The following is a 62,338-nucleotide window of genomic DNA, read 5'->3' on the forward strand; positions in this document are numbered from 1 at the left end:
TTTATTCAAAATATAAAAAAAGAAATCTTAAAACTCAACAAGAAAACAATCTTATTTAAAAGTGGGCCAAAGACATTCGTGGACATCTTACCAAAGATGGCATACAGATGGTAAATAAGTATATGAAAAGATGCTCTACAACATATGTCATTAGGGAAATGCAAATTAAAACAGAATGAGATACCACTATGCTTTTATTAGAATGGCCAAAATCTGGAACACTGACTACACCAAATGTTGGCAAGGATGTGGAGCAACAGAAACTTACATATGTTGCTGGTGGGAATGCAAGATACCAACACTTTGGAAGACAGTTCGGTGGTTTCTTATAAAACTAAACATACTCTTGCCATACAAACCAGAAATCCTGCTTTTTGGTATTTACAACATAAAATTGCAACTCCAACCAGACCAAAGGAGTTGCAATTTTATGTCCACACAAAAACCTGCACATAGATGTCTATAATAGCTTTCTTTGTAATTGCCAAAACTTGGAAGCAACAACATGCTTTTCAGTAGAAGAATGGATAAATAAACTGTGGTACATCTGGACAATGGGATATTTTTCCATGCTAAAAAGAAATGAGTTATCAAGCCATGAAAAGACACACAGAAAACTTAAATGCATATTACTAAGTGAAGGAAGCCAATCGGAAAAGGATACATATTGTATGATCCCACCTATGTGACATTCTAGAAAGAGCAAAACCATGGAGACAGTAGATCAGTGGTAGCACTATCTCCATATGAAGTGGGAGTAGAGGGCATTCTATTCTCAACATAGCTACTTCTAGTTAACAACAGTCAACAAGCCTGATAGCCTGGGCTCTAGAGTTAGACTCCCTGCTTTTGAACAGAAGCTCTGCCAATTATTTGAACTCTGATTACTTACTTATTTCACCTTTCTAAGCCTGTTATTTTGATTAGTGAAATGAGGACAATGGTTCTGACATAGAATTACATGAATTGATGTGTATAAAAAGCATATTAATGTGCCCATGATAAAATCATAGCTATCACCCACTGCATGCCGATTTTCAAATGGTAGCTCCCCTTGTCAAAGTACCTTTGCAGGACCCAGGAGGGTATATGTGCATGACAATTTCTCCACTGGAGTCTGCCCTGAGCTATGGGGCTTAGCCCTATTTTTAACTTCAGTGTTAGGCCCTGAAGCACTATGTACTCTTCCATGTCTGACTTCTTGCACTTAGCATAATGTTTTCTTTCCTAACATTTTATTATAAAATGTTCATTCATAAAGAAAGGAAAACCAGAGTGTCTGAACATTTACTTTGTGTTAGGAAAGGGCTCCTCGCTGTGGGGCAACAGCATGGAAGTAGGTCATTGAAAGTAAGGAACAGCAGCAGCATGACATGGAAATGCCACATCTGTACCTAGGCTTGGCCTCCATCTGTGTCAGCATCTCCCTCCAGGCCTGGGACATCACTGAATCAGCTGGTGGCCTTGGGCTCTGATGATTTCTCTTTCCTCTGACCTTGACTGTCTCACTCTATCACACTCTGTACTCAACATATTCCTTTAGTGCTTCATGAAGGCAAATGACAGAACTCCGACCAGACCATAGGAGAAATCAGGTGGACGTGGAAACTAGAGAAACACAGTAGAGGGATGTGTGATCACTGCAACAAAAGATAATTAAATCCTGGTTGACAAAAAGAAGAGGGTCAAGGACAGAGCCAATATTTAAGGAGCAAACAAAGGAAAGGAAATCTATCTGTAAAGAGACCAGGAATGATCAGAGAGATGGGAGGTTAATCTGGAGAGAGTTGGCTCCTAGAAGCAAAGGAAGAAAGGAAAGAAAGAGGGAAAGAAAGGAAGAAAGTGTTTTAATAAGTGGGAAGGGGGGCAGATCAAATGTGTCCATCTAAGATGAGGTATGTTTATCGGATGAAGGAGACCTCATCAATATTCTTCCACTCTACTTGGGGAGCTGTGGCAGCCAGGCCTTTCCTTTGCAGGTGGCAGATTAAAAGAGTCATCCCTGCTAAATCTGGACAATTTAAAGGAAAACTTTGAACGCACTGACAATGGAGGTTCCCCAAGGAAATAGCTCAACCAGATCCTACCCTGAGATGTTCAGAATGGATTAGACCTATCTAGAAGCTCAGCGCTTCCAACCCACTTTTGTTAGCCTGTTTGTTTTAAAATCAACTTTATCAATGTATAATTTGCATAAATAAATGCCCTCGTTTAAACTGTATGGTTCAGGGGCACCTGGGTGGCTCAGTCGGTTAAGCCTCTGCCTTTGGCTCGGATCATGGTCTCGGGGTCCTGGGATCGAGTCCTGCCTGGGGCTCCCTGCTCAGCGGGGAGCCTGCTTCTCCCTCTACCCTTCCCCCCTGCTTGTGATCTCTCTCTCTCTCACAAATAAATAAATAAAATCTTTTAAAAAATAAATAAAGTGTATGGTTCAGTACTTTTGACAAATATATACTCCCATGTAACTGCCATCTAATCAGTATACAGAATATTTCCATCACCCCCAAATTTTTCTTACGCCCCTTTACAATCAACACTTTCCTTGCCCACAAACACCAATTTACTTTCTGTCACCATAGATTTGTTTTGTGTTATAGAATGTCATGTAAATAAACTATACAGTACTTTGTGTACTGTAAAATAAACCATATTTGTACTTTTTGTGTGTCTGGATTCTTTCACTCAGCACAATGCTTTCTTCCCAAACCTTTTGTTATAAAAACGTTCAATTACAGAACAAAACTGAAAGAATTTTGCAGTAAACACCCACTACCTACCACTAGATTATACTACAGTTGACCCTTGAACAATGTGCGGGTTAGGGGTGCCAATCACCCATACAGTCAAAAGTCCATGTATAACTTTTTTTTAGATTTTTTTTTTTAAGTAATCTCTACACCCAATGTGGGCTCAAACCGACAACCCTGAGATCAAGAGTCACATGCTCCACCAGCTTAGCCAGCCAGCTGCCCCCATCTATAATTTTTGACTCCCCAAAAGTTTAACTACTAATAGTCTACTGCTGACCAGAAGCCTTATTAATAACATAAACAGTTGATTAACACAGATTTTGTATGTTTTATGTATTATAGGCTGTATTCTTTCAATAAAGTAAGCTAGAGAAAAGAAAATGTTATTAAGAAAATCATAAGGAGGGCGCCTGGGTGGCTCAGTTGGTTAAGCGACTGCCTTCGGCTCAGGTCATGATCCTGGAGTCCCTGGATCGAGTCCCGCATCGGGCTCCCTGCTCGGCAGGGAGCCTGCTTCTCCCTCTGACCCTCCCCCCTCTCATGTGCTCTCTCTCTCTCTCTCAAATAAATAAATAAAATCTTTAAAAAAAAAAAAAAAAGAAAATCATAAGGAAAAGAAAATACATTTACAGTACTTTAAAAAATCTGCATAAAAGTGAACCTGCACAGTTCAAAGGTGTTGTTCAAGGGTCGACTGTATTAGATTCTACTATACTTGCTTTAATACATCCTTGTGTCCATTTATCAACCCATCTTATTTTTTGATGTATCTTAAAGATGTCAGTACATTTCCCCTAAATACTTTAGCATGCATATCAGACATAATTATCCATGTTGTTGCATAAATGTGTTGCTTGTTCCTTTTTACCGCTGAGTAGTATTCCATTTGCCTATTGATGGATATTTAAGTTATTCCCAGTTTGGTTTTATTATGAATAAAGTTGCTATGAACATTCGTATACAAGACTTGTACAGATATATGCTTTTATTTATCTTGAATAAGTACTGAAGAGTACTTTTGTTGGGTCATATGGTAAGTATACCTTATAATAAATAGCCAAACTGTTTTCTAGGTGGTGCCATTTTACATTTCTGTTAGCACTGTATTTTTTTTAAAAGATTTTATTTATTTATTTGAGAGAGAGAGAGGGAGTGAGCGAGAGAGAGAGAGCGCACAAGCCAGGGTTGGGGGCAGAGAGGCAGAGGGAGAAGCAGACTCCTCGCTGAGCTGGGAGCCCAATGCGGGGCTCCATCCCAGAACTCTGGGATCGTGACCTGAGCCAAAGGCAGACACCCAACCAACTGAGCTACTCAGTCGCCCCTGCTAGCACTGTATTAAATTTGCAGTTTTTCCATATTCTCACTGATACTTTATATTGTCAGTTCTTTTGATTTTAGCCATTCCAAAAGTAGGCTTTTAATTTGCATTTCCCTAATAACTATTGATATCAAATATCATTTCATGTATTTATTGGCCATTGTGTATCCTATCTTGTGAAGTGTCTGTTCAAATCTTCGGCACATTTTTAAAATGGGTCATTTGTGGGGCGCCCAGGTGGCTCAGTCATTAAGCGTCTGCCTTCGGCTCGGGTTGTGATCCCAGGGTCCTGGGATTGAGCCCCACATCGGGCTCCCTGCTCGGCGGGAAGCCTGCTTCTCCCTCTCCTGCTCCCCCTGCTTGTGTTCCTTCTCTCGCTGTCTCTCTGTCAAATAAATAAATAAATAAAAATCTCAAAAAAAAATAAAATGGGTCATTTGTTTTATTATAATTGTTCATATATTAAAGTTTTATGTCCATTGTGAGATATATATTGGAAATATTTTCCCCTGGTCTATGGTTTTCCCATATTTTTATTTTCAATCTATTTGTATCTTTGAATCTAAAGTGTGTCTCCTATAGACAGTTATAGCTGTAGTCAGTCCAGTCTAACAAGCTTTCTTTTTGATTGGATTATTTAATCCATTTCCATTTATTATTATTATTGATATAACTGGATTTGTGTGTGCCATTTTACTTTTAGTTTTCTATATGTCTTATGTCCTTTCTGTCCCTCTATTTTTTTTTCTGCCTCCTTTTGCATTAAGTGAATATTTTTTAATGCAGCATCATAATTTCTTTAATGATTTTTCAACATATATTTCTGAGTTATTGTTTTAGTAATTTCTCTAGGGTTTACCATATAAATCTTAACTTATCAGAAGCAGCTGGGATTTATACTAGCTAGTTCCAATGATATGTAGAAATGTTACTCCTACACAGCTCTATTTCTTCTTTCCTTCTTTTGTGGTATTTTGTTATATATATCACATCAATTAATGTTACACATCCCAAAATACATTAGTACAATTATTGCTTTACCATCTGTAGTAATTTCCTTATCCCAGTATGGCTTTGTTCCTACCCACCTCCTCTGTGCTATTATTGGCAAATATATTTCACATACATTAATTTCTACATGTTATAGGCACAACAATCCATTATATTACTTTATATAATTGCTTTTCAAATCAATTCGGAGGAAGAGAAAAATAATTTACACGGTCTTTATTTTCTTTATTTTTATTTTTTGTTTTTAATTGAATTATAGTTTACCTATAATATTATATTTGTTCCAGGTGTACAACATAGTGATTTGACAACTATATACGTTATGAAATGCTCATCATGATAAGTCTATTTACCATCTGACTTATTTCAGCATAATACACTCTAGGTCCATCTATGTTGTCACAAATGGTTAAGAGTCCATTCTTTTTTTATGACTAATATTCCATTTTGTGTATATATGTATATATATGTATGTATGCATATATGTGCATCACACCTTCTTTATCCATTCATGTATTGATGGACACTTAAGTTGCCTCCATACCTTGACTATTGTAATTAATGCTGCAGTAAATATAGGGGTGCATATATCTTTTTGAATCAGTGTTTTCATTTTCTTTAAGTAAATACCCAGCAGTGGACTTACTGGATATTACGGTATTTCTATTTTTTTTTTTTTTCACTGTTCAAAGTTTATTTGGTATTTTAGTTGGTATGATACTTATATAGTTGGTTGCATTGTCTTTTTTTACATTATATGGCAATGTACACTATATCCTGACATAGGTAGTACACAAAATAAGATCCTTTAGAACACTTATGTACAATACATGCAATATTGAATTTATACATTGGATCCCAGGGTGTGACTGACTGGAGAAAAAAAAGATGGACTAGGCATGTTGGGTTTGGGTGAAGGAATCAGAAGTTACAGAACACACAGTAAATACACAACTGGTCTGGACATTCGGGGTACCGGCCGTGGTGCCTCTGAGATGACGGAGCCATTTGACATTAACTGGTTTAGGACTACACAACACAGATATCTTCCAGCGTCAGGATATGGCTGCAGGGTATGGTGAGCCAATCCTATCTGTAGCTTTAGGAAACTGATGTTTTTCCTAAGCTATTTTATTTTATTATTTTTTTGACCTTTTATTTAATTATGAGAGAGAGAGCATGAGCAGGAAGAGGGGCAGAGGGAGAGGGAGAAGCAGGGAGCCCAATGCAGGGGCTCAATCCCAGGACCTCGGGATCATGACCTGAGCTGAAGGCAGACACTCAACGCACTGAGCCACCCAGGTGCCCCTTAACCCAGGCCCAGGGGGCCAGCTCAGTAGCCAGTGGGATATTTAAACAAGGAGCTTGATCTGGTGGCCTGCAGCTAGCCGGCATGCCTTAGGGCAGTGGTGGCCACTGCCTTCTTGGTCCCCTAGGCTACAAAATATACAGGCCTGGAAGGTAGATAAGCACGTGGACAAAAACCTGATTAGGTGACAGGCGGGTGGGGGGCTTATCAGATTAAAACAACCAACACCAAAAAGTTCTCGGGTCCCCTCCCTATCCAGAAGCTTCCTACACTCAATAAACTTTGCTTTGCTGCCCACCACTCTTTGTCTGGTCTACCTCTTTGTTCTTTGAAGTGGCGTGACCAAGAACCTCGGGACCAAAGGAAAAGAAATCCTGCAACAGAACTACCACTTCAGAACAGAGGTAAGCGTGATTAGGACCTTAGTATTCCAGCATTCCCGACCAAGGTAGATCCTCTGTTCCATGAGTGGGCTGGATGGAAAAAGGAGCCTCCATCTCTCAACCACACTTACCCTGGACTTAGCCTTAATATCAGTAGCTCGGGGCAGGGTGAGAATTGCAGACATCCTGCTCCTCCCACTGGGATCGTGGGGAGAGGAGGCCCTGTGTTCTTGATTGCAGCAGACTGGTCAGCTGGTCTTGACTGAAATACCACAGATTCTCACTCACTTTTCTTATCAAATTTTCATAGATTTTCTTGAATAGATGTTTTTTCATTTGCTATTTTCTCTTAGGACTATTTCTAAGGCTTTAAATGATGGTTTGTGGTTTGCTTGTTTTAAAATGATCTTCATTAGGAGCACCTGGGTGGTTCAGTTGGTTGAGTGTAGGATTCTTGATTTCCGCTCAGGTCCTGATCTCAGTCAGGGTCGTGAGACCGAGCCCCAAGATGGGTTCCATGCTGAGCATTTTAGAGTTCTCTCACTCTAAAACATAAAAAATAATTTTCATCAGTTTCACTAGGGAGTGGGTCACCGGAGCTCTTCATGCTGTCATGCCAGTAGTTAATCTCTTGGCAGTATTCTTGTAACTTTCCTATAAGCTTAAATTGAATTGAAAAGTTAAGGGAAGGGCACCTGGGTGGCTCAGTCGTTAAGCGTCTGCCTTCGGCTCAGGTCGTCAGGCTCCCTGCTCAGCAGGGGAGCCTGCTTCTCCCTCTCCCACTCCCGCTGCTTGTGTTCCCTCTCTCGCTGTGTCTCTCTCTGTCAAATAAATAAATAAAATCTTAAAAAAAAAATAGAAGAAGGAGAATATCTTAACAACAAAAAAAAAGTTAAGGGAAAAAAACACAAGAAAGTGGTTATTAGGAATAAATATTTTAAAAGACAAAGTGCTTTCACATTTGTTATTTATTATTATTCCCAAGCACCGATAACAAACACTAGCGGTGCTTGCTTGCTCCTTATGACAACTACAACTATTTTAAACAAACACCCTGGGTTCATAGCCTATCCAGTTATTGAGAAAGAGGACAATTTCACTTTACCCTTCAAGATTCTTTTGTCTGGTCTAAGAATTAAATTAACATATGACAGATTAACAGGAGAATATAAAATTTATTTGCCTATCAAGCAATCAGGCAATTGAGGCTTATCTGCTATGAAGGGGTAAGAGGTCTGGGACTTCAAAGGGAAGGAAGACAATTCACAGGAAGATGAAAGAGTAAATGTTTGGTAAACAAATGTTTGCTGGCCATACAGAAACAATGGGATTTAGAGAGGAATTTTAACAAACAGACTTTGCTAAATTCTTCTCTGTCTAAAACACCTTCTCTGTCCTATTATACTGTAGTAAACTATGGTCAGACAGCTCTCTTCCCAGAGCAGGTCCTCCATCTACAGTCTTCTAAGCTACAGGGAGGGTCAAAGTTTCTTCCAGAGTCTTTTGTTTCTTAAAAATAATCACCTCAAGTAATCCACATGCCAAAGGGACACATTTCGGGGTGACAGTTTTCTCCCCTACACAGTCGAGGGTGTTAACAGCTGGTTGGCTGTGGTACAGGAGTGTTTTAATTCAAAGGGACTCATTGGGGTAGGTGAGTGGGAGCGCTGGGGTTTTGGAATATAGGCGAGGTTCACCGGAGTGCAGTGTGGAGCCAAGGGCGGAGAAAGAATTTTTGAGACGTCTCTGATGCAAAAAGGTGGTTTATTAAAGCAAGGGGACAGGACCCGTGGGCACAGAGAGCTGCCCTGGGTTTGTGAGAGGTAGCTGATTGTCTACTGTGGGGTTGGGGGACTAAGGAAAAGGGAGGTTTCAGAAAGATTGTCTTATGTTAAAGAAGACTCACAGGATACCTGGAGGCTTTGCCATTGTCAAGTTAAGGTTGTTTCTCCTAGAAAGCAAGGCATTAACAGTAAGACAGTTGGGAGCCTCCTGGAGGAACATTTCACTCTGCCCGCTTCAAGTATCTGTCAATGGGCTGCAGGTTATAAGGACATTTCATTGTATCTACATTTCCTGCTGAAGCTAGGTTATTGATAGAAATGCTTTGTTCTTGTAAATTGCTAGGACATTTGTAACCCGAGGGAGACTCCTGTCTTGCAGGATTGTGAGCTCTATGTTAACTATTTGTTTTTCCTTTCCTTAGCTTTAGGGCAGCCAGGAGTGCCTGAGGAATGTCACACCTGTTCCATCTGGGGGAGGGGGTTGTGGGATGTCAGCTTCTGCTTTGTCCCCTTCTGCTCCCTCATCAGGGGGCGTCTCTGGGCCTAACACAGTGAACGGTAGGCCATCAAACTTTCTTAGCGTTAAGTGCCCAGAGAAGTCTTGAGTGAGAAAGGCCAATGGAGGCGGGACTGGGGCTGGAAGGCGCCACGTCCGCTAACAGGCTTAGACTTTCAGTTTCCTTTTCTTCATCTTTCAGGCGTCATTGTCAGCAAAGCCTGATAGGTCGAAGCCTAAGAAGAGCCCCGCGGTGAGCAAGACGGTACGTGCCCAGTGCTTGCTCCCCTGACTCCCCACCCTCCCCAGATCCCAGATCCTATGCCCCCCTCCCCCCCACCCCCGGTGCCGCCTCTCCCGCACCTCGCAGCTACTCCTGGACTAGCTCTTTCCGGAACTGGCCTGGGACAGGCGATGCCAGGCAGGGGTTAGGGGAGGAGTGGGCCTTCCGGTAGATGACTCAGTCCCCTAGGGTCCTATTTGCTGTTTGTGGGGCAGGGGCTGGCGCAGGCGGAGGGGGCGTGGAGGGGGCGGCAGCCGCGGGACAAACCTCCAGACAAACGGGCTCCGTCGGCCGGTTCTCCCCAGCCCTGGATCTCAGGTGGGTCGCGGGAGGCTGCAGGAGTCCCGGGTGCTGTCCGGAAGCTCCCCCCACCCCCCCCCCCCGGTCACATAACCGTTGCCCAACACTGAAGCTCCAGAGGACGAGTAAACGTTGCTTAAAATCATCCTGAGAGTTGCTCAATTACCGGGACAAACTGTTCTAAAGCCTCGGCAGCGTCCCTTCGAAAAGCTGATGAGAAAGAAGACTTTTCCGGCATGATTACGTGTCTCCGCGGTAGTAGCCAGCCTGGCAGGAATTTTTACTTTATTGCAATAGCCTGGTGAAATAGGTCAGGGTTGTTTTGCACAGCGGTGTACTATATATTTTGGCAAACTGCAAGGAAACTTCCTTGCCAAAGTTTGGAATGACTAGTAAGATTTTTGTAAAGCCTTAACATAGACTTGTTCCCCGCTCCCCGCCTTTCCCCTCATCAAAAAACAAACAAACAAACAAACAAAAACTGGGAAATGTTAAGTTGATTTCAAGATGTTCCTGCTTGATGGTGTCCGGATTTGGACAGAAGGACATGTTCTTTTTAAACATTAACAGTGGAATGCAATAGAACAAAGACCAGGGAGGCATAGTTTTGGTTCTAGGGAACAGGAAATGAGTAGGGCGTGGGTTAGGAAGGACTCTAAAGCCCTCTCGAATTATTTTCATTTGTTGACATTGACATTTAATTTACGCAATGAGATTTTAGTCCCAATAGAGAATAAAATATGTTAAGCATTTTGGACACGGACAAACCCGGATAATCTAAAACTAAGACGGGGCTCTGATGGGCTTGACCTACTTTAGGTAAGAGAGTTCAGATAAGAGGAACAGAATTTTTGGTATTTTCCCTCTAGTGGTTCCCCTAAATAATCTTACAAAAAAGTTTCAGTGGGAGAAAATTTCGCTTAACACCAAAATTACAAAGAAAACAAAAGAAAAGACTCGGGTTTGGAAGGGAATTTTGAATGTTTGCCGTAAAGAAGTTTTCATCTTTTATGCTAACATTTATTTTACTTACAGCTTCTGGGATGGATGTCCTGATTAAAATGGCTTTTTCTAACGACTGAACGTTTTCTCCTGTTTGTAACTGACATTTGCACTTCTCTTTAACACTGTATTACTTACTAGCTCGCGCCCGCTTTCGGAGGTGAATCCGCCTGCAGGCCTGCCGCGGTGGGGTGCACCTTGCCCCCTGGGCGTCTTGCACGACCGCGGTGGGGGGAGGGGCGGGAGGGAGCGTATTCTCAGGCAGTTTGCAGCGGTGGCAGGCGGCCTGCTGGAAGCTGCGACCGAAATAGGTTCCGTCTCTGCGGCGCGCGGAGTCACAACTTCGCCCTCAGCGCGTAGGTGGGGAGCAGCCACAGCACCCACTCATTCTCCGCGAGCAGCACGTAATTCCCCCGAGCTCCACGTGGCCCGTTGCCTACCCAAGGGAGAGTTTCGGGACAGTCGCGGGTGTACCCTTGTGGAGTTTTTTCAGGTGCGGGGGCGGAGGGGTCTTGAACCTTAAATCTCTCGTCGGCTGCCTGGAAGAGGCGCACAGGCGCTTAGCTGGAAGAGGTTCCCGGAAGCCATCTGGAGAGTCCACTTGTTGATGGGTGTACTCCAGTTTCTGGAGTACTCGCCACGCTGGTTTCCCGGAGCTGCAGTCCTTCACGGGTTGGTCTCGCTCCCGCCCGAGATCTAGCGGGAAGAGCCGGGGCTGCCCGGGCGTGAGTAGACTAAGAATCCTGTCCGTCTCTCCTCTCTCGACCCGAGCCCCAGTGCTGGAGTCGCCTGGGCTCCGGGGGTGTAAGGGCACTGCTCCTGACCCCCCCCCCCCAATGGATTGAGCCGCTTTTAGCCCTTCTGGTCTGTTCTGGAGCCTCCTGGGGACTCACCTACAGCAGTCCCGAGTCACCAGGCGTGTCACTGTTTTAAATCTCAGGAATGGACTCCGTTTGGTTATTTCTTCCTTGTAGGGTCCCAAAGGCTAATTAAACTCGTGTTTATGGACTGAACTTGCCTCCTTTCCTTTGATTCGGTGTAATCCTGCCAACATTTATTGAACTCCTATGGGCCAGGCTGAGTTCTGGGTGCTGGGGACATAGAGATGGATCTGAACTTGGTTCCTTCCTCCCGCAGAAGCTCACAGAGTGGTTGGGGGAGCCCAAGCAAAGTTACCTACACGGGTAACTTAGATTCAAGGCAGCCTAGACAGGGGCCACTGACAGCCAAGAATGGGAGGAAAACAGTTGGGCCACGCTGGAGAAGTAATGACAGGTAACAGAGGGCAACGTGTACTCACGCTCGTTCTTGCTTTCCTTACTATCCATCAGTGAGGTAAGAAACACTATCATTACTGCAATGCCCTATTTCTCCTTTATGTTCAGCTCCTGTCACTTACTCTCAGAAGACTCCATAACCTACCACCACATGTTCCCTTCCTCTATACTTTCATACATTTGGTGGTTGTCTTTACACTTACCATAGAATTGCACTTAACACTCTGTATTGTAATGCTTTTCTTCAAAAACTTTTCAGTTAAGTTGTATTATAATTATCTGTGTTAAAATATATGCAAAGTAAATAGAGAGAGCCCTTAGGAGTCCATTCCCTAAGATAACAGAAGGTTGAAGTTTAATGTTTTTTCCAGACACTTTATACACCCAAATACAGACTTTTAAATGTTTTTAAAATATTTATTTTGTATGATGCTTTTTCTTCAATTGCATTTCAGAACTGATGTTTATTTTTTTCTATTAACATCTCTTCTTTTCTCAGATGGAATTTCACTCCCCTCCAACGTCAGTGTTTCTAATGAAAGATTTTTTTCCTAATGACCACTTTTCTCTTTTTTTTTTTTTTTTTTTTTTAAAGATTTTATTGATTTATTTGACAGAGAGAGACACAGCGAGAGAGGGAACACAAGCAGGGGGAGTGGGAGAGGGAGAAGCAGGCTTCCTGCCGAGCAGGGAGCCGGATGCGGGGCTCGATCCCAGGACCCTGGGATCATGACCTGAGCCGAAGGCAGACGCTTAACGACTGAGCCACCCAGGCGCCCCCACTTTTCTCTTTTTGAGAATGTGTGTATCCACAGTTTACACTTAATTCATTTGCTTGTTTATATGTCTCCAATGTTTTTTCTCCCTCAGTTCTGGATTTAGAGAAGTCTTTTCTTCTTTGACCCCATGTACATATGAATGCATATATATATATAAATATATATAAATATTTTCTTTCCAGATAACACTGCTTCTTTCTCTGCTTTTAGCCACTTTGTCTTTATTTGGCCATTTAAGTTTTTGTGCAAAACAGACCAACAGCTTCTTCATTGTTTTCCTCTTATTCTATACATTGGGTTGTCATCTTTGGTAATTCAGTGCTTATAAAAGAACTAACCTTCACCCATGTCATACCACATTCATCTGTATATTCAAGATGGTTTGTGTCTTCTGCAGGGAACTCTTCAATTGGAGAAATTAACCCATTTTATTTACATTAATATCTATATACTTAAGTTTTTCAGTGTAATTAAAAAATCCTCTTGTAGCTACTTGCTCCAAGGTTTAAAATGTTCCTCAGGCTAATGGCTTCAGTCTATCATCTGATTTTACAAGTGGGAACCAAAGCTTCCTTATCTACTTGTCAAATTCTTGAGCTTTTTTTTTAATCTTTTGGATCTTCCCTTTAGCTTACTGTATCTTTTTTGTTTGTTTTTGGTTTTGTATTTTACTTGAAGCTTTCAAAAAGTATCGTTCTTAAAATCAATGATTTTGTTTTAAAGAGTAGATGCATGACAAATCTGGCTTGGATACTGTCTGGTGAATGAACCAAATTCCTTGCAAGAATGACCAAAGCTTGATTCAGAGTTGAGTAAAATAAATCAATAATAAGTGAATCCCTTCATTCAGCATTTACTGAGCACCTGCATTTACTGAGTCTATCTTTTTTAGCTGGATTGTCAACAGGAATGTCAAGGAACCTAGAAAGAGGGAGCAGGAAGGAGATCAGAACAGTTAAATAGGTACCAGAGATAGTGATGAGGCTGAGGCAAATGGGGAATTTTTATTTTCTTCTTTACTTTTCTCCATTTTCCAGATTTACCTATAGCATGCAAGTAGTGCTTTTTATAATTAGGAAAAAGAATGCTATATAGAAGAATCGCAAGGGCTTTATATCTCCATTATTATGCACAACTTCTGATTTTGAACAGGACTATCTCCTGACGGGCCAACCTTGGAGAATCCATTGTATGAACTGAACAAATATACTTGCTAGGTTGAATTTTTACTTCAAGCTAGTCTTGTATAGATGGGCTTCAGTGCAGAGAAATGTCTGCTAAATAATTTATTTTAGTGTGGCATAATTGGACAGATAGAGTTGTTTCTTGAGCCCTATCTAATTCCTTTGATGAAATCCCTGAGGAGAAGGATTGTGTATTTTCCTGATTGCGGTTGTATGGTGATAAAGATGACCTACAAAGAACAGGCTAGGTCACAGCCCTCCTTTGCACTGCTTGGAACTAAGATCTGGTCTCTGACCTAAGGCTTTGATGAAGCATTAAAATTTGGAATCTTGCTCAAACTCAGCTTTGCCTGTTGCTTTTTGTTGTTGAGGAAATTGAAGCCTCAACAATTGATGAATGCAGTAAATGCTTCACACTGTCCTATGGCTGTTTTTCAGTCACATGAGTGAATATAGTGATTGTTCATGGACAATTAGTTGTGTCTTAAACTTACACCATCTCATACAAGGTATTAGTAATTTTGATGATGTCCTATTTGAGGAAATAATTCTTTAAATTTAAATGCACTTTTTTTTTTTTAAGGATTTTATTTATTTATTTGACAGAGAGAGACACAGTGAGAGAGGGAACACAAGCAGGGGGAGCAGGAGAGGGAGAAGCAGGCCTCCCACAGAGCAGGGAGCCCGATGCGGGGCTTGATCCCAGGACACTGAGATAGTGACCTGAGCTGAAGGCAGACGCCTAACGACTGAGCCGCCCAGGTGCCCCAAATTTAGGCACTTTTGAGGCCATCCTGAGAGAATTATACCACATGCAGAGGATTGGCCTAGAGGTTTGGTAAAAATGAAAATCTTGACACATAAATCTTAGAGTTTTAAAAATTATGGTAATGGCAAAGGATAAAATTTTAGCTAAAGGTACAGTGAGACAGACCTTTTGTTAAAAGGCCAGGGGATCCACCGAGGTTGGCTAGAGACATTGTATTCTGCCTGTTCAAGATGAGGTCCTGTCGGCTCCTAGGAAGCCCTTTATGGCTTCTGGGATCGAGTCCTGTATCAGGCTCACCAAGCCTCTTACAATCACACAGTAAGCCACTCTTAAACAATAGCATTGTTATCCCTTATATTTGCAAAACCTTCCTTTCACAGTCTTTTTCCTGGATCTAACAACTGGGTTTCAAGTATGATACCTATGTCAACACCAGCTCCATCTTGCTTCATTGTAGGTTACGAAAGGATGAATAGGCATCCCACGTGTGTGGGCCTGCTGGAGCTGTGTAATGATGGCCAGTCAGTTCTTGGGAGGGTGAACTTGGTAAGCCTGGCCATGGCTCAGCATAGCCTAATGAAGATGAACGAGAACCTACCTGTCCTCAAGGACCTTACCACATATGATAGATACCCAACCAGAATAAGATAAATGTCAGAAGAGAGTAAAAACAGTGCTACAAAGCAGCAGGAAATGACCTGACTTAGGGATCAAGATAAGCTTATGGAAGAGAAGCCTTGAAAGATGGGATAGAATTTCAATAGGCAGAGACTGGGAAGAGGGAAGGGGCTTTCCAAAGGGAGGCAAATGCTTGAGCAAAGAGGTTGGGACAGAAAAGCCCTATCCAGAGAACATTGAGTTATCTATTTGTCACGAGTTAAATTACAAGTTGGGTCTTCTTGGGGCAATACTCTTAGGTACTTGGGCTACGTAGGAGAAGTTTGCCCTCATAGAAATTTAACTTTGGTTAAGATGGAATGGGCCATGGGGCACCTGGGTGGCTCAGTTGATTAAGTGTCTGCCTTTGGCTCAGGTCAGGATCCCAGGGTCCTGGGCTCCAGCCCTGTGTCAGGCTCCTTGCTCAGCAGGGAGTCTCTTTCTTCCTCTCTCTATACCTCTTCTCCTGCTTGTGCTCTCTCACTCTCTTTCTCAAATAAATAAAGTCTTAAAAAAAAAAAGATGGGGTGCCTGGGTGGTTCAGTCAGTTAAGCGTCTGCCTTTCGCTCGGGTCGTGATCCTCGGGTTCTGGGATCGAGTCCTGTATCGGGCTCCCTGCTCCTTGGGGGGCCTGCCTCTCCCTCTGCCTCTACCTCTCCCTCTCTCTCTGTCTGTCATGAATAAATAAAATAAAATAAAAAGATGGAGTGAGCCATTGCATTGAATGGATTTACTTTTATTGACCCTGGTGATTCTGCTTATGTTTTTGTATCTAATTAGAAGATTCATACTCTACTCTCCGTCTAGATGATTTCTCATTCTGTGGTTCTTTCATTCCCTCATTTTCTGCCACCTCTATGCAAGTGTTATGAACCAGGGAGGCGATTGGAGGTGATGTTATGTTGCAATCTGTGGGGGCTTCCCTGAGAGTCACGGGACTGAGCCCCATTAAAGAACTTCATAAAAATATCTTCCGATTTTATGTCATTTTATAATTGAGATTATCTATTGCTTGTGGGCAATTTGCTATAATTGAAATGCACGGCTTGTGAAGCCAAATAATGTTTTAATGTATATTTTTAGCTCCCGATGCATAATAATGGTCAGTAACATCTCAAATTGGAAAGTGTTTATGGCTCAGCCTTGGTACATGGTCCTCTAGACCATGTTTGAGTATATATCTGCAGCATTCCAGAAATCAGGAACCACATGATGATCTATTATTTATAGATCGATTATTTATAAACCTCATTTTAAATATCTGTGTGTGTGGGGAGTGTTGTGCAAAATGGCATTTCATGCACTCTCTTAGGTTTAAAATGCCTCAGGTGGAAGAGGAAAGATGGGTTCATTATATTAGCTGTTTGAATTGTTACCCACACAGCCCACCTCCACCAATTCTGTACACGCATGGAAGGTAAAGGTGGCTTCTCTTAGGTTTGGGATGACTTCACCGAACTCCAGTGAGATAGCCACATCCTCTTTTGCCCAGGATCATGTAACCCCTTCTCCTTGATACTTTCAATCTTCTGGGCGACTCTCTGAGGGACCTGATGTTTCTGTTTCAGTGGGGATTTCCAGACACCTGAAAGTTCCAGCTTTAGAGGCTGCTTCCTGCAGATGGTGAAGCTGGCTCTCCTCCATCACCCCCCAGTTTGGTGGTGTCCTGGGAAGTAACATTTGCTTTCATACTGTGGCCATGCTTGTTTTCCTGCCACACTGTGACTTTGCTTCAGGTAGAGAAGCAGTACAAAGAATGGAGGATTCAGTAGGTCTTTGAAGAGGTTAAGGTATGATGGGAATTAGTCATGTTGGTGGTTGTGTTATTGATTACAAAGAATGTCGTGTGCTTCAGATACCAGACGGTTTGGAGGCAAAGTGACATTCTGGTGAGAAAGATTGAGAAACCTGACTTAAGTTAACCACATTTTACTGTCACCTGTTGGGGCCAATGCTGGGTACCAGGGAGGTATGTCCATCATACTGTAATGATACAAAGAAGTTACTGGCCAAGTCTGTGTGGACTCTTCCCAGGAAAGCTTTACACAGTGGGAGATGCTTCAGCTGGCCCTAAAAGCTGAGAAGGGTTTTGCTGGACAGGTAAGTGGAAGAGGGTAGTCCAGGCAAAGGCATAGAGGCGTGGGAAAGAACTCTGTGTTGAGGTTAGGCTGAAGCCACATGTGCAAAGTATGTGTTAATGAAAGATGAGGGCAGGTGCTGGACCACAAGAGGCCTTGAATGCAAAGAAAATTGGAACCTGCAATGGGAGACGAGGAATCATTGGAAGGTTTGAATTAGGAAAATGACTTAGTTCAAGCATGGACTTCAGAAAGTTCATTCTGATAGAGGATTGATTTGGAGGGGTTGAGACCAGAGGCAGGAAAAACAGAAAGACCAGGAGAAAAGTCCTGCGTGAGAGATAGATACTAGGGTACACCCTCATTTAAGGAACAGGTGCAGAAAGAGGGTGCTGAGGAGTCACAGAAGGTTAGGGAGGGACTGTGTAGAATATAGTGGTGTGAGGTGAGCCAAAGCAGTTTCCAGTAGGGATTAATCAGCAGCATCAGATGGGATAGGGTGCCCAGGTAAAAGAGAACTTCCAAGTGAACTTGGATGTGGCCACTAGGTCACCAAGTCCCCTACAAGAGCACTGTTGGCAGGACTGGGACACTAGGCTGTGCAGAGTGAGGCACTCACTCAGGCACAACATTTAAGGGGGTGCTCAATTCAATAATCAAGAGAAATTTTTAGTGCAATATTTTGAAAAAAATTGACATTCATGCAAAAAATTCACAGTGAGCAAACTGTCAAAATTTAAAATAGACACAGCATCAGTTTACGGATTTTTCTTTGGCCTCAGTTCCAGTATGGCTCCATACTGAGTGTCATTTTGTAAAGGATACGGTGAGAGGGAGGATTCAGGTAGGAGCTAATTGAGGAGTGAATTGAAGTTGTAGGAATTGAGGCACTGAGTGCAGACTCTTCCTTCATGAGGTTCCTGCTTTACGTGAAGGGAAATAAAGCGAAAGGGTGGTTGGCTTCAGGATCTCAGGCTTAAGGGATTTTTCGTTTTATTTATTTATTTTTTTTAAGAGAGGAGAGACTTGAACGTATTTACAAGCTAGAGGTAGAGAGAGGTTGACGAAAGAGTAGTTGTAGGGGCTCATGGAGACAGGAGGGCACACGGGGAGTGGTGGGAAGGTGGAAGATTGTGGGAATTTACTCCTGATAAATGGCAAGTCCGACCTATGAGAAATGGCACCAGTGGGTGGTGGTAAGGTACAAGAAAGCCATGAAGGCTGGAGCTCTGGCAGAGGTGGGAAAGGAGCTGACCAAGGTCCTGTAAAAGCAATTGCTGAGCAGCAATAAGGGGCCAGCTCAGCTTGAAAGCCACAAGCGTTTGGTGCGATCTTTTCCCCCTCTCCTCAGCATGACTTGCTACTCTAAATGTATGAGTGGAGGAGGCTCACCATCTGAAGATGGGATGCTGGGGTGGCCGACCATCCTGAGACTCCTGGGACTGAGGAGTGTCCTGAGAACACAGGCTTTTTGGTGCTAAGATTGGAAAGTCCTGGCAAGCCGGGACCAGTCCTATACCAGAAGTGTTGCAGAGCTGGTGGTCAGGAGGCAAAGGGCAGATAAATGCAGGTACTGGTCAGAGAGAGTTCCCATGTGTCTAGGTCTAGTCTGGGGAGAAAAGGAAGTGAGTCATTACCGGGTAGCAACTTGTGAAACTCCATTTATTCATTGATTCATTCAACAGATACTGATGAAATGCCTACTATGAGTCGGGCACTGGGGTCCTTCCACAGGAATTGCACAGAAGGAATATCCTTCTGTGGTGACTAACGTCAGCTGGTGCTCAGGACCCATTCTCATCTCTGTCTAGAGGATGGAAAGTTACAAATTGCATTTCCTAGACTCCTTTACAGCCGGGATGTGAACTAAGTTCTGCCAGCTAGGTGCATTCAGGTAAGATTTGTAAACAGAAATGAGGTAGAGGCCAATAGCTGGCTGCTTTTCTTAGTTCCTCTGTTGGCAAGCATGATGGTGGTGAGGTAGTGTTTTGGGCAGCAGCGTTATGGTGTCCAGTCACAGCTTTGGAGATGTTGGAAGCAGGTGGGATGGTCGACTGCTTTCTGATCTCTGGGTCACTTCCATGCAGGTGAGCCCAGCACTCCCAGGGACAGCCTCCTGATTCCCCACTGCCCTGGCTTAGACAAGATCTTTCGGGGTTCTATAGGAGCTTTTCTCAGAAGCCCAGGCAAGAACCCTTTCATCCAACGCTTGAAACAGTTTTGTAAGCATCCATATTAAATGTATTTCTACTGAAAATACTGGGAGTGCTTTCTGTTTCTAGAACATGGCACCGCTCCTTCTATTAGTGTTGTGGATATTAACGCTGATGACATCGGCTTTGTTTGGTGTTAACTAGCAACCGTTCCATGACTTCTACTTGAGAAATGAAACTAGAGCTGGTCTTAGGTTTAGTTGCTTTGCTTGTGAAGTTTGAAGCACTGTGGAGAGTTTGTGTGGGTGTGGAAAAGAAAGGGGAGACAATTATTAAGCTAGAGTTTGCCAGTGAGGGGAGGAAAGAAAAGGGGGATTTTGTACAAATTTTAGAAAACATACCCAGATGCCAGTTTTGTCTGGTGAGGGAAGGTGAACTGCTTAAAACAGTAGAGTGAAACAAAACTGGCAGAATATCAATCAATCAGGAGGAGTGGGTATTTGAGAGCAAGAAAGAACAAGAGTTGGGCTTGGATTACCCCTTTGTCCTTCAGCAGAGGGAGGAGAAGCAAGTGACTTCTGAGGAGGAGAGTGGAGTGCAGAGCTAGACAACTCAGCGAGGGGGAGCTGGGAAGTGCCAAGGACCGTCCTTTCTCAGAACTTCTAAAGAACTCATTGTACTTGCTACCCCCTCCTAACCCCCTCTACCCCATCTTTTGAACCATGTTAAATAAAATCTGACGTGTTCTTTTGGAGGATAACTTTGGAATGCCTCTAGGCTTTCTTTCTTTCTTTTTTTAAAGATTTTATTTATTTATTTATTTATTTATTTATTATTTATTTATTTGTCTCTAGAGAGACAGCGAGAGAGGGAACACAAGCAGGGGGAGTGTGAGAGGGAGAAGCAGGGCTTCCCGCGGAGCAGGGAGCCCATTTCGGGGCTCCATCCCAGGACCCTGGGATCATGACAAGGCGGCTCAGTCAGTTAAGCGACTGCCTTCGGCTCAGGTCATGATCCTGGAGTCCCAGGATCAAGCCCCCTGTCCGGCTTCCTGCTCAGCGGGAAATCTGCTTCTTCATCTTCCTCTGCCCCTCCCCACTTACGTTCTCTTTCTCTCTCTCAAATAAATAAAATCTTAAAAAAAAAAAGAAAACCTACAGGGTTCCCCTTTGGTTTATTATTGTTTTTTAATTTTATTGTACTGAGGTCAGAGAATGTGGTATAATGTACATTTATTTTGACATCTGTATACCTATTTCTCGGCCTATAAAGTAAAATGTTACAAGTTCAGTCATTTCCCCTGTGCATTTTTATCTAGTCACATTCTGTTCATGCTGTAATGGAAACCACTGTTCTGAATTCAGTATTTATTATTACTGTGTGTTTTTTCATATTTTTACTACACACACACATTGCTAAACAATATATGGTTATTATTTTTAACATTTAGGATTTTAATGTAAATTAATTGTATGGTATGTATGCTTTAGCAACTTGCTTTCTGCTTCAGCAAAAATATTTGTTGTTTTGTGTTTTGTTTGTGAGATTCATGTAGTTCTAGTTCAGTCATTTTCAGGGCTGTATAGTGTTTCATTAAAGGATTATAATATTTTATTCAGTCTCTTCTTGATAGCCTTTTAGATGGTTGATGGTTTCCTTTTTTTTTTTTTGCTATAACATCTACTGCTGCTAGAAACATTGTGTATATGCCTTGGTATACCTGTCTGAGAGTTTTTAAGGGATATTTACATAGGAATGAAATCTTCATGTCTTAATGTATGTTTTAATCTTTATCAGATATTGCCAAATTGTTCTTCAAAGTAGTCATACTACTTTATGATTCCTCCAGTAACATTGGAGATTCTTTATTTCTCTGACATTTGGTAACAGATACTAGCATTTAACTGATGTGAAATAATACCTCATTGTACTTTAAATTTGCATTTCTCTGACTACTATTATGGCTCAAACATCTTTTCATATCGTTAGTAGCTATTTGGGTTTTTTCTTCTGGGAAGTACCTGTTGCCTATTTTTCCTTTGAGTTGCTTGTCTTATTGATTTGCAGAAATGCTTTCTTTCTTTCTTTTCTTTTTTTTAAAGATTTTATTTTTAAGTAATCTTTACACCCAATGTGGGGCTTAAACCCACAACCCTGGATCAAGAGCCACATGCTCTATTGATGGAGCCAGCCAGGCGACCCTGCAGAAGTGCTGTCTATGTTCTGGATACAAATTCTTTGTTAAGTAAATATGATGCATTTGTCTTCTCTGTCTGTGCTTACTCTCTTTCATTTTTAAAAGGATGCCTGCTTTTTATGTCTTACAAAATCTTTTTGTAATTGGAGGTTATAGATTTTCATTTAGACTTTTATATCCAGGACTTTAGTACAAGTGGAATTGACTTATAAATGATGTGAGGAAAGGATCCCAATTTCCTGCCTATATGTATTGAATAACCAGTTGTCCCAGCACCATTTCTGGACATTTCTGGTCCTTTCTCTATTGATTGGCAGGACCCCTCAGTCATCTGTGTGTGGATTGATTTCTGAGTTCTCACCTGGTTATTGGTTGCTTTATTATATACCCTGGTGCCGTATTACATTTGTATAAAATCTTGATATCTGGTAAGGCAACTTCCTGCAACTGGTTGTTCTTAAAACTTGTATTGGCTATTCTTGGACCTTCTCCTCCTTCACATAGGTTTAAAATCAGCTTGCCACAGTCCATGGCAAATTATTTTTTAATTTTTGATTGGACTGCTATTAAATTTATAAATTCATGTGAGTGTCTATTATATCCAGTTTTTTCAGATTATCTAGTGCAGGGTTTCTTAATCTTGGCACTATTGGTGTCTGCAGTTGGTAATTCTTTGTTGTGGAGGATGTACATTGAGGGATGTTTAGCAGCATCCCTGGCCTGATGACCAAAAATGTCTCAAGACATTATCAAATGTCCCCTTAGGGGTAAAACTGTCACTGATTCAGAAGTATTGATTTGGTCTATTGCAAAAATTTTCCTTATTTTCTTGAAAGTTTTCATATTTATTTAAATTCTTTCAGATGTAGGTTCCTCAGATGTGAATTTTATTTGTGTTGTCTACTGTCATGGTGATTTTTATTTTTGTGTGTGGCAGTTTTTAAGCATGAACTTGCCTCCAGCAGAATGGATGTCTTCTATGCCCTGGGTTGTGAAGGTAGCCTTATAGGGGTGGTTTTGGGTTTGCCTCTGAAGGTCTTATAGGCTTCCCTAGCTTGAGAGTGATTTTTATGTTAATGCTTGATTTGGGATTAAAAGAAACCCCAACAAGGGGCGCCTGGGTGGCTCAGACGGTTAAGCGTCTGCCTTCGGCTCAGGTCATGATCCCAGGGTCCTGGGATCGAGTCCCGCATCAGGCTCCCTGCTCCTTGGGAGCCTGCTTCTCCCTCTGCTTCTCTCTCTCTCTCTCTCTGTCTCTCATGAATAAATAAATAAAATCTTAAAAAAAAAAAAAAAGAAACCCCAACAAAGTAGTGATTACTTGGACCCTAACCCTACTTCTCCCTTTCATGCTTCCCTTTCTCAAGTGCCTGTCACCTTTAGCTACAATTAACTGCCTCAACAGCACCCTAACATGTATACTGGTATTTTGCTGCAGGTTGGACTGACTCAGCACGGGATCTGTAGTTTTCCTTTTGATAATTTTTTCTGAATATGCCAGATGCTACCACTGAGTAATTTGGATTTTGCTGCCAAACTATACCTCCATTAGGACAGAGGGAAGACGGCATGCCAGTTCTCTTGCTGAGTGTGCGTGACTGGCAGAAAGTCCTGGTATAATGGTTGGAGGGAATGAACTGAGCAGATGATTTTTTTTTTTTTGAGCAGATAATTTTTTAAAAAATGATTATCTAATGTTGTTAACTTCTTGATGGCGTTGTTATATCATTGATGACTACAAATCATAAAGGTTGGCTACTGTTTTTAAAAATAGGGAATTTTAGGGGTGCCTGGGTGGCTCAGTTGGTTAAGCATCTGCCTTCTGCTGAGGTCATGATCCCAGGGTCCTGGGATGGAGCCCCACTGCGGTGAGGTGGGCTCCCTGCTCGGCAGGGAGTCTGCTTCTCCCTCTCCCTCTGCCACTCCCCCCTGCTTGTGCACATGCTCTCTCTCTCAAATAAATAAATAATATTAAAAAAATAAATAAAAATAGGGAATTGAACATTTGATTTCTCATTGGTTCTTTTTCAGATAAGTCTTGTGAGTTTGGATAACATCTCATTTATTCTTCTCTTACTTATTTTATACCTTTTAGTGGGTATGAATATTTTATAGGTTGATTTATAACAACTACTAACAAAATTGTGACTTTTAGTCAATAGAATAAGTACTTGACTTCCTTCCATGGAAACTAGTGCTTAGGTTAAAGTATTGTTAGCCTGTGAATAAAGTATAAATTTAGGGTCTCTGGAATGTGTAAAATTGTTATTAAGCTTTCAGGTTAAAAAAAAAAAGTCTGAGTGCCAGTTTTTCTACTTTCATTGAGCAGTCATTTAGTAAATTCCATTTCTCCAGTTATTCATAATGGCTGTATTTAAGTGAGGTTTGGATGAATGGGCATGGGATTGGCATAGACACACCAATACTGATTAGCAAGTATACATAAGGTAAAATGTCTATTTTTATTAAGAACTCACCATTTAGCCTGATTGTGGGAAGGCCAGTGTGAAAGATATAAATGAATGATCTACTTTAAAATAAAATATTTAAAATTTTTGAAAAATGAAATAAAATTTAAAATAAATTTGATTTTGTTACTTTCAGACCCTAAAATGCTTATTAATATTTTCATTGATGGGGAACTCTGGATCTCTAGGAAATTGTGCTTACTCTAAGAATCTATTTTGTCTTTTTGTCTTTGACAGCAAAAACTATTTAATGTCCCTTATACCCCTTTTTGCTTTGACTGTTAGGAAACTCAGGGACAAAGTCACAGTCTGCTAAAATCTGTTTAGGCCTTTTGGCCTGCATATTTGCTTTGTCTTCTCTATCCTTCCACCCCATTTCGACTTTCTAACTTAATGGTTTTTTAAACTAATTTTTCCCCCTCGTCTCATATGAAAATTTTCTTGTATTTAGTGTTGCTATTTAAGATGCCTCAAACCTATTGTGGGCTGGAATTGTACATAAATAAATAAAATAGCTTCAGTGTTCCTTTCTTAAATATAGCTCAATAAATATATAAATACACTTGTACACAAATACATAGTAACAGCGACTTACAGTGGGGTTCTGTTTCCAATTATTTTTTTTGCTAAGATTAACTTTTAACCTTAAATGTTCTCTAATAGAAATAGACAAGGTACTGTCTCAGAACACAAGAGTTTATTTAACATAAAATACAGCCATGAAATTTTATTTACTTACTTATTTATTTGTTGCTATGAAACTTTAGAATAGAATAGACAGCACCTGCCATTTGCACCTTAAATTTTAAACAAGAATAGGTTGAGTTTCAATGGAAACAATTAAGAATACATTTATGGCATTCCCTCCCATTGCTCCCACCCCAGTCCAGCCCTGAGACCAAGAACTTTCCCTAGATTTTCTGTCCTCCTTCCTTCCTTCCACGGATACCATCAGGAACTCCTGTGATGATTGCTGACCTGAAGCAGTGTATTGAGAGTAAGGGGCCCCTAGCACTTCCACGGGCTCAGGGTCTGAAGCCGTGATCAAAACTTGACAAGGCAAGGGGGCAGGTCCAATGAGCATTCCTGATGAAGTTGTGAAAAGGACCCGGGACTCTGGGAGGATGGGTGCAGAGATGTCTGCTTATGAGGGGTTTTAGAGTAGGAGACAACTGGGAGAAAAGAGGTGGAGTAGTTCTGATACCCTGCAGAAGGTCTCTTGTCAAGACCCGTATTTGTTCAAACCTACCTGGTTGGTGTCACTTCAAGTGGGAGTTAACCCTGTGACACCAGTTTTTCTGGTCCATTTAGCTGCTTAGTCATTGGGCTTTTTCTTCTTCCTCCCACCAAGCTTATATGCCATTTATTTATTAACTCTCTCCTTGTGATTTTCTTCTTACCATATTTGACAGTCTCATAAATTCTGATAAAGCCTGCGGGATTTTTGGGAGATGATTTGTTTCTGGTTTCACTTCCTTTAAAATGTAGGTTATCTTCTTTGTCTGTCTTGGTTTTTCGATCAGTTGCTTTGTCTACCTTCTATAAACTTAACAATGTAAATTTAATCTTCTAGGTTAGAGAGACCAGCAAGCAAGGAAGAGCCTCTACCTTGAATTTGAGACATAAGTTACTTTGATAAGAGGATTTTAAAAATTCCCTTTTAACCACAGAACTCCGTAGGAAAGGACTTTGAAAGAAATGAAGAAAACCATCATAAATCAAGACAGCAGCCTCATGGCCTTTTATTGACTAGAGTGGAGTTTTATTACTGCAGTGTTTTGGAAGGACACTGTGCAGGATGTCTACTGAGGTCATTCATCAGGTTGAAGAGGCACTTGATGAAGACGAGAAGAAAATGCTTCTTTTTTTGTGCCGGGATGTGGCTGCAGATGTTGCTCCGCTTAATGTCAGGGACCTTCTGGATATTTTAAGTGAGAGAGGAATGCTGTCTGCCATGGGCTTGGCCGAGCTGCTCTACAGAGTGAGGCGGTTTGACTTGCTCAAGCGGATCTTCAAGATGGACAGAAAGGCAGTGGAGGCCCACTTGCTCAGGCACCCTCGCCTTATTTCGGACTATAGGTAATTCATCAGCAATTCCCAAGGCTGGACCTGGTGGGAGGGAGGGAGGTGGTCTAGGCTTATGAACAACAGAAATGAGGACAGTAAGAAAAAGCAGTGATGTTACCTTTACCCATAGATTCAACTGCCTTATGATGTTACTTCATTCCTTTGAAGTCTTTGAATTCTTAGAACATGTTTGTTTAAGTAATTGGATAGAAGATCATAAAGAAAGTGGAAGGGCTGGGTAGCATGATGGATAGAATGATCTAGATAAGAATGACTAAGAGCTAGTAATTCTTGCCATCCTCTGACTGTGAGATCTGCGGTGGTCTTTCCTGGCTTATTTTCTGTGATGTCAGACTGCCAGATTCTGAGAAAGGAAATAACAAGTCTGACGGTGGTCTTCCTGACCTTTGTAGAGCTCTGTGATCCCTCCTGAGTCCCCTTTGGCCTTTCCCCTGCTGAGGAGGTTAGTGAGGTGGGCTCCCTTTCTGTGAGTTCCAGTGAGGTCCTTGCCCCCAGAGGCTCGATGGGCCAGGGGTGCAGAACGAACATCGATTAACCAGCTGTAGGCCCCCTTCAGTTCAGAGAGGAATGGTCCCTGGAGTCCCCTTTAGTTCAGACCGTCTTTGAGTTTTTCCTTCCTCCTGCTTACATACTACTCTCTTGGAGGTTCAGGGGATTACAGCAGCCCCAAGAAAGGCTGCATTTCTGGAGAAAGGAAGATACCTTGTAACCTTAAATTAATGGTTCCTTTTTCTCCAGACCACCAGCCTTAAGTTATATCAATGATGCATAATTTGAAGAAGATGTGTATTATCAAGAACTATTTTAAGGAGAGTTGAAAGGAGCATAGGCCTTGGAAAGTGAAACTTGAGGTCTAGAGGCCTGTTTCAAGTCCCAGAACTACCAGTTACAGGCCACAAAGGCTGAGCCAGCCACTAATATTGCCTGGGACTTCCTTTTCCTACTTGTAAAGCTAAAAATAGTGAAACCTGATTTCACAAGTTTGTTGGTGTAATTGTAATAATTTAGTATGTGGAGTACTTTTAAAACTGTGAAGCCATCTACAAATGCAGGGGTTCATTATTATTGTAGTTATTCTCGATCATCTTCCACCTCCTCAGCTATCATGTGATGTCAGTAATGTTCTTAAATGTTCAGAGGCAGTGGGTTTCAGTGAATAGGTTAGGGCACTCTCCATTTCCTATCTCCTTGCTATGGTGAGTGTAGACAGTTCCTCAGGGCCTCTGGGCAGAGAGGCTGGGTAGTGGGATGCTAGATTCATCGATGCATCTGTTCAGTGGCCTTTCTTTTGGGTCAACATATACCAGGTGTTTGGTAAGCGCTAGAGCAAAATGAACGAAGCATCTTCTGTCCTCAAGAATTTGAGAGCATAATTGGGAAAACAGCCTTCTAAGCAGTAATGACAATGTCCAGGCAATAATGCCAACCACAGGTGTCCTGGGAGCCCAGATAAAGCGTGATGGTGGCTCCCGCTGGAGCAGAGGTGACTGAATCAGGAAGAGCTTTCTAGACAAAGACATCTGTGGTCACAGTCCCCAGTCCCCAGGCTCTAGATGCCTTTCACCCTTTGAGTTCGAGAGTGGGCCAGGACATCCCAGGTATAACTTTGCTTTAGAAGCTTGTGACTCAAAGTATGGTCCCTGGGTCTGCAGTGTCAGCATCCCCTGGGAGCTTGTAAAACAGAGAAGACAAGATCACTTCGAATTCTATTTCTGTCTTCCATCTTAGTCATATATGTTCTTCACTTATATCATCATAACATCTGGGGGAAATAGGGGATTCTTTAGGGAAGTTTTCATTCTCTGAGTTGTTTTTAGAGCAGTTAGTTGGAAAGAAAGGTACTGTTTCCTATTGAAAGTAGGGGAAGGATGAATTTCCTTTTTGAGTTTTGTTAAGATATCTTCGTGAGGAGGCCTAGGCTTTCTGTTTTATGGGGGTGTATATCAGATGGGGGCCTGAACTAGCCTTTTAACCAATTATTGGCACAGCGGAGGCATCGGCTCTTGTTTTTCTCACTAGGATGGTATCTGAATTTACTGAAAATAACTTGTCTGGTTTACAGGGTGCTGATGACAGAGATTGGTGGTAATTTGGAAAAATCTGATCTGTCCTCATTATTTTTCCTCATGAGGGATTATACTGGCCGAGAAAAGGTAGCCAAGGATAAGGTGAGTTTTCTTTTTCTTGGTTCATGTTCCCAAGAGCCTATCAGAAGGTGGGGGGTGATCTCTAGGGTGTGAAGAGAGGGACGTGGGTCCTTGAAGAGGGAGGCCCAAGCTGGGGGTGAAGGTAGGAAGCGAGAAGAGAAAGGTCTGTTTCTTAATAACATTGATAAGAAGAGAATTGGTTTCTCAATTGAGAGGAAATAGGGTGGCCTTGGGTGTTTCTCTCATCCTTGTATTTTATTCTTTTTTTTTTTTTTTAAAGATTTTATTTATTTATTTGAGAGAGAGAGACACAGCGAGAGAGGGAACACAAGCAGGAGGAGCGGGAGAGGGAGAAGCAGGCTTCCCGCTGAGCAGGGAGCCCGATGCGGGGCTCGATCCCAGGACTCCGGGATCATGACCTGAGCCGAAGGCAGACGCTTAACGACTGAGCCACCCAGGCGCCCCCCTCGTATTTTATTCTTATTTCTGTAAAAGTCAGAGGGCTGATTTAGGTATCAGTTTCTCTCCCCCGTTTGACAGACCATCTGGGAGGGTTTGGAAGTCCCATCTGCTCACACTGAGGGCAAACAGGTGGGAAGTACGGGTCCACTCCCGACGGCATCTATTTTCCCCCAGCTAGCTCAAGGCCAGGGTGAAGTCACTGGGCTCCGTGTGGAGATGAGGTGGGGGAAGGTACTTGTGACTCATGTATCCAGGGAATGGCAAAAACAGAGATTCAGGGTTGGAAGCTGGGTAGCAGTCAAGATCTCAGGGATGTTGTAATTGCTGGCAAAGTATTTAAATTCCTCCTGGCCCCATGTGATACTCCTGACCTAAGGACAGGCCCGGAAAGTCTCAGGTCTCTAGATTGTGAAAATACGTTCTTACAGGACCTGCCTTTGAGGACTCTGGTGAGGTGTGGCTTGAGAATTTCCTCTTGCTCTTTAATCATTGGAGTTTGGTTCCCGAAACCTAGGCAGATAGGGTGACTGGATGCACCCCCAACCATCAGATGCATCAAATGGGAAGGAAAATGAAAAAATAGAACTTCTATTTGGTGTCCCCAAATCAACTTATCTGCCAGTCATTTATATCAATTTCTTGATGATGATTATTAAAAAAAAAAAAATCAAAAATAGAGCCTCAGTAATCAAATGTTAAACTGAAGGGAAATAAAACCCAAAGCAAAGCCTATTTCTGAAATGTAGTTCTTTCCTAATCTCTTTGGTCCAGGGCAAGTGAGTAGCAATATACCCTAACTTTTAAATTTTGCCTCCTCAGACCTCCTGAGTCAGAATGAGTTGGAACGTCCAGCATTGACTAAAATATTTTAGGAACTTCAGAATTACATCATTGGGATTTTTCTAATAGAAACTTGCCCCCAGCTATCTTCTCTCTTCCTTTTTTAGGAAAGCCCTTAGAGCTTTTCAGTATAATTTCAGCCGGGCCTTTTGGAAGAATGGTACTTTTTTTTTTTATGTTATGTTAGTCACCATACATTACATCATTAGTTTTTGATGTAGTTTTCCATGATTCATTGTTTGCATATAACACCCAATGCTCCATGCAATACGTGCCCTCCTTAATACCCACACCAGGCTACCCCATCCCCTCACCCCCCTCCCCTCTGAAACCCTCAGTTTGATTTCCGGAGTCCATAGTCTCTCATGGTTCCTCTCCCCCTCCGATTTCCCCCCCTTCATTTTTCCCTTCCTTCTCCTAATGTCCTCCATGCTATTCCTTATGTTCTACAGATAAGTGAAACCATATGATAATTGACTTTCTCTGCTTGACTTATTTCACTTAGCATAATCTCCTCCAGTCCCATCCATGTTGATGTAAAAGTTGGGTATTCATCCTTTCTGATGGCTGAGTAATATTCCATTGTATATATGGATCGTGGTACTTCTTGATGACATAAAATGGCCCGTGTGTCTATCCCCAACCTAGGTACAGGTTGTCCACCAAAAGACTTGACCACCTCTTTCTCGATAAAATCCAGGAGTGTAATTTCCTCCTGGCCTTGGAGGGACTATAAACCAGAGAGGTCTGGTTTAGGATCACTGAAGATCATGGAAGGGGCTCCCCTTGTCACATTTTCTTGTGGTTACAAATCACCCAGCCTGAGGTTTGCGTTTGGGGCTTAAGAGTCAGCCTTACTGACATTTTTTCTTGTTGGTTGCTCTCGCAGAGTTTCCTAGATCTCGTGATCGAATTAGAGAAACTTAATCTGATTGCTCCAGATCAATTGGAATTACTAGAGAAATGCCTGAAGAACATCCACAGAGTAGACCTGAAGACAAAAATCCAGAAATACAAGCAGTCAGGTAAGTAGGCCTCTCTCTGGCCTAAGGAAAGTACCCTGTGTATCCTAGGTTCAGTTGGTAAAGACTGATTTGTTGGATGAGTGGAGGGGACACAACCCGAGGGTCAACAGCCCCCACGAGCCTGTGGCTAGAGATCACATCCCTTTCCATCTTTCGTATCCCAGATCTGCTGACTTCGTCACCCCATACCTATGATCACAGAGCCTCAGCCCTCTGCAAAACGCTGCCAAGAAGTTCTTAACATTCTAGCCTTCAGGAAATCATCTGCACCCACATTTTCTGCACAGGCTGGCCGCATTGTGGACATGCAGGGCTTTTGAGTGCATCCCGAGCCCTACTGTCTTGCTCCAGTCTTGGGCCTGAACCCCATCTTCTGGGTGGCATCCTGTCACTGGGATCCCCTAGCTGCCCTGTGTGTCCTGAGTTTCACAAAACCTCCTCATGGGAAAGGGTACCTTTGCTCCCTCCATAAAGGGGACCAGACTCACAGTGGCCTTCTGTCTCATGCCACCCTTCCCCCATTGTCTTTTAGACTCAGCCTCAGCATGGGCTCTGTTAGCAGTCCACCGCCTCCATAGAGTCACAGCCTAAAGGGCATGTCTGAGACCCAGGGATCTACAGACCCCCCTCCCCCTAGATGACCGATAAAAGATCAAGGGTTGGTGTGGCATTTTTAGTCCTTTCTTAATGACAGTGGGAGAATCATCTGAGCTGATATTTTGAATTTAGTAAAGTTTAGGGTATTTTGGAAGGTGGATGACTGACTCTGAACTGAGCCATTGTTGACTATTCATTTGACAATAACTTGTAAATCTTAAGTCAATACCTTTCTTCTGCTTACAGCTCAAGGAGCTGGGACAAGTTATATAAATGCACTCCAGGCATCATTCCCAAATTTGAGTCTTAAGGATCCTTCATGTAACTTAAGGGTGAGTCTGGAGCAAATGTACAGAATTCCAGAAACGGTTTCAGAACTTTGATAAAAATATACATATTCTCACAGCATGTATTTCATTTAATGTCTGAAAAAATGTGATAGAAATGTGCATTTGAAAAAATATGTATACCTTCTTATGATTACAAAGCTAACCTGTGTTCATTGAAAGAATTTGGAAAATACAGAGAAATATAAAAGACGTAAAATAAATCACTTCTATCCTACTATGTAAAGATAACCACTGTTAATATCTTGGCAAATTTCCTTCTAGTCTTTTCTCTATGCATGTTTGTGTATCTACACATACAACTGAACATTTTTTTCATTGTTCATTTGTTCTTTAGAAAATTTAGCTTTTTAAATATAAATAAGTAGGACATACTCATGAACAAAAATTTCAAGATGTAATAAAAGAATTTTTAAAGTACGTTTTCTCTTACCTCAGTTCCTTTCCCCACAGGCAGTTGTTGTTAACCATTTTCTTCTGTAAACATCCAGAGATAGTCTATGCACATATCGTATTTCACTTTTGATTTTTTCTTTTTGTACAAATGGTAGAACACTGTGCCCATTGTCCTGAGCTGAGAATTCTTGGAAATTGTTCCATATGAATCATTTGGGACCACCTCTATTTAGTCATTGTTTTTAATGGGTGCATATGATTCTACTTTCTGAATGTATCACAGTGTGTATAGCCCTTTCTTCTGTTTGTGTATTTAGATCATTTCCAGTCTTTTGTTACTACAATGATTCAAAATAAATATCCTTATATTTACCTCTCTGTGCATTTTCTTGTTATTGAATTTAACGATTTCAGCATTAGTGTTTTTGTTATTGAGTTATATTACTGAGTGAGTGATTTGTGACCATAAATATCACATGGTCCCTTCTGGTTGTTGTGTTATTAAATGGTGCAAAGTATTACCATAATTGTTCTTGGTTAGTTTTTTATCTCAAGAAGTTAATCCTAGTATAATATCCTCATCCACATAAAGATATGTGGAATTTGTAGTCAGGCCTTAGGTCACAGTGCAATTTCATGGTTAAATTATAAAAGCTTTCATAAACATGTGTGAGGAAAACATTAACTACCCTAGTAATAGAAATAGTTTTATGAAGAATGTGAGCTGTGAGAGATAACCCTGAGCAATAGAATTTCAGAGCTAAAATGAGTATTAGGGATTATATTGTCCAACTGCCTTATCGAACAAATAAGGAAATTTAGGCCTAAAGTACATCAGGTGATTGCCCACCTCTACGAAACACCAGAACTGGGCCCAGTCCACACTCCTTCTTCTATACCATGGTATATTTAATAAGCTACATACCAGTCATGCCATGGCTTATCTGTCATTTTTTTAAAGAATCAAATATACTTCCTTTTTTCCTTCTGAATCTCTGTGATATTAGGTCATGAAGCAAAATTGATTTAGGATTCAGATCCAGATTTTCTGAGCTTTTTCTACTATTGTATATCTAATATAAGTTACACTGTCACTCTTGGTTAAAAGCTTGCCATATTTTTACTATTGTCTTTCTATTTTGTTGATGAAAGTAATTATATTCACTGTCTATGAGGCTATTGGGAACCCATGTGCTCTGTATTTAAATTTCTCCTTTAGTTTGCTGTATTGATCTATGACACTGATCATTAATTTGTTTAGTAAGCAGACACTGTGGCATACGGATTCAGCAAATTTCTCATAAAATTAGGAGGTAAATACCTGGATGTTAACTCATGCAAGAGTGCAAAGTGCTTTAAAAATTATAGTGACATTAAATGACACATGACACAACATATTATAGAATAAAGAAGTTGTGTCACTCTGCAATACAATGCTTTTTAAAATCTAGCGTTGATTTGATGTTGTATTTCTTTAATAGCTATGTAAATGTGAATGCACATCCATGTGGGGTTTCAAATTCTGTATAGTATCGTCAGCCTCTGGCTAAGTCACTTACTAGTGATAAAAGCAACTTACATGTTTTTCTTTAAGTTAGACACAGAGACTTAGCTACAGACACAGCTTAATGAATAGTATACTTCTCTCTTTTGGCTAGGATAGCTTCAGAGGAGAACTGTCATTTGAAAGCTGAACCTATCAGATGGTTGGCAGTATGTGGTATATGTACTTACAAAGGACCTGTCATCTGAGAAGAGAAAGGGTCGGTTCCATTCTCTGATGAATTTCATTCTAGCCCTCAGAATTGGTATCTGATTTTTCTTTCTTTTTTTTTTGGTAGCTGATATTTAAGAACCAAGCCCACATGTGGCTTATGTGCAGCTAGGCATTATAGAAACACAGTAACTAGACGTTATAGAAAAACAATAATATGCTAGCACTGTGCTAAGTGCTTTGTGTACATTTACTCTTCACAAGAAATTATTAAGATAGCTACTATTATTATCCTCATTTTGAAGATAAAGAAACAGACATGGAGGTTAAATAACTTGCTCAAGTTTACACACTTAGTGGCAGAATCAGGATTCATAGCCAGGTTTGTCTGGGCTAGAACTCCCCACTGTCTTTTTTTTTTTTTTGAGTATAGTTGCTACAGAAACGTTACCTTAGTTTCAGGTGTACAACATAGTGGTTTGACAAGTTTATACATCATGTTGTGTTTACCACAAGTGTAGCTACATCATCTGTCACTATACAAGTTAATATCATTGACTATATTCCTTATGCTGTGCCTTTTATTCCTGTGACTTAGTCACTCCATAACTGGAAGCCTTCAACCCTTTTGCCCATCCTCCTGCCCCCCTCCCCTCTGGCAACCATCAGTTTGTTCTCTGTATTTATAGGTCTGATTCTGCTTGTTCATTTTTTTTTTAAGATTCCCCATATGAGTGGTATTTGTCTTTTTCAGTCTGACTTATTTCACTTAGCATAATACTTTCTAGGTCCATCCATGTTGTCGCAAATGGCACAGTCTCCTCCTTTTTTGTGGCTACATAATATTCCATTACAGATCTATAACATCCCATATATATACCATTCCAATATTTATAATATGTTACATATATATGGTATATATACGTATGTTATCCATATCTGTTCTTTATTGACAGGCACTTAGGTTGCTTCCATATCTTTGCTTTTGTAAATAATTCTACAATAAACATGGGGTACGTGTATCTCTTTGAATTAGTGTTTTATATTCTTTGGATAAGTACCCAGTAGTGGAATTAACTAGATTAAATAGTATTTCTATTTTTAACTTTTTGACGAGCCTCCTCCATACTGTTTTCCACAGTGGCCGAACAAATTTACATTCCCAGCAACAGTGCCCAAGAGTTCCTTTTTCTCCACATCCTCGCCAACACTTTAGAACTCTCATTCCTAATCATACCGTGCATTGCCTCTGTGTTGAAGGATCAGGTGGAATGTCAACCTGATGTTCCAACAGCTTGTTCTGCCTTGGAGCTCTTATAGCAACTCTACAATACCATAACATCGGATTTTACTGAGCGTTTTCAAACATCCTAACAAGCTAATTTAGCATATTGCGTGTTCATTGTATTTTCGCTTTTTAAAAAGAAGAGTTGCCTTGTTCTTTGGCTATAGAATATGGGATTTATGGCGTTAACTGCTCTTGCTATTCGTCTTTAGATAATTTAACTGTGAACGTGATACTTTTATTTTTTTTCTGGTAAGGATTCTATTGAGATATTTAAAGAGGTGTGATATAAAGTGCCTCCGAAAAAAACTAACAGGGGATATGACCTTATTCTTTATATTTGAAGCTCCAGAATGGGAGAAGTAAAGAACAAAGACTCAATGTGGGACAACTTGATCTTCAAAGTAAGGCCAATTTTTCTTTATATTCATTCTTTATAAATGCTTGATAACTCAAGTACATATTGTTGCATTTTTGGAGTTGGCCATTTCCTTTATCTACATGTTCTGATTAAGCTCTCAAAATAAATAGCTCTTAAAATGTAGCCACTGGCGTTTCTAATTATTTAATGAATTAGCTTATTTGAATGTAAATACCTCCTACTCCATCAGCTGCATCATCTTGGATATATTTTTAAGAGATGTGCTATTTATTCCTGAAGTGGAACTATAACCAGGCTATGTTAAACATTAATCTAGCCATGATAATGAATCATGTTAAACCAAATATCTGGCAGCAGGAAGAAGAAAGGTTACTAGGATATTGTTTTATCCTCATTTTTTTAAATGATTTTATTTATTTATTTGTCAGAGAGAGCACAAGCAGGGGGAGCGGCAGGCACAGGGAGAAGCAGGCTCCCCGTGGAGCAAGGAGCCCATTGCGGGACTCAATCCCAGGACCCTGGGATCATGACCTGAGCCGAAGGCAGACGCTTAACCGACTGAGCCACCCAGGCGTCCCTGTTTTATAGCTCATTTAATAAATCTACAGAGGACATCTCTACAGATGACATCCCCTTACTCCTAAAAAGAAAGAAAAAAATAGAATAAAAAACTAGTCATTTCAACCCCATACGATCTCTCTCTTATCTCTTAAAACATCAGCACTTGATCCCATAAGATCATTTTTAAAGATTTTTATTTATTTATTTAACAGAGATAGAGAGAGAGCACAAGTAGGCAGAGCGGCAGACAGAGGGAGAGGGAGAAGCAGGCTCTCCGCCGAGCAGGGAGCCCGATGCGGGGCCCGACCCCAGGACCCTGGGATCATGACCCGAGCCGAAGGCAGCCGCTTAACCGACTGAGCCACCCAGGCGCCCCCATAAGATCATTTTTTAAAAGTGTATTTCTTTTTTTTAAAAAAGATTTTATTTATTTATTTATATATTTGTTTATTTATTTGACAGAGAGAGACACAGCGAGAGAGGGAACACAAGCAGGGGGAGTGGGGGAGGGGGAGGCAGGCTTCCCGCTGAGCAGGGAGCCCGATGCAGGGCTCGATCCCAGGACTCTGGGATCATGACCTGAGCCGACTGAGCCACCCAAGCGCCTCAAAAAGTGTATTTCTTTTGCTTGTCTCTCATCCTCCTTGAAGTGAAGGCTGAGACTTGGTCTCATACTGTATTGTAGCGGATTGTGCTGCAGCACTTCTGGAGGCAGGGATCGGTAGGCAGCGAGGGAGGTCTCAGTCTTCCCTGAGGGGCTTGCAATTTGTCCCGCATGCAGTGGCGATCGTGAATGTTCCCAGTAGAGCAGTGGCCCATTGGGAGCCTTCTTTGTGTGGCAGGCCCCTTGCCAAAATCTTCTGAGTCAGCCTCCATGCTGTCTGCCTGCTCCTAGAAACCGAGAAGCATTTCGCCCAGATTCGCCAGATGGTACTGCTCATGCCTGTCATTCCCTACTTAGTCTTCTGCTCTCCAGCAAAAGCTACCGAGAAGTGAATTTATTCCTGAAGTGACAGCATGTTTCTCAAAACACTGGTGAGGTGGTGAGAATTAGCATTCTGAAAGCTGTTTAAAAGGAAAACAGGAGACCTGGTAGATTTGGATAGGAATGAAAAACAGTTGGTGTTCTTTCCATAGCGCACCCTGATGGCAGGTTTCTCCTTAATTGTAATGATACTGGGTGTTACATGCAGCTGATGAATTACTAAACTCTACATCTGAAACTAATGATATACTCTCTGTTGGCTAATTGAATTTAAATTAGAAAAAAATGTAATGATACAGGTGAGATGGGTAAGGCTCCCAGCACCAGTGGTGATCCTTCAGAGAGCTAGGGACCTGCTTTTGCCTAGACCTGGTTTATTGGCTAGTAAAGAAAAAAGCGTTTGTATTAATTTGGACTTCCAAATAGATTTTGACTGGATGATGATGATGTTGATCACTATCATTTATTAAGCTCTTACTAAGTGCCTTAACCCGAGATAGGCATAATACATAGATTATTTTGTGTGTTTTTTTTATTCTGTTAATCCATGATTGCTTAAATACAAAATGAAAAAGAGAAATTTCCTTTTAATCCCAAGTATCAGATGACCACTGTTAACATTTGATTTATATACCTCTAGACTCTTATTTTTAAGCATATATATGTGTAAGCATATGCACACAAATACGTATTTTTAAGTATGTGGGATTAATATTATCCATGTTATTCAATAACCCATTTTCACTTAATATACCCTGCATATCTTTTCATGTCAAATACATAAAGATCTTTCTTACCCTTTTTAACATGTACAGTATCCATTATGTGTACCATGATTTATTTAGCCAGTTTCATGTTGGTGGATTTTTAAGTATTTTTCTAGTTTGAGGCCATTATAAACAATTATTCGGTAGATATTTTTGCATACTTGCTCTATTAGTTCCTTAGGATAAATTTCTAGAAGCAGAATGTTGGTTTAGAAAGTATTGCCAGGGGGCGCCTGGGTGGCTCAGTTGGTTAAGCGGCTGCCTTCGGTTCAGGTCATGATCCTGGAGTCCCAGGATCGAGTCCCGCATCGGGCTCCCTGCTCAGCAGGGGGTCTGCTTCTCTCTCTGACCCTCCTCTCTCTCATGCTCTCTCTCTCTCTCTCAATAAATAAATAAAAATTAAAAAAAAGAAGAAGAAGGTATTGCCAGTTGTCCTTTAGAAAGACTGTTTCTTTTTTTTTTTTAATATTTTATTTTTTTGAAGTAATCTCCACACCCGATGTGGGGCTTGAATTTACAACCCCAAGATCAAGAGTCACATGCTCTACTGACCGAGCCAGCCAGCTGCCCCTAAAAAGACTATTTCAGCTTACTTACTTACAGAAAGTACTCATTTCCCCCAAACCTTACAAATACTGGCATTGTCTTTGCTTGTCTTTAGACATTTTCATTTTTGTAACAATCTTATAAGGTAGATGTTGGTATGTTCATCTTTGGGATTTAAAAACAAAACACAACGAAACACCCTGAGACTTTAGGAGGAACCTTGCCTAAGATCACAGAGCTCCTCGGTGATGGTGCTGGGGTTTGAGACAGCCATTTATGGCTTCAAAGCTGGTGCTTTCTCCACCTCTCTGAGCTAATAAAGTCGCTTTTAACTAATGTTATTGGCTTTAGGCTCATCTACATTTGCTAGGCTCACTGTCCTCTATCTTGCCATTGCCATTTTATTTTATGACCTCTGAATATCACTGGACTAAGAAAACATGGCCATCTGTTGCACCAGTGACAAATATAAGTAAATTTTCCCTTCTCTGCAGTCTCTAAGGCTGCTCCTCTAGGTGCTGCCCACGGTTTCAGCATAGGGAAGAAAGCTATCGATATTGTTGGGTGGTGAGGTTATTGGATTCTCCGTATCTGTTTAAAAATTCATCAAGTCACCCGGTCCTCGCCTGGAGAAGGGCAAGGGAGAGCCCTTTTCCCCTTGCTCTTTAAGCAGTTTTTCTACCTACCCCCTGCACGGCATGGGGACTTGTGTTTTCTTATCCATTAGGTTCTTCAGTGTGTGGTTGGAACCATGGGGCTGAGTAGAGCAAAGAAGAGATAGTAAGGGGAAGAAAATAAGGGAAGAAAACAGCTGAGAAATAAAGAAACCCAGACAGCATGGGAGTGGGCTCAGTTCTCCTTCAGCTTTGTAAATGATTTCTCTCTCATCCCCCAGGAGAATCAGTGAAGGCATCCATCCAGGAATCGGGAGCATTTCTACCGCGGGTACAGAATAAATGATCTGATTTGGTATTGTACTGTATGCACAGTATCTGTGGAGAACACTGGCTGCTTTAAGATATCTGTCCGTTAATAATTCTCTGGGACAAGAATAGGATGCTGAGAGCGCCATTCTCCTGGGAACTCTCCTAACGAGGAACTTGGATAGAGCCAAGAGAAAAATGTTGATGTGGATTGCATTCGTGAACTTTGGAATGTGGGAAAATTCCAGAGTGGCAGTTCTCCTCTCAGCTGAGTGATTGCTGAATGTATTCGTAAGCAGTTCATGCTGAACCTCGACTTGCTCTGGCTTCTTTTTTAAAGGCTGAAACCCCTTCTCCATAAGGAGGCAATAGAAGGCCTCCTTTTGTACTGGTTTGGAAAGATACCACTTGTATAAGCTCAGGTTACTGTAGAAACATATGACCCATCCTTTCGCTCAGCTTTAAATTGTCTTCATCCTGCAGAGCTCAGTCATGTGTAATGAGACTGTGGTTTTCATTAAAATTAAAAACCGAGACAGCTTGTATTCAGCACATTACCTAAATAGAGAAAAAATGTGAAATTAATGGGAAATGTCAGCTATGGTGACTTCAGGCTGTCTATTGCATGACTCACCTGGCAACAGGAAGTTTGAGGAAATCCAAAAGAAAAGATGGTGTATGTGTGGGACCTTATGGAAACAGAGCAATGTCCAGAGTTTTTAACAATCCCTGCTTTCCTTTCCAGCACATACCAGAAGAGAGATACAGGATGCAGAGCAAGCCCCTAGGAATCTGCCTGATAATCGATTGCATTGGCAATGACATAGGTAGGTATGGACGCTGCGGATTAACTGATGCCCCACGGTGAGGTCACGGTGAGCCCAGACAAGCTGTGTTCATCAGTGATCAACACTACCTGTTACAACAAACCGCTGCGGAAGCCTATGGCTTCACATAGCGAGGGGTGCTTTCTCACTCGTGTCACAGCCTAGTGTGCATTGGGCTGGAGTGAGCTTCGTTCCATGTGATCAGTCAGTGACTTCATCATCTGAAACCTTGGGGTTTTCCACAGGATCCTCTGTATCTGGCTGGTGGATGAAGGAAGTGCGTGGAGGATCTCACAAGAAATTTTAGGGACCAGTCCCGAAAGTGAGGTGCATCATTTCCATCCACATTCCATTGGTCGAACTCACTCCTGGGGCCCCACCTAACTGCAGTAGACAAGGAACTCAGCCTGGCTGCATGCCAGGAAGGAAAGGGAAGGGGATTTGGGGAGTACAAAGCATTGTTTCTGGTACAATGGTGTGATTGGCCGAAAGTTGGGGAGCTTCAGTCGTGCTTTTTCATGCTGGATGCTGCGGCAGGGAGGGGTCCTGGGATCCAGAGTGGGGTTTAAAATGGAAGGCTTTCTGGCTTCGGTGTTCTCAGATGTCCCATCATTTCATATAGCTAGACTATGAAAGCTTTTCTGGGGAAAAATTAAAAAATATTGTAAATGTGTGTTCACTCGGAGGCAGTGTGTTACTTAGTTCTGCCACCCTGTCATTGGGTTGTGTGTTACTGTTGTTTGGATCTGGACTGATTCTCTTGCTCAATTGTTGTTGGATGTCCTATTCAAACTGAATCAATCACTGGTGGTGCATCAGAGAGAATAAGAATCTCATTGTGAAAGAGCATGTTTAATTATTTATCTCTTCCTCCGAAGGGTTGATCATTACATTTCCACAGTTTTCTTGCTTTTCAGAATTCTTGGAATGAGTCAGATCTGTCTTTTAGGCTCACTTAAAATGTTACCATGGTCAGTTGTATGGGATGAGAATCTAAGAGAAGGTCAAATTAGCAAATATTAGGTTGAATTTCCCAGGACTTCAGATATGATCTCATTTTTCTCATGTCCTATTTTTGGTTAGATGTGAGACATGCTGTCTCCTCAGCTATGGATAAGTGTCTTTTCTCTCTTAGCCATTAGTACCGATATAAGAATGAGAAAATATTTCCTCAATGAGTAACTTCCTGCTTTAAAAGAGAGTATTTGTCTTCCACTTTCTATTATAATCAGTTTTGTTTCATTCGTGCAGTTCCCAACTGCAGGATGTGTATCTGTTGTATGAAGAGAATCATAAAGCCATGACCTGCTGTGAATTTGTGACTAAAACCCAGTGTCTGTGTTTACTTCCCTTGCTGAGTTATGGGTCTCTTGTGTGCCAGGATTGAATGTGTATTTGTGTTTTCCTGTATTATAGGAGCATGGTCAGAGTTGGGTCCTGGAATATGACTGTGTGGGTTTGAATCATGGCTCTGCCATGTCCTGGCATGTGACTTTGGACAATTTTCCTAGCCTCTGTAAGCCTCAGTTTCTCTTCTTCTTTTTTTTATTTTTTAAAGATTTGAGAGAGAGAGAGAGAGAGCGAAAGCGCACGCGCACGTGTGCGCACAAGTTGGGGGAGGGGCAGAGGGAGCAAATCTTCAAGCAGACTCCCTCCTGAGCGCAGAGGCTGACCTGTGGACTTGATCGCATGACCCATGAGATCATGACACATGAGATCATGACTTGAATGGAAACCAAGAGCGGGACACTTAACTGACTGCACCACCCAGGTCCCCCTCAATTTCTCTTCTATAAAATGGTTAGATAACAGGACCTACCTCTTGGGGAGGCTGGGAGAAGTGAATGAATTCACACTTGTAAAGGGCTTAGAGCCCATACATTACTATTTCTACAGCAAAATGAATGGATATTCACACTAAGTGGAATAAAGACTATCGATAGCCTCTCATCGGTTTAGGAAAGGTTTTGCCACAAAATGAATCAGGGAAAAGAACTTAAGGTTTTCAGAGCTTTTGGGGTTTCTGAATTGTGGATAAGGAGTTGCGGATATGTGGAAGAGTACTTTGAGGCTGCCTGAGGGACCCTACAAGCATCTTTGGCGTGCAATAGACAGGTTTATTATTGATATTGTTTTCTTCTAAGAAAAGCTAGTCCAGAAGGAATTACTAGTAACCATTTGTATTTAAAAAGAAGATATCTAGGGGCGCCTGGGTGGCTCAATCGTTAAGCGTCTGCCTTCGGCTCAGGTCATGATCCCGGGGTCCTGGGATCGAGCCCCTAGTCGGGCTCCCCGCTCGGCGGGAAGCCCGCTTCTCCCTCTCCCACTCCCCCTGCTTGTGTTCCCTCTCTTGCTGTGTCTCTCTCTGTCAAATAAATAAATAAAATCTTTAAAAAAAAATAAAAAGAAGATATCTAAACAGTAGTTCATTAGTTTGAGTGAATGTAGGTTGTCCATTAAAACCCCTTGGTTGGTCTAGGGAAACAAATGAAGAGTCGGACTTTTACAAAGCTGACTCTACCACCCATTTCCTAACTCACTCATTCTTCTGTCCTTGTTTATGATCATCCCCCTACTTGGGGGGGGGGCCTCCCCTTTCTTCTGGTTTGTCAGGCCCCTGCCTGAATTATACCTTTACTACAGTCTCATCTCCAGGTGTCTCAGACTGCACGGACGGCCCCTCCTTTGACCGCTTATTGTACCTAAAATCCCACTGTACTGTGTGACATGTCAGTCATTGTTTTGTGCATATTTATAAGCTCCCCAACTAGATGATAGGCTCCTGGAAGGGCAGGTACCTCATCTGTATTTCCCAACATGAAATACAGTGTTTCTGCAACATAGGGAGAGGAACTTTTTAAAACATGAGTTTTGGAGTCAAGCGAATTTGAGAAATGATGAATAGTTTGTTCCTCCTTTGGAGATTTGCATATTGGTCTTAAAGACTGAGCAGTCCTCCTGTAAAGAAGCTTAAGTCTTAACATTACATTTCACATTTATGTTTGACTTCAGAACTCCCCTTCTCACTAAGAATATCCTGCCAACTGTGTTCCATTTGTATATCTTTTTTTTTTAAATATTTTATTTTTTTATTTGTCAGAGAGAGAGAGAGAGAGAGCACACAAGCAGGGGGAAGCAGTAGAGGGAGAGGGAGAAGCAGGTTTCCTGCTAAGCAGGGAGTCCGACTCAGGGCCCAGGACCCTGGGATCATGACCCGAGCCGAAGGCAGCCACTTAACCGACTGAGCCACGCAGGCGCCCCCATTTGTATGCTTTATTATAATTAGAACTGGGCTCATACAAGGTGCTCATTAAGTAGTGGTAAATAGACTGTTGAAACACTCCCTCCTTCTTATTCTATACATTGATTTAATGGACTTCTTTTTATAGATTGTGGCAAGATTAATGCAAACTCATTTTATTTTAAGATTTTATTTTTAAGTAAACTCTACACCCCAGGTGGGCCTTGACCTCATGATCACATGCTGTACTGACTGAGCCAACCAGGCACCCCAATGTGAGCTCATTTTAGAGGAAAACAAATTCTAAATGAATGGCTTCATGACTTTTTACTGTGTATAGCTTTTTTTGGATTTCATCTCAATTACCCCCAAACCTGTGGGTGGTGCTGACCCTAGCTCTTGTCCTAACTGCAAGGCCACATGAAAACTCATCATTTTGGGAAGTTGAGGTTTACAGAGATAGGGCTGGTTCAGGAGTGGGGTTTCCAGGGCGGGTGGAAGGAGAAGTGTGACTTCTGCAGTCGTTGAAGTTTTATTTTCCAAACTCAGCATCCAAGTTTTTCTTCCCCTATTTGAGGGAAATGACAAGGCAGCTCCTGTGATAAATGGGACACAGAATCTGACTGCTCCCAGCGCATCTCAGTGTAGGCTAGAGAGACTTCCCTGTGGAGGTCCCTTCTAAGGAGAAACTTCCATGAGAGAGATGCGCTGCAGGCTCCATGATTTGTGGTGAAATGGCTGCCTTTCTTTTCTTTTCTTTCTTTTTAAGATTTTATTTATTTATTTGACAGAGAGAGACACAGCAAGAGAGGGAACACAAGCAGGGAGAGGGGCAGAAGGAGAAGCAGACTCCCCCACAGAGCAGGGGGCCCGATGCTGCGGGCTCGATCCCAGGATCCCGAGATCACAACCTGAGCTGAAGGCAGACGCTTAACCAACTGAGCCACCAGGCGTCCCTGCCTTTATTTTCTTTAAAATTAATATCTGACATTTGAGTAAGCACTCATAGTTGCAAAGTGTCTTTACAGACATCTCCCCTGATCCTCACAGGCACCTTTTGAAGAACATGGTCTAGGCATTAGTATTAATCACATTAATTACAGATGAATAAGCTAAGACCGTTAATTTGTTCAAACTCACACCGTCATTACTCCCTGGATCTTATAAATCAGACCGGGCTATACCCATGTTCTTGCTGGCCCAAGAAAGGAAGTTGCAAATGCCAGCTAGCATCAGCCCTCCCTATCTGATAGAGGAAAGAGGTGATATTATGGGAAATCTCGACTATGATGACTTCCGGCTGTGTCTCCTGAGGTGATTGGGCGGCCAGAGGCTCCATCTTGGTCTGAGGTCCCTCCAGATTTGCTGTTCTTACTGGCTTTGGGGGACATGTCACGCTTTTGGCTTCACCTCCCCTTTATTCTTCTTTCTCCTGTCCTATTAGGGAAGCACTTCCTGCCCCAGACATCAGATTCCCATCCCCTTCCTAGCCCCTCTGTCGGCGTAAGTTAGTTTTTCCAGGACCAGGCAAGGCTCAGACCCAGCAGATAGGTAGAGGAGCCAGGATTGGAACTCAGATCTCGTGATTCCAAGACAGGTTCCTCTTTGGCTGGCGCCATGCAGCTGCCTGCTCACTGTTGTGTGACATGCCCCACTCTGGCCGGAACCCACAGGGAACCCAGAACAAGGAAAGAGATGGAAGGCACGGGACAGCCCTTGTTCTGTCCCTGCCCCCGGCATACCATCTCGGAAAGACAGACTATGGCTTTGCTTCGAGGCCTTTGATAAGGGAGGAAATCTATCAGTGAGGAGAGGGTTTTGAGGGAAGTGAGTCAGTCTGAGGGAAGTAAACAATAGCTTTGAGGCTGGTGTTTCCCTGTTTGCTTCTGCCCCCTGGAGGAAAGAATACGCCATGACATGAGAGTCCTCGAAGACTTGGGAATCCAGCAGTAGTGATGGAGCTGGGGTCCTTGTCTGGATGCTCTTTGTCCATTCCTGTGTTCCAACCTGGGCGCAGTACTGGGAATGGAAGGCTTGCCTACACCTGCTGAGGTGAAGGCCAGGGGGCAGTGCTGGTGGGCTTTTTCTACCACACTGAGATCCTGTGGGGATGAGTGAGCTGCTATGAGCTTCTCCAGCAACCTGTGTATCATGTCCTTCATTTCCCTCATAGTATTTATTTATCATAGGGTTTTCAGGAGATTAGCACCTTCTTTATATCTCTCCATTATTATGTGATATATAATTCTTTTTTTTTTCACCCTTACCTCTGGGCCAGACGAAAAGGACGTAGCCCAACTACATCCTTAAGTAATGGTCATTATCATTCCCTTTTCCTGATTTACCTGGTGAATTATTTATCTAATAATGTGTACAAATCACTCCAAAATTTAGTGGCTTAAAATAACAATATTAATTTATTTATATCTCTCACAGTTTCTGTGGAGCAGGGATTTAGGGGTAGCTTAGCTGGGCTGTTCTGGCCCAGAGTCTCTTGGCAGATTGTGGTCAGATTTCAGCTAGGGTCATCCAAAGGCTTGATTGGGGTTGAAGGATCCTCTCAGGTGGCTCACTCATGCGGCTGTGAAGTTGGTGCAAGGCCTTAGTTCTTCTTCATGTGAGCTTCTCCACAAGACTGCTTGAGTGTTCTCATGACATGGTGACTGGCTCCCTGCAGAGTGAGCTGTTCAAAAGAGAGAAAGAGCCAGGTAGAGGCTGTATCCTTTTTATGATCTAGCTTTGGAAGTCACATAGTATCCCTTTTGCCCTATTCATTAGAAATGAGTTACCAAGCATGGTCCACATTCAAGGGGAAGGGAATTACACTCTTTTTAAGGAAGGAGTGTCAAAGAATTTGCGGACGTATTTAAAACTGCCATATCTGGTAGATGTGGGGCCACGATTAATCCCAGCTCTCCCGAATGGGAAGTTCTACTAGACCCAATATGAACAGATCCAGGGACTGCCCATGGGCTGGGTGAATTAAACTCAGAGCACTGAGGAGAGCTCCTATTTGTCCAGTGGCCGGTTTTTCCAGCTTTTTGTTTACCCAAGGCTGTGTTTCTTTTTCTGTCTTTCCCTTTGTAGATCCTCTTGAGAAGCCAGAAGAGAAATTGTGATAGCTAACTTTGACTTTTATAGTTTATTAGTGGTTGGTAATGTTTGCAGGGCAGAAAGGCTGAAACTCTTGTTTCCATTTAATGCAGAGAGTTGACAGTTTGTGCAAACAGTTACGTGGTGATTTCAGCGGAGTCATTTCTCTCTCCTTTCTGTGATGCCTGCGCTTGTATGAGATGGGACCCTTTTGTTCCTTGGTAGAAGTTCTGTCTGTTCGGCTTACTAGTGTGTTGTTTGATTTGGGGTGGAAGCAGTGGTAGACTTCTGGAAGACCATATCCCAGGGGATGAAGAGAGGTGGGTACCTAGTCATGAGACATGGAGAGAAATCCAGAGAAGTTGGCTAAGGGTTTGGGTAACAATCTGAATTTGGAGATGCCTGTTTAGCTTAGGGGATAGCAGTTTTTCTGCTCTGCAAATGAACTAGGAAGTGGAGGCATCCCTCAGACAAGGAACAGAAACTTAATGGGTTACTCAAAGGGCTGTGGAATTTTTAATGAGGAAGAGAAAGATGTGTCTGTCTCTGCTATTAGAAAGATTTATAACAAAGCAGGAGACTGTATTTACCTCTCTGATGGAGGCAAACTGAGCAGATGGGAAAGAAATGGACTAGGTAGGCTATAGAAATTTCTAAAAGATGGAAACAAGATTTTTTAAACAAGGGAATGGAGCCCCAGGAGCTTTATTTGTATTATCTCATTTAATCCTCACAACACGCTCACAGGGTGGGTATCACCACTTCCATTTAAAGCTAGGGAGACCCACTTCCTTAAGGTCATGCAGCCCACAGGTGTGGGAAGGTCAGTGTTAGAAGGCAGGCTTGTCTGGCATAAAGTCTGCCTTTTCCACTGCCTTCCACTGTTTCTGGAGGCAAAGTCAATCCAGGATTCCTGGAAACTAGGAGAAGAATTCTTGGGGGCACTACAGGGAATCTTGGATTCCACTGCTCAGAGGTAACACGGGGAAGCAGGTCATGAGAGGAACTGGGGAGTCTGGAAATGGTCACAACTTAGACGTAGGGGCCTCTGTATCAGCCCACAGCCTGGGGAGTTGAGGGAACGCATGACCCGGGCCGTCCTCTCTGCAGCCATTTGGATCTAGATTTGGATCTACGCTCTGCAGATGCAACCATTTCCTACATACTTGTGTGTTAGTTTAAGAAAGAGCCTTTTGAAAAATCCCCAACTTTGTTTTGGTTGAAGAGAAAAAGTTTTGTTCCCCCTTTGGTTACATTGGACTAGAAGTGGGCTCAGTCTGTGCCTGTGGCCAGATGTGGAGGTAGCCTCTGGCAGGGACAGATCGGAACTGAGAACCTGGGACACGAATGTCATGTGTTTCAGGTTGATTTCTTCCTGCCCCATGCTTAGGTCCTTCAAAACCTCAAAATATGGCACAAAAGCGAAATGGATAAGTAGTGGAGATCGGACTGTGCTTAGGGTTGCTACCCGGTTCCTCTTAAGCTTTTCTCACCCTAGTGTTGTTTTCTCTGTGTGTTTGTTTATTTCATCCAGAGTTTCTTCGGGACACCTTTACTTCCCTGGGGTATGAAGTCCAGTATTTCTTGTATCTGAGCATGGACAGTATCATCCAGATTCTTCGCCAAGTTGCCTGCATGCCCCAACACCAAGACTATGACAGCTTTGTGTGTATCCTGGTGAGCCGAGGTGGCTCCCACAGTGTGTTTGGCGTGGATCAGACACACTCGGGTTTCCCTTTGGATCAGATCAGGAGGATGTTCATGGGAGACGCATGCCCTTCTCTCTTAGGGAAGCCAAAGCTCTTTTTTATTCAGAACTATGTGGCATCAGAGGACCCGCTGGACAACGGCAGCTTGCTGGAGGTGGACGGACCAGCCATCCACAACGTGGAATCCAAAGCCACGCAGCCTGGGCCAGGCACCATTCACCGAGAAGCGGACTTCCTCTGGAGCCTGTGCATGGCGGACGTGTCCCTGTTGGAACGGCCCTACAGCTCTCCGTCATTGTACCTGCAGTGCCTGTCCCAGAAACTGGGGAAAGAAAGGTGAGCCCCCTGGGTAGACTGTGGCCCATCCCGGGACCACTTGTCTCTTTTCTTGCTACCAAAATGGAGATGGCCACTGTGTCACCTTTGATGCTCTTCTCTTCAGGGAGAAAGCACTTTTCTTTTTTTTTTTTTTTAAAGATTTTATTTATTTATTTGACAGAGAGATAGACAGAAGAGCACAAGCAGAGGGAGTGGCAGAGGGAGAGGGAGAAGCAGGCTCTGCACTGAGCAGGGAACCCGATGCGGGACTCGATCCCAGGACCTGAGATCATGACCTGAGCCAAAGGCAGACGCTTAACCATCTGAGCCACCCAGGCGTCCGAGAAAGCACTTTTCTTTTTTCTTTTTTTTTTTTTAAAGATTTTATTTATTTATTTGACAGAGAGAGAGATAGCGAGAGCAGGAACACAAGCAGGGGGAGTGGGAGAGGGAGAAGCAGGCTTCCCGCGGAGCAGGGAGCCCGATGCGGGGCTCGATCCCAGGACCCCGGGATCATGACCTGAGCCGAAGGCAGACGCTTAACGACTGAGCCACCCAGGCGCCCCGAGAAAGCACTTTTCATTCCGTGTTGCAGTTGCCTTAGGAGGAGGCGCATTTTAGGAATGCTTTGTGCTTCAGGAGGTCACTTGCTAGTCAGCTTGTAGTTTGATCTTGTTCTTCAAAATAAATTTTTAATTGTTTTTTTATTACAAAAGCAGTACATCCTCCTTATCGAAAACAAAAACAAAAACAAAAACCATGAAATATAAATGCCGAAAGCCGAATATACCAAGCAGTTATAGTCCTACTTATCAGAATCAATCTCTGTTGGCCACGTCTTGGTGTATTGCCTTCCAGATCTTTTTTGGATACCTGCACAATCATATCTAAATATTTTTTAAACCAAAATGGAGTCATCATCTACGATTACTTTATAATCTGCCTTTAGTTGGTGTGATGGTCTATCACATACATTTTACGTGTCAGTAGTCTACAGCATCATTTTAATGTCTGTGGAGCAGTCTAGACTATGGCTATGGCATACTTAACTTGACCCATTTTCAGTTGTTGAAGGGTGTCTTGCTTTCATAAAAGGAAAGCCTTCAGTATCTTTGTAGCTCAGTATTCGTGCTTATCCATACTGTTTTCTAGAGGAACATTTCCAGAAGAAGAATTGCTTGTTAAATGACATGCATTTTTAAAGGCTTGGATACCATCTTATCATATTGTTCTCTAGGACAGTTGTACCCACTCTGTAGGAGAGTGCCTGTGTCCCCAAATTCTGCCCGACACCGCATGCTGTTTTATTTCCCTGTCCCAACAGTTGATAGGTGGCAAATGGTACCTGACTCCCCACGTCTGCAAGTCTTTGTTATACAGACATTTCTGATGCTTATTGGCAAGAATACGTTTCTAAGGGAAACCTCGGTGATCTGGTTTTCATTTAAGAAGATTATTCCCATGTAAGATGAGCAGTCGTTTTTCAGTTGTCCCCTCATTACAATTTAGAATGAAGTTTCGGAGCCATGTGTGAAATGCGTGTTGTAGCTCTGGGGACCCCAGGAATATATCGCATGGCCTGTGACACCCATCCCCCCATCCCCTTCAGTCGTGGCTCAGCAGCAAGGAGTGGGCTGTAGTAGAAATGACTCAGCCTTCCATGGGCCAGCAGTGTTCTTGGCATCCATCCTGCATCTGCATAGATGATCCAGATGCGTTATCATCCGGGAGTGTCTGGAGTGTCTCCAGGGTAAGACTCGGCTGCCCCTTGGGTGAGGGGACTGTGGTCATTGGGCCAGAGTGCTGCCAGTGGGTTTGGATCACTCACTAAGCAGCCTGTAGAGCATTTAAAAAGGAATGATTTCAACACACTGTCACATCTGTTGGCTCATTTCACCCTAACGGTGATCTGTCTCCTCTTTGATATTTGTATGGCATTAATTTTTGCCTTTCTCATTCCCTCCAGAAGACGCCCACTCCTCGAGCTCCACATTGAACTCAATGGCAGTGTGTATGATTGGAACAGCAGAGTGTCTGCTAAGGAGAGGTACTATGTCTGGCTGCAGCATACTCTGAGAAAGAAGCTTATCCTCTCCTGTAAATGAATAGCCAAAAGGCTTTCGTAGCCCTGCCGTCTCCACCACTAGCCAGAGGTAGTTTTCAAGCGAGTCTATGTGTCATGTGGGGAAGGTGAGGTCCCATAGGTGCCGAAATGAGCCTCTGTGAGAAATGTGGTCAGGAGGGTGTGTTTGAACCAAAGCCTCTGGATGGAAGGCTTTGGCTTCTGTTGCTGAAAGCATGTCAAGCCTGTGTTAGGAAGGAAATGGCTGTGAAACCTGAAAAAAGGACTGGTTGAGTTGGGTGCCTCAGGATTATGTTGCCTTCCTTCGTGTGATCAAATAAACCAGAGCCACGGAGCTAGGGTTGTAGATACACCGTCTATTAGCCTGTGGGTATCCGTGCTCCAATAGAAAAGTTAAAAAAAAAAACAACAAAAAACCACAACAAGGAAACATAACATACACTTAAACTCTTACGTACCGCCAGCCACCACAGTTAACATGCGATTTTTTTTCTGTACCCAAGAAAACATGTCTGAATGTGAAGACTGGGTGGCTGTCCTCCTCCGTTCAGGTTCCTATGACAAAGTACCGGAGACGGGAGGGCTTAGAGAAACACCTACTTCTCGCGGTTTTAGAGACTGGGAAGTCCAAGATCAAGGCGCTGGCAGGTCTGGTGTCTGATGAGGACCCGCCTCTGGGTCTGCTGGTGGCCATGTTCTTGCTGGGCCCTCACACATGGCAGAGGACAGAGAGAGGAAGCAAGCTGTCTTGTGATGGTTCCACCTTCATGACCCTAATTACCTCAAAATGCTCTGTTGCCTAATATCATCACACTGTGAGTTAGGGTTTCAACCTATGAATTTGGTGAGGGACACGAACATTCAGTGCACAACCATGCCTTTATAATTCGAGATTGCTTGTCTGTCTGGGACTCAAGTGGTATTTTACAACTAATCACGTACACCTTTCTTTCTCAGGTTTGAGGCGATGACCTAAAAGCAAGTCATTATTTAAAATATCATTTAAAGTTTTAAAAAAATTATTTATTTTTATATTTTTTGACTTGGTGTTAAATGCTGTGTATCTCTATGTGTAAATGTAGTAAAATATTTCAAGTCTTATGTAATAGCCCCAAACTGAAAATTTGCCCAGTGTTCAGGAATACGAGTATGGTAATGATGTTATATTCACTGATGGGTATTTTATGTAACCATTAAAATTATGTTTATAGGGGCACCTGGGTGGCTCAGTCGTTAAGCGTCTGCCTTCGGCTCAGGTCATGGTCCCAGGGTCCTGGGATCGAGCCCTGCATCGGGCTCCCTGCTCCGTGGGAAGCCTGCTTCTCCCTCTCCCACTCCCCCTGCTTTTGTTTCCTCTCTTGCTGTGTCTCTCTCTCTCTCTGTCAAATAAATAAATAAAATCTTTTAAAAAAATAAATAAAATTATGTTTATAAATAATAAGAGCTTACATTGAGCTGTTATTAGCTCATTACATAAATTACATGGATTATCTCATTTAATCCCCCCTCAGAAACAGCTCTATGAGGTAGGTATTACTGCTCTCATTTTTTCTTCCATTTTATAGAGGAGGAAAATGAGCACAGTGATGTTAAGTAGCTTACCCAGGGTCACCCCATACTAGGATATAAACTCAAGCCATATAAAGAGAGCCACTTTGGGGCCCAAATCCTTAACCAGTTCACAATATGGCCTTGACAGAACATCATAATGAGAAAAATGCTCATATATTCATGTTACCTGGGAAAGAGTACAAAATAGTCTGTTTATTGTAACTATGCTTAAAAGAAAAAAAACCTCTCATAGGAAAACAAAAGGCCAGAAAGAAATGGTTCAAATGGCATATGGGTGACAGACCTCTGGCTGATATTTTCTCTTTCTGTTTCCCAAATTCTCATCTCTTTTGCCTACACATTTGAGAATATTGGCTTCTGCCCTAAAGCCTAGGTAATTCCTTTCAACTTTCAAGTAGTTGGTTCTTCATCACCAACAAAACTACCCCTCTCTTCTTACTTTTGTCCTCACTTCTCTCTAGCCCCTCTTTTCCAGAAGCAGGACCCCTAGTCTCAGGGCTGCTTTTCTGAGCCACTGGTTAGGATGACTGATTAGTCAACCCCTCATTGACCCTCATCCCTACCCCTGTTCTATCCCATCCGCTGTTCTATTCCATTCCCCAATTCCTTCAACCCTCTTCCTTGAATAGGTCATCGTTGGGGTCACTTGAAACCTTCTTCTCTCTGCAGTGTTTGATAGGAGAATCTCTTCTTGCCCTCTGAGATTTTAGGAGCAAGTGTTCAGGATTGAGGATGTTATTTATGCTGCCAGGAGGTCAGAGTTTGAGGTCAACCATGTCAATTTGTCTGTGTTCAGACTCCACTTGCTATCCCCACCAACTCATTTTCTTTTTCCTTAGTAATAGAAAACTTGATTTGTAACGGGGCACAAAGCTTCACAGAATATAGTCTACTTGGCCAAGCTCCAACTTGTAGCTAGATGTGGTCATGTGTCGAGGTCCTGGCCAATAACATGTCGGCAACAGTATCATTTGGCAGCTGCTGAGAACTTTCCTCCAAAGGCAGTTATTTTTTTTCAACATGGTACTGGCACAAAAATAGATGCATAGATCAACAGAACAGAATAAAGGGCCAGAAATAAACCATATAAATGATTATATGGTCAATTAATCTATGACAAAGGTGGCAAGGATATGCAGTGGGGAAAAGACCGTTTCTTCAACGAATGGTGTTGGGAAAATGAGATAGCTACATGCAAAAGAGTGAAACTGGACCACTTTCTTAACTGTACACAAACACAAACTCAGAATGGATTAAGGACCTAAGTGTGAGACCAGAAACCATAGAAATCCTAGAAGAAAGCACAGGCATAATTTCTCTGACATTGGCTATAGCAAAATTTTTCTAAATGTGTCTCCTGAGACAAGGGAAACAAAAGCAAATATAAACTATTGGGACTACATCAAACTAAAAAGCTCCTACACAGCAAAGGAAACAATCACAAAAACTAAAAGGCAACCTGCTGAATGGGAGAAGGTATTTGCAAATGATATATCTGATTAAGGGTTAATATCCAAAATATATAAAGAACTTAGCTCAACAGCCAAAAAACAATCTGATTAAAAATGGGCAGAATACATGAAGAGACATTTCTCCAAAGAAGACATACAGATGGCCAACAGATACATGAAAAGAATGGAATATTACTCAGCCATCAAAAACAATGAAATCTTGCCATTTGCAACAACGTGGATAGAACTAGAGGGTTTTGTACTAAGTGAAATAAGTCAGTCAGAGAAAGACAGGTATCACATGATTTCACTCATGTGGAATTTAAGAAACAAAACAGATGAACATAGGGGAAGGGAAGGAAAAATAAGATGAAAACAGAGAGGGAGACAAACCATAAGAGACACTGAACTCTAGGAAACAAACTGAGGGTTGCTGGAGGGGAGGAAAGTGGGGGGATGGGGTAACTGGGTGATGGGCATTAAGGAGGGCACTTGATGTAATGAACACTGGGTGTTACATGCAACCGATGAATCATTAAAGTCTACCTCTGAAACTAATAATGCACTGTATGTTAATTAAATTGAATTTAAGTAAAAAAAAAAAAGAAGAAATAGCAGGTGCTGGCAAGGATGTGGAGAAAAAGGAACCCTCGTGCACTGTTGGTGGGAATGCAAACTGGTGTAGCTGCCGTGGGGAATGGTATGGAAGTTCCTCAAAAAATTAAAAACAGAATTATCATATGATCCAGTAATTCTACTATTTACCTAAAGAATACAAGAACACTAATTCAAAAGGATATATGCACCCTTATGTTTATTGCAGCATTTTATTTACAATAGCCAAGATATGGAAGCAACCCAAGTGTCCATCCATAGATGAATGGATAAAGAAGATGTGGTATATACATATACACAGTGGAATATTACTCATTCATAAAAAAAAATGAAATCTTACCATTTGCAACAACATGGATTGATCTGGAGAGTGTAATGCTAAGTGAAATAAGTCAGTCAGAGAAAGACAAATACCATATGACTTCACTCATGTGCAATTTGAGAAGCAAAACAAAAGAACAAAGAAAAAAAGACGCAGACTCTTAAATACAGGAAACAAACTGATGGCTACTAGAGGGGAGGTGGAGGGGTTGGGTGAAATAGGTGAAGGGAATTAAAAGTACACTTATCATGATGAGCACTGAGTAATATATAGAATGTTGAATCACTATATTATATACCTGAAACTAATAGAACACTGTATGTGAACTATATTAGAATTAAAATTTTAAAAAGGCAGTTGTTTATTGCCCTTCACCTTTTTGTCCCTTCCTCTATCTTGCTGACTAGAATGTAGTTGGCTGGAGCCATCTGTGAGGATAAGGGCTACGCTGTAGGGATAGCTAAGTGGTGAGCAGGAAGGAGCCTTCTTGGATGAGGATAGTTTGGATTTTTATGTGAGAGAAAAAATGTAGGATTTATACTTCTTTCCTAACACAGTCCAACGATGCATTATTATCCGATTAAAATGTTTAGAATGTTTATGCATGTTATAAGTTTAAAAGAAAAATTTGTCTAGATGATTTTAATTTTCTGATTATTGTTTAAAAATGTATGCACACTTAAAATCTGAGCTACCTAAAATCTGAGCACACTAAAATCTGAGCATCTTGGTTTCTTCCAAGTTTTGGCATTGTGAAAAAGGGTGTGATAAACATTTGCACGTTGATTTTTGTGTGGATATAAGTGTTTGGCTCATTTGGGTAAATACTTAGGAGAACAATTGTTGGATTGTATGGCAGGCCTATGTTTAATTCTGGAAGGAACACAACACTGTATTCCCAAGTGGCTATAGCATTTTGCAGAGTTCCTGTTGCTTCACATCCTTGCCAGTATTTGATGATGTTAGTGTTTTAGATGTTAGCCATTTTAATAGATGTACAGTGATAACACGCTTTAATTTGTGATTACCTAATGGCATGATAGTGAGCATCTCTTTATATCCTTATTTGAAATCTATATATCTTCTTTGTTGAGATGTCTGTTCAAACCTTTGGCCATTTTTTTTTTTTAAAGATTTTATTTATTTATTTGACAGAGAGATAGAGAGAGAGCACAAGTAGGCAGAGTGGCAGGCAGAGGGACAGGGAGAAGCAGGCTCTCCACCGAGCAGGGAGCCGGACGTGGGGCTCGATCCCAGGACCCCAGGATCATGACCTGAGCAGAAGGCAGTGGCTTAACCGACTGAGCCACCCAGGTGCCCCTCTTTTGCCCATTTTTAAACTGGGTTATTTGTTTTCTTACTGGTGACTTTTTTTTTTTTTAAAGATTTTATTTATTTATTTGACAGAGAGACACAGCGAGAGAGGAAACAAGCAGGGGGAGTGGGAGAGGGAGAAGCAGGCTTCCCGCGGAGCAGAGAGCCTGATGCGGGGCTCGATCCCAGGACCCTGGGACCATGACCTGAGCCGAAGGCAGACGCTTAACGACTGAGCCACCCAGGCGCCCGACTTTTTTTTTTTTTTTTAAGACTTGTTTATTTGAGAGAGGCAGAGAGAGCGAGCAGGGGGTAGGGGCTGAGGGAGAGGGAGAAGATTTTTAAGCGGACTCCCTGCTGAGTGCAGAGACCAACTCCGGGCTTGATCTCAAGACCCTGAGATCATGACCTGAATGGAAACCAAGAGTCGGATGCTTAACCAGCTGAGCCAGCCAGGTGCCCGTCTTATTGGTGAGTTTTAAGTGTTCTTTTTTTTTTTTTTTTTTAAGATTTTATTTATTTATTTGACAGAGACACAGAGAGAGCACAGATAGGCAGAGCGGCTGACAGAGGCAGAGGGAGAAGCAGGCTTCCCGCCGAGCAGGGGGACCCCGCGCGGGGTTTAATCCCAGGTGCCCCTTAAGTGTTCTTTATATAGGGCACTTGGGTGGCTCAGTTGGTCAAGCGTCTGCCTTTGGCTCCGATCCTGACCGCAGGGATTGAGCCCCACATCAGACTCCCTGTTAAGCCGGGAGTCTGCTTCTCCCTCTCCCTCTGCTGTACTGCTGTGCGCTCTCTCTCTCTCTCTGTCAAATAAATGAATAAAAGCTTTTTTTTTAAAAAGAATTCTTTGTATATTTTGGATATAAGCCCTTTTTCAGATATGTTTTACAAATTATTTCTCCTAGTCTATGGTAGAAGTTTGTAATTTTAATGACACTCAGCTTACAGTTATTATTATTTTTTTTCCTGGATTGTGCTTTTAGTGTGTATCTCAGAAATCATCAGCAAACCCAAGGTCACCTAAACTTTCCCCTATGTTATTGTTTTTAAGATTTTATTTATTTTTTTGAGGGAGAGAGATTGCACGTGCACTCGCACACAGTCGGGGGGGGTGGGGTAGGGGGCAGAGGAACAAGCAGATGCCTTGCTGAGTGTGAAGCCTAAGGCGGGGCCAGATCCCAGGACCTTGAGGTCATGACCTGAGCTAAAGTCAGCCACCTAACCTCTGAACCACCCAGGCACGCCTTTCATATGTTATTAACCAGAGTTTTGCATTTTGCTTTAAGTCTGTCATCATTTTGAGTTAACTTTTTGTGAAAGGTGTTAAGGTCTATGTCTGTATTCATTCTTTTGTTTTGATCTTTATAGTTAGAGCTTAATACTGAGTATACCAATATACCCCATATAGGTAGCATGTTGGGAATTTTAAATAATGCAATTGTATTATTTGTTTCTTTGTGTACAAAACACATATTGTGACTTAAAAAATAAAATAAAAATTACATATTGTAAAAGGGTCCAGTTTGTTTAATATATAAACACACTTAATGTATTTATTTTAAACATAAATGGCGTAATATTTAACACTGTTCTTTCTTTTCATTCAAGTAGTCATGGCTGTATCTATGCTTTGTATCATATTTAAGTTATTCACAACTTTTCACTGTTTAAATGATGATATGAGTAACATCTTTTCTTCCTTATTTGGTAAGGACTTCTTGCCCCAAACCTAGGATTCCCATCCCATCCTTAGTGTCTCTTCTGGCGGAGCTCAGTCTCATTATTTCAACTGTCTTGCATCTTTAATCTCTCTCTCTCTGTTTTTGATCCTTCAGTCCAAAAACAAGCTCTGACTCCCCATCAAATAAAGTCCCTCTCTTTCAAACCACTGTCTTATGCATGTTTAGACTACTCTATACTCTCTCTTCTTTCACCCCTTTACGCCATACTTCCTTGCTATCTGGATCTCACCTTAATCATTCTGCCAGATCTACAAGATCCAAGGGTGACTTGCACCATAGTTACCAAACTAGTAGTTCCTAGATTCTATGGGGTCACTGTCCCCTTCCTACTTCTCCAGGGTATCGCACCCTAGAGTTCCTTCAAGGCCAAGTCTCCTTAGTATCTTTCTCCTCCAGATCTGTAGATGTGGATATGCACAAGGATCACTCCTTTCTCTCTTTATATGTTCTCTTTGAACAACCTTGTTGCTTCAGCTACTACTCCTATGCTGCTAACTCGTTGGATATTTCTAGTCCAGACTCTTCAAATTCAAATCTCACCCTGCAATTTCCTGGAAAATATTTCCATTCCACTTCATATCCTCTTTGGGACCTCAAACTCAGTATACTCCAAATATAAGCAAAACCTCCATTCCAAATCTGCTTTCCTCCCTGTGTCTCCACTTTCACTTAACAGCACCTCCAGAACATCGTTTTCGCTCTGATCCACCGTTTCCTATGTTTCTTCATCCAGCTAGTTTCCAAATTGGTTGGTTCTGTACCTGTAATGTCTTTTCCATCTATCTCCATCATTACAATTCGCCCTGCTTTCATTATCTCTCCATTGAACTATGATAATAGCTTTCTCACTGATCTTGCCTCTAGCCTCTTAATTCTATAATTACTTCATACATGGCAACCTGAAGAATCTCCCTAACAGCTTTGTCACCTCCCTCCTTTGAAACATTCAAGGTTCTCCAGTGCATACAAAATAAGAGTGTGGTGGGGGGTGGGGCGAGGGATGAAGTGGGGAGTAGGAGCTGCTGGTGTAAGTCCTAGAGTCCAAAGCTTTAATGTCCTAAGGTAGAAGAAGATAACCAACCCAGTTCAAAAAGAGAGAGAATTTGCCCTTCCCCCCGTTTATTAGACCATTAATGGGTTAGATATTGCCCACCCACATTGGTGAGGGCAGATTTTCTTTACTCAGTCTACTGATTTAAATGCTAATCCCTTCCAGAAACATCCTTACAGACATACCCAGAAATAATGTTTACTGGCTCTCTGGGTATCCCTTAGCCGTCAAGTTGACACACAGTTAACAATCACAAGGTTGTTTGTGACATCTGATAGGGACATATTTTTTCATTGAGATATAATTCACCTTTTATAAAATTGATCCTTTGAAAGTGTACAAGTCACTGAATATATGTTCACGAAGTTGTGCACATCACCACAATCTAATTTCAGAACATTTTCATCTACCTAAAAAGAACCTCCATACCTGTTAGCCATCATTCCCTATTCTCCCCTTCTCCCCAACGCCTGAACAAACACTCATCTATTTTCTATTTCTACACATTCGTCTATTCTGGATATTTCATATCATACAGTACGTATCCTTTTGTATCTGACTTCTTCCACTTAGCATAATGTTTTCAAGATTCATCCACGTTGAAGAATACATAAGTACGTCATTTTATTTTATTGCTGAATAATATTCCCTTGTATAGGATATAGCACATTTTGTTTATCTGTTCATCAACTGATGGAAATTTGGATCGTTCCCACTTTTTTGGCCTTTATGAATTATGCTGCTCAGAGTATTCATGTAAGTTTTTGTGTGGATACATGTTTTCAGTTCTCTTGGGTATATATAAGTCCAGTGGACTTACTGGATCATATAGTAACTCTATGTTCAACTTTTTGAGGACTGCTAAACTGTTTTTCAAAGTGGCTGTAGCACTTTACATTCCCATCAGTAGCGTATAAGGGTTCCAATTTCTTCACATTCCTGTTTTTGTCTTCTTTTTTTAAACTATTATAACCACCCTACTGCGTATGAAGTGGTATCTTATTGTGGTTTTGATTACATTGCCTTAATGACTACTAATGTTGTTGAACATCTTTTCATATGCATAGTGGCCATTTGTATATCTTCGCTGTGGAAACATCTATTCAAATCCTTTCCCATTTTAACTGATTGTCTTTCTATTATTCTGGTGTGATTATTCTTTTTTTTTTTAATTTTTATTTCATTTGACAGAGAGAGAGCACAAGCAAGGGGAGCGGCAGGCGGGGGAGGGGGGTGGCGAGGCAGGCTCCCGGCTGAGCAGGGGGCCCCATGTGTGTGGGGGAGCTTGATGCGGGGCTTAATCCCAGGACCCCTGGGATCATGACCTGAGTTGAAGGCAGACGCTCAGCTCAACGGACTGAACTACCCAGGTGCCCCGTAATTATTCTTTATATATTCTGGGTACTAGTCTCTTATCAGATATAAGATTTGCAAATAGTTTCTTCCATTCTAGGTGTTTTCTTTTCACTTTCGGGATAGAGTATATTTCTAGCACAAAATGTGTATATTTTGATGATGTCCAAAATTGACCTGTTTTTCTTTTGTTGCTTAAAAGTTTTGGCGTCATATGTAAGATACTATTGCCTACTGCAAGGTCATGAAGAGTTACACATATTTTCTTGTAAGAGTTTTATGATTTAAGCTCTTACATTTAGGTCTCTGTCACATTTTGAATTATTTTTTGATTTTCTTTAAACAGCATTAAAAATATATGGGCGCCTGGGTGGCTCAGTTGGTTAAGCGACTGCCTTCGGCTCAGGTCATGATCCTGGAGTCCTGGGATCGAGTCCCACATTGGGCTCCCAGCTCAGCGGGAGGCCTGCTTCTCCCTCTGACCCTCTCTCCTCTCCTGCTATTTCTCACTCTCTCTCTCTCTCAAATAAATAAATAAAATCTTAAAAAAAAAACAACCACAGCATTAAAAATACTTTACTCTTGGGGTGCCTGGGTGGCTCAGTCATTAAGCGTCTGCCTTCTGCTCAGGTCATGATCCCAGGGTCCCAGGATTGAGCCCCACATCAAGCTCCCTCCCACACACTGGGGTCACTGCTCAGTGGGGAGCCTGCTTCTCCCCCTCCCTCTCCCTGCTGCTCCCCCTGCTGTGCTCTCTCTCTCTGTCAAATAAATAAATAAAACCTTAAAAAATATATTTTACTCTTTTAACCACATCCACCTAGTTTCCTAGACGATCTAATGTTAGTTTATTAAATAAACTCTTTTAGGAAATATCATCATGGAATTTTGAGGTTTTGTTACTTCAGATTTACCTAGCTTCTTGTCCCAAACTCACCTAAATAAGAAAGTAAGATGGAAGACCTTCAGTGTTCACATACTGCGGAAGGGTGGATTTAAAGATCAGCTTACTAATTCTACATTTGTGTTCATCCAATGAAAATAATTAAAATATGTTTCAAGATTTATCTGTAACTATCTTCTATGCAGCATTGTTCACAATAGCAAAAGATTGGAAACATATTAAATGACTGATAATTAGAAATTGGTTAAAAAAATATGGTACATCCATGGAAGGGAATATCATGTAGCCACTATACATCATGTTTTTTTTTTAAAGATTTTATTTATTTATTTGACAGAGAGAGACACAGCGAGAAAGGGAACACAAGCAGGGGGAGTGGGAGAGGGAGAAGCAGGCTTCCCACTGAGCAGGGAGCCCGATGCGGGGCTCCATCCCAGGACCATGAGCTGGAAGGCAGACCCTTAATGACTGAGCCACCCAGGCACCCCATACATCATGTTTTCAAAGACCATTTAATGATATGGAGAAAAATATGTGTGTGTTATTAAGTGAAAAAAGAAAATTGTACAGCACAATTCAATTTTTGGCAAATAATATGCACATAGATAAGTGAAAAGAGGGCACCTGGGTGGCTCAGTTGGTTAAGTGACTGCCTTTGGCTCAGGTCATGATTCTGGAGTCCCGGGATCGAGTCCCGCATCGGGCTCCCTGCTCAGCAGGGAGTCTGCTTCTCCCTCTGACCCTCCCCCGCCTCATGCTTTCTCTCATTCTCTCTCTCAAATAAATAAATAAAATCTAAAAAAAAAAAAAAGTGAAAGAATATATACTAAAATTTTCTTTTTCTTTTTTTTTTAAAGATTTTATTTACTTATTTTAGAGAGAGAGAGAGAGAGAGAGAGCATTGAGTGGGGGGAAGGGCAGAGGGAGAGGGAGAAAGAGAATCTCAAGCAAGCTCCTCACTGAGCGCAGAGCTCCACGCGTGGCTCTGTCTCATGACTCTGAGACCTGAGTAAAATCAAGAGTCAGAAGCTTACTGACTGAGCCACCCAGGCGCCCCTTTCTTTTCTTTTCTTTCTTTTTTTTTTTTAAGATTTTATTTATTTATTTGTCAGAGAGAAAGAGAGAGAGAGAGAGAGCACAAGCAGGGGAAGCGGCAGGCAGAGGGAGAAACAGGCTGCCCACTGAGTAAGGAGTCCAATGTGGGACTTGATTCCAGGACCCCAGGATCATGACCTGAGCCGAAGACAGATGCTTAACCGACTGAGCCACCCAGTCGTCCCTAAAATTTTATTTTTTAAAATATTTATTTATTTATTTTAGAGAGAGAGTGTGTTGGGGGGAAAGGGTAGGGGGAGAAGGAGAGAGAGTCTTAGGCAGATGCCACACTTAGAGTGGAGCCTGATTTGAGGTGTGGGGCCTGACGAAGGGCTCGATCTCACCACCCTGAGGTCACTACCTGAGCTGAAACCAAGAGTCA

At 42.0% G+C, this 62,338-nt stretch overlaps 1 protein-coding gene across 3 annotated transcripts; it reads left to right on the plus strand.

Moving 5' to 3' along the window:
- The first annotated feature begins 9,272 nt into the window (after positions 1–9,272).
- CFLAR (CASP8 and FADD like apoptosis regulator) lies at positions 9,273–51,791 on the plus strand. 3 transcript variants are annotated; one of them, XM_021703387.2, is made up of 10 exons: positions 9,273–9,316; positions 25,772–26,277; positions 28,349–28,454; positions 30,625–30,760; positions 31,604–31,689; positions 35,446–35,503; positions 39,236–39,285; positions 40,009–40,090; positions 47,959–48,469; positions 50,418–51,791. In XM_021703387.2, the coding sequence occupies exons 2-10, from the start codon at positions 25,997–25,999 to the stop codon at positions 50,554–50,556; spliced, it is 1,449 nt and encodes a 482-aa protein (XP_021559062.1). In that variant the 5' UTR covers positions 9,273–9,316; positions 25,772–25,996; the 3' UTR covers positions 50,557–51,791. The 3 variants fall into 3 exon arrangements, with proteins under 3 accessions (XP_021559062.1, XP_021559061.1, XP_021559060.1); XM_021703386.2 differs by lacking the exon at positions 9,273–9,316 and adding an exon at positions 11,129–11,361; XM_021703385.1 differs by lacking the exon at positions 9,273–9,316 and adding an exon at positions 24,806–25,682.
- Positions 51,792–62,338: the final 10,547 nt, after the last annotated feature.

Source organism: Neomonachus schauinslandi, chromosome 3 (genome assembly GCF_002201575.2).
Source record: "Neomonachus schauinslandi chromosome 3, ASM220157v2, whole genome shotgun sequence".
Classification (NCBI taxonomy): domain Eukaryota; kingdom Metazoa; phylum Chordata; class Mammalia; order Carnivora; family Phocidae; genus Neomonachus; species Neomonachus schauinslandi.

Coding starts and splice junctions, on each gene's coding strand:
- CFLAR (XM_021703387.2), top strand. CDS start 25,997: ATGTCTACTGAGGTCATTCATCAGGTTGAAGAGGCACTTGATGAAGAC. Junction 28,455..30,624: donor AAAAGGTAGCCAAGGATAAG/GTGAGTTTTCTT, acceptor TTGCTCTCGCAG/AGTTTCCTAGATCTCGTGAT. Junction 39,286..40,008: donor CGGGAGCATTTCTACCGCGG/GTACAGAATAAA, acceptor TTTCCTTTCCAG/CACATACCAGAAGAGAGATA.